Here is a 72,089-nt window from a genome sequence, read left to right as displayed (position 1 = left end):
GAAAGTGTATTAGATGTGGTGATCCATCTCATACAGTGGTAGATTATACATTTGAGGAAAATAAAAAAAGGGTTGACAATATTTTGATTCGAAACAAAAGGGGATAATAAGGGAAAAATCATTAAACTATCTTCGTACAAAGTGTTATAACGTTTCTAATTATGCTACATATTTCGTTGTTAAACCCATTGTTGAATGGGTCCATAAAGTGCTCTAACTTTTTACGAGTGTTGTAGGGTCAAGAGCACATTTGGTATCTTGAGAGTGGATGCTCTCGGCATATGATAGGATTCAAGTCTCTCCTGAAAGTATTATGTTAAGAAAGATGGTCATGTAACCAGTTACAGAGATAATGGGAAAGGAAGGAAAAACATATATGGAATTATCAAGTTCAAGTCAATGCAATTCTCAAATTTGTCATATATAAAGGGTCTCAACCACAATCTCATTGATATTAGTCAACTGTATGATGTTGATTATAAAGTTTATTTCAACAAGAACGAGGGAAGGGTGATTGACTCGAATAATGATATTGTTCTTATAGTGAATCATCACAATGACATTTATATATTGGATATGTTCTCTACTAATAAATCTCTTAGACATTGTTTCTTCTCTTGTTCACAATCTTACTTCAATTAGTTGTGGCACAAGAGACTCTCTCATCTAAACTTCAAAAATATATCTAAAATCTCAAATGATATGCTTGTGAGAGGGTTTTCCAAGATGGGATTTGTAAAGGATAAGTTGTGTCCAGTGTGTGAAAATGGAAAGCAAACTAAGTCCTCTTTCAAGCCTAAGCAATTTTCATCCGTCACTGTTATGTTCCAGGTGCGGAAACAAACATCCTAAACCCAAAAAATCTTAATTATATACTACTCTCGCATATACACTTAGTAGTGATAGACTAGTAGTATAAGTCCTAAATCTTTATTCTTGAACTTGACTTGCTGTACGAGTGGTATTCCTACAGGATCTACTGGGGATGCTTTGAGAAGATTACAGACTTCTAGAACATTCTTCGGTTTTGCTTACTTTATGTTTCTGGTTTATGGGGGTAAGCAAGAAAGGTGTGGTACCCCTCGTGTGGGTACTTCTGAGTCTTGATAAGACAATACTAAGGTTCGTGTTGAGTTTCTCATTATAGATTGAAAGGATTTCGTTAGACGGTCGTTTAAGGCGAAGGATTTTTACGTGGCACAGAAAATTGGTATGGTGGGGACCAAGACAATCCCACGTCGAATGACGATGCCAGAACTCTTTATAGCCACGGAAGTTAAGTCGACTTGGAAAGGAATGGTTTTTAGAATGATGAACTATTCTATGTATATATTTTCAGGGCTTTCTGTTTTATCCTTGTTTTTACTTTTGCAAACATTTTTGAATTGTACTTAACGAGTACTAGCAATACGAGTGTTCTGATAATTGAAATTAATGAACTTTCACAATGTAATCCCTACCAGGTCCCTCCATAATCACTTGGTGTATACAAGTCATGTATAATTAAGATTGGAAAGACAACCGACTGAGTGACTCTGCCCTAAATCCACAACCAGAAAAGGAACAGGAAATAAGGCGGAATCACTCACTCTAAGCCTACAAATCTTAATTATAAATGACCCTAGTGTATACACTAAGTCATCATAACTTACCTGCAAGGGTTCTTATTTTTTATTTCAATGATGTTATACTTTATGATTTTAACATTTCAATTATTTTTCGCGAAAATTCGATGTTTAATTATTGTTGTTTGGGAACGTACCAAAAATCTCCAAAGAGTTCCTCGTTGCTCCTTTATGCTATGTCATCAGGCTCCTCCCTCTACTCCGTCGTTTTTCTCTATTGGACAATCTCTTTTGAAATGTCCTACTTCGCCACATAAATAGCATACTCGACTTGTACTAGCATCGGTGGTTGAAGTAATGTGCTGGATTGGAATTTTACAGAAACGGGTAGTATGCATGTTCTAGTTGCAGTTCATGCATTGCAACACTCGGCAGGCTCCATGATGATGGAAATTTCACTTTTGCATTTTGGTAGATTGCTAGCATATTGTCGCACTGGTGCTGGTGCTGGAGTGACATATGTTAAGGTAGTATGGGCGATAGATGTTGTCGCCGCAGAGGCTGCCACAGGTTGCTGTCTCTCGGAAAACCTTGAGATGATTTTCACTTCTTTTTATCCCAGAACATTCGTTTCTTGCTCTTAGGTTTGTGGGCTGGAGTATTCTCGTAGGTAGGAACTCGTTGGATTCCTTGATTGTTACTACGGTCTGAAGTGTTGATACTGTTTCTATTTTCGTTTGAGTTGTTAGAATTGAATTGTGCCATGAAAGCGGTTACAGCAGCTGTTACGACAACTTGGAATGTAGCGGAGTCTATATGTAGGATCGGGGTTTCCTCGGATGGCTGGTTATTTCCATGTGACGACATGATTCTGTTACATAACGTGAAATGAGTTCGTTAATGACTATGATCGTTGCTAGTTGTACTCTATCTATTTATATATACATATAAATTTCTCGCTTTGTTGCACCATTCTCAATGTTTCGACTTACTCCTCTATGATGTATTTCTGGTGGAGTAAGAATAGATATTTCAGAAGTGCTTATGAAAGGAATGGAATACATTCCTTGCAAACATCGTCGATACGAGCCAAGAAGTGAAAGGCATTCAAAACATTCCAAAAGTACGCGACTTTTCCACCACAGCGCCAAGTCGAGTTTAAGAATCGACTTAGTTCTAGGAACTACCCCAGTAGCCAAATCGCCTTATCGTCTAGCTCCAGCTGTGATACATAAACTTTCCAGTCAACTTAACGAGCTTCTCAGGAAGGGTTATCACCCAAGTGAAGGCAGACAAATGAAACAAAGTCGTACCCCGATAGTGAAAGGTTCGCTAGAATGCCATGCGAGGACCTGAATATACTTGGGAACGCGAAGATCGGATGAAACAAAAATACCCGTATCACTTTCCCAAATCACAAATATTTACTTCACGTTTAATTTCGGGACAAAATTCCCTCTAACGGGGGGATGATGTGACAACCCGATATTTCGAATCAATGTAATGACCTAAAAAGTCAAGAATTGTAACCTCTTTTGATATAATGAAATTATTGTCAAAAATAAAATGTTCAAAAGTCATACTGGATTTCATAAATAATAGATACCGTGTCAAGGTTTCAGAAATATAAAGAACACTGAAAACCGAGTTATAACGAAGAAGTTATGACCAACCTAAGATACACAACAAAAACCGTCAATACGGTTAAACGTAAAACGAGAAATTTCAATAAAATACTTTTTAGCCTTAGGTATCTAAACGAAAGTCGTAGATTATACTAAACCGTGAGCGTGCATAAAAAGAACGTCAAAATCCGACTTCGTATAGGAAGTTATGATTTTTCGAAGTTTCGGTATAGCGGTAGACAGCTAAAAACTCGAAATAGAGATCGAGCGATTTCTAGCTGAAACAACCAAAATTAGAATCGAAGATCTCAACAATAGCAGTGCAACGGTAAAAAGTCTGGCGAAAACGGACATCGGATGAAGAAGTTACGTATTTTTAATGGACTTTTCGTGTCCCGGCCTGTTAAAAATAATATAATTAAAATAAAGTCAAAAATTTGCCGACGGAGTCTAAACGAAAGTTATAGAGTACTTTCTCACCTACGCGTGGATATAAAGAACACGAAAAACGGAGCTCATACGCACAAGTTATGCAATTTAGAAGTTGGAAAAATCCATTTATGCCCCGCGTAAAGGATTACACCCCGCGTACCAGAGGATAGGAACGTCGTCCCATCGGCCAACAGGCTCTCCCATCAGACATAATCCCTCCCATCCGAAGTGCGTAAGCAATGACGCCCACTACACCCCGCGTAACCTCGTACGCCAGCGTACCGAGGCGGTTCATCCCCCCTATAAAAGGGATGCAAGGGTTCCGGGCATAATTGCTCATTTTCTCTCCTTCTCTTGCGTTTTTACTCCGTTTTGCGTGCAAGAAATATCCTGAAGCCCCGGTTTTCATACCCAAGTCCCGAAGGAAGTTTTACGCTCCTGAAATTCCCGAGAATCCCGAGAAATCCGCCTTCTCCTGCCAAAGTTCTGCTCGGTTTTCGTCTCACTTTCTTCAATCTATCAAGTGAGTTCATACCCCTACAACTACGTTTTCAAATATTTTTATACACTTTTAAAGGGGGGGGGGGAATACAAGTAAACACCCGATTATTATCGTGTGAAAATATATATCCTTTGCTATGCATTTTATACTGTTATTTTAACTATCATATGAAAACGTTCGCATGCAACACATATTGCAATAACACCTTGTCTTTTCAGAATAAAAACATATTGTTATATAAATATCAAACCCTTTAATTATATTTCGAGTATAAATGTTAATATAAATGTTATACTGTACATACAAAGTCGACACTACGTTAGGGTTTACCATACAAACGAAACATACTTTTGGAAAAACTATAATAGGTATAGTTTACAAAGAAATCATGAGGTTTTACATACTATAAGTACTATATCAAGGAAAAACTATAGTAGGTATAGTTTACAAATGGACTTTTCATACGTAAATCTATTTGATACTAAGTTTTGTGAGACATTCAACTTCACGTGCTTTCAAGTATGCTGTCAAAGTCCTGTATTAGTTTTTGCTATTTAATCAATCATATGTGATTTATAAATGTGTTTCAAACAATAGGGTTTCATATACTTCAAACTGTGTTTCAAACAAACTACTTTTAAATCGTTTTATAAATTGACATCAAATCATCAATATTTATTATTAAACTCTTCAAAAGGTTTTACGAAACTTTCTTTTTAACTTATATATTGTCAAATGCATGCCTATATATGTATAGTTATGTAAGTAATGTTTAAAGGACTTAGAACTTCTAACCCACTTTATTTCCTTTTTCTTGTTTGAATGTGTACTTAGAGTAATCGGTTAGTTGTCCGAAGGTCGTCTAAACATTAGTTATATATTATGTATACATATGTAGATATAAAAGTACTAGTTAATCATTCAAATACTACAAAGAAGAATACTATAACAGAAATTACTAGTAAGCTAATATAGGTATAGTTTAGGAGAATACTATCATAAACAAATATTACACAGAGAATACTATCATATACAAGTACACATAGAGAATACTATCATATACAAGTACATACTAAGATACTATAACATAAAGAACATACTAAGATGCTATAACATGGAACAACTACAAGATCTAACTATACCAATGATCACTAACGCATTGTTCTAAACAAAAGGTGATAATAAATTGGGTATACATGATCATATAACTTTAATGTAGATACTATGGCCTAGCAATTCGTTGCGGATGTCACTCTGTTTCCCAGAATCTCTTGTAGGGAGAACGTTTAGTATGGGAACTACTTATCACATTATGAACTTAATAAAACAAATATGTTTTCAAGTAATTAGTACTGCAGGTTGTCAATTTTGAAGACCCTGAGTACTTACTTTTCACATTACTTTCATATAGTGATGGTTCTACTTGAAAGTCAAAGAAAACTATTTTCGAGTTAAGATAGTTATAAACTAGGGAAGAACATTCACTTTTATGGAGAAATAAACATTCAAAACAGTCGGGTCTTGGCAGAAGACTACTTTTTATACTAGTAGGAAATATGAGATTTTCTAGGGGTTTTTAAACATATACAGACATTTACATTCAAACTTTTACAAACATTTACATTCGAACTTATACAAACATTTACATTCGAACTTATACAAACATTTACATTCGAACTTATACAAACATTAACATTAAATATTTATGAACTCACCAGCTTAAATGTTGATCTACGCTTTCAAAATAACTTGTATTCTCAGGTCGTCAGTAGACAGGTACCGATGCCAGGTTTTGAGAAGACGGAGCATCTTCAAGACTCGTCTTTTATTTTGATTATTCATTTTGGTGTCTTATTACTATTAAAGAACACACTTGTATGAAATTATACTATTAATGAAATGGATGATGTTGTTGCTTATTTACTACTTTGCATTGTTATCATACTGTACATGACGTCCTCCGCCCCGAACGTTTCTGCCGTTCTGGTTTGGGGGTGTGACATGAGGTGTTGAAGTTTTAATCATACGAAATATTTAAAGCTATTCTTGCGTTCATAATTACATTCTTAATTGTTTGCCTACATAAAATCTATCGATCCTAATAGAACTTTGTTCTAACAATTGGTATCAGAGCAGGAGACTATGTGATCAATACACATTCCTTCTGTGTTAAGAATTCTTTAGGGTTTCCGCTTTTATCGAATATAAAAGAAGTCGTCTTCTTCCTATCGATGGTAACTTTATTTTTGATAAAACCCTAATCTCAAGTTTACAGGTCTGATTCTAGCGGCTCACCATGTCTCACGAAGATTCTCAAACAAATCCCATCAACATCTCTAACAACATTGGATCCACTACCAGGATTCCTCTTCTTTACACTCAAGACTATGAAGTATGGGCGCACCACTTTGAAGATTATGTGGTCGGATCTGAAGATAATGGTTATCTCATCTGGGAAGCCATCACGCTTGGGCCATTCGTTCATTCTGGAACGAACACAACTGTTAAGACCCAAAAAGAATATAACAAGCTAGTGGCAGACGTAGACAAGACGCCACATGATGAGAAGGACAAGTTGCTAAGCAATGTGAAGGCCATGAGAATGATCAGACTCGCCTTGCAATCTGACACTTTTCGGTTAGTTGGTTCATGCACGACGGCCAAAGAAATCTAGGATAGGTTGAAAGAACTTGACTCAACCAATGAAGATCTAGAACACTCCATTCAAACCTTGCTGCTCTCCGAATTTGGAGTTTTCGAATAGAAACCAGAAGAAACTCTGATACAAACTTTCCACCAGTTCAATCATCTCCTAAGTAAGATGATCAAGCAAGGAATATAAAGAAAGTTGATCGAGCAGAAGGTAACCTTCATGAACGGTCTAAGACTAGAATGGATGGCTGTGGTTTCAACAATGAAAGCTCATGAACAGTTTAAATCTTACTCACTAGCGAAACTTGTGGGAATACTTAAGTCCCATGAAAGTGTGGTAACCAAGGAGGCGAAAGTTGTTTCGGGTGTAGGATCGTTGGCCCTTGTCTCAAAAGGAAAGAGTACTGCAGAAGAAGGAGAAGAGTTGGATATATCTGAGTGTGACCTTACAAGCGAAGAATATGCTATGATGGTCACCAATCCAAAGAAGTTTGCACGAAGAAAATTTTGTGTCAGTAAGAACTGAAACTGGCAGGGAAGTTACAGTGCTGTGAAGGTGAAAGATAAACCAAAAATTACTTCTCAAAAGGATGATGTCAAGAAGGAGATCAAGCTTACAGGAGACTTTGGGTTCGACTACAATTACTGTCACGACAAGAACCACTTTGCCAAAGATTGCATGCTAAGGAAAATGGCTGAGAAAAGAGATGGTGAAGACGATGAGGCGTACTACATGCGAAAGTTGGAAGAGTTCAAGAAAAAGAAGGCTTCTAACAGTTCTACGAATGCCTTGATTGTGCAGGAAAATGTAGAAGAATATGAGTTCGGTGGCGTTGAAGTTTGGTCAACGGATTCTGAAGATGAAGAGGTGAGAAAGCCCACTAATGGAAGAGCTTATGTGGAAAAGGATGCAGGTTCGGCAGGAAGATGTTTGATGGTCATATCTGGTGGATCAACTGAAAATGCAAATAAGAAGCCGAACCTAACTGAGGACAAATGCTTTGCAGCCAAGCCCGTGAGCAAGAAGATCAACGACTGTGATCGGTTGATCAAAAAGGTACACTCCATCCTTGAATCACATAAAGTTCCAGTAACATATTATGAAGAAGAATTAAATGAATTAAAATTTAAATTTTCTAACTTAAGTGGTAGTCTCATGCAAACTCGCTTAGCGAACTCTGACCTAACTGACCAACTCAGTAGGGTGTCTTCAAAAAGTGAGGAGAGAAGGATGTGGATTGACCTAAAGGATGCGGAGTTAAATAGGGCTAGGGATGAAAGTATTTATTTGCAACGAGACAATTTAAAATTTTTGAAACAAAGGAATGTTTTTTGTTTAATTGCTAAGCGCTTATATACTAATAGTGCTCAATTGCATTTAAGTTGTGAAATAGGGAAAAAGATTAATAAGATGATCTTACCCTTCCTTGAATTTAAGGAGGATGAGGTCATTGCTGAGTGTGAATCGATAGTGTCCTCAAAAGAGACATCCAACGCTTACAAAATTAGACTGCATAAGATAGAGACCTTCATTGACTCTAAGGAACATAAATGTATGCTTAAAAATCTTTTAGATGAAAATGATAAGTTAAAAATTAAGTCCGAAACCATTGAATCATTTGACTCGTCCAACGCTAAATTAATTTCAGAGAATAAAAAGAACATAGAAAATACGTCTGAATTTGATGAGGAAAGTGAGATGAGCGAAATCTCAGTTGAAGACGTGGTTGATTGCTCTGAGTTTATGAAGAGCGAAACCGAAAATGAGAAACCCCTCATTTCTGAAAATTTGGTTGAATACACTCGCCTGTCAAAGGACAAGCCACAGAAACTAAAGGAGAAAGCAATGGTTTATCATAAGGTTCAAACTGTGCCGAATCAAGTCTATGCTGTTACAGGAGTCACAGCAAAACAAACGGCATAGTTAAAAATCTTGGTTGACAAAGACAATGCTGAAGGGTGCGACGATTACTTTTGGTCAGCCCCTATTGACAACGCAGACGAAACCATTGGCTTATCTGAGAAAACTTCATGGAGAGTTAAAGGAAGATACGTTGTTGAACCTATCAACAAACCCTCGAGTTTCGACAAACCAAACACAAGTGGAACAAAAGAAATCCCTGAAGAACCAATGAGAGAACCAGTTGTTCCAACTAAGACAACCGAAACTCAAAAGAAAAAGCCAAAATCAAGTTTCAACATTCACAAATCTCATAAGGAGTTAGCTGAACAGTTGCGCTAAAGAAATCAAAGATATAATAAAAATCTGAATGAGCGAAAACGTTTTTGGCAATCTCGAAATCCCAACTACGTACCTCCAAAGAAAGAATCAATTTAAAAAGGAAAGGAAAAGCTAAAAGGAAAAGAAAATTTCAGTCCAAATTCCTACTATTCCAAAGCTCAGAACCGAACGTCTAGTTTCGGTCCAAACGTCAAGGCTAACAACCAATCGTCTACTTTCAAATCCAACACCAGCGCTCAGAACCGAAAGTCAAGTTTCGGTCAAAAGTATAGTTTCGGTCCTTCCAACTCCCAAAGAAAATTCAATTCAGTGAAGGACATCAAAGGAAAGTGAAAACTTGATTATGATTTTGATATCAATAATAAGAAAAAGGAAACTAACCCTGGGATTCAAAAGAAAACACTAAAACCATCTAACGACACACCATTGAATACACCAAAATTTAAACAAGATAAAACCAAAATCAAGGTGTATATCATCAAAAGAAAAGATCAATCCACTCTATTAAAAAGAACTTATTTAGTTGATGTTTCTACTGTAATTCCTTTTTTTGTGAAAAACTCACCAGGACCCAAGAAACTTTGGGTTCCTAAATCTGCTTGAATTTGCAGGTGATAAGTGAGGAGCAGTTCGATGATGAATGGTATATAGATTGTGGTTGCTCGCGTCACATGACAGGAAGGAAGGAAGAGCTGAGGGAGTTTCGGTCCCTAAAGGATGGTGGATGTGTAAAGTATGGCAATAAATCATATGGCACAATCAAAGGATATGGTATGATAACCAACAGATACTTCTCGATTCGAAAAGTAGCATATGTGGAGGGATTGCAACATAACCTCATCAGTGTGTCACAATTAGTTGTGGGAACAGGGTTGAAGGTTTCATTTGATGATGAGGGCTCTGAAATAATTGAGAAGCAATCCAAAAAGGTTCTGTTGAATTCTGAACGCAAGGGAGAGATGTATCCTTTGAATCTCAACCCAATTCGAGGAAAACCAACAATATGCCTGCTATCAAAGGCAAACACTGATGAAAGCTGGTTGTGGCATCGATGCCTATCGCACCTTAACTTCAAAGACATTAATAAGTTGGTGCTTGGTGACCACGTACAAGGCCTTCCTCTTCTCAAGTTTGATATGGAACATTTGTGTGCAGCGTGTGAGATGGGCAAACAAAGCAGAAAGAGCCATCCTACACGAATCAATACAAAGATAGTTGAAGCTCTTGAACTTCTGCACATTGACTTATGTGGACCTTTGGCTATCGAAAGCTTCGGTGGTAGTAAGTTCATTCTTGTCATAGTAGATGATTTTTCACGCTTCACCTGGGTTTTCTTTCTTAAACAGAAATTAGATGCGACGCCCAATTTGAAGATGTTCATTAGAAGCGAAAGCTGGTGAGAAACATTAGAAGCGAAAACGGGCTGGAATTCAAGAATAAAGATTTTGAGGATTTTCTGGCTGACAAGGGGATATCTCACAACTTCTCGGCCCCTTATACCCCACAACAAAATGGGATTGTTGAAAGACGAAATTGTTCCCTATGTGAAGCAGCCAGAACCATGCTAAGCTTCGCTTCTCTTCCACTATACTTTTGGGCTGCTGCAGTTGCAACCGTGTGCTACACTCAGAACCGATCCTTGCTCAACAAAAGATTCTCAGTCACTCCATATGATATTTTGAACAATCGAAAGCCAAATGTTAAATTTTTCCATGTGTTCGGTTCAAGGTGTTTCATCTTTAATTCAAAAGAGAACTGTAATAAGTTTGACATCAAAGCTGATGAGGGAATTTTTCTTGGTTATTCACTCACTTCAAAGGCATACAGAGTTTTGATCAAACGCTCCAAACGAATTGAAGAAACATATTATGTAACCTTTGACGATAATTACATGAAGAAAGTTCAAAGGAGCGAAAGTGCCTTAGGGGAAATATTTCCTGAATCAGGACAAGTCTCGGTTCCAATATCCAACTTGTTTGAAGAGTACATTCGGCTATTTGATGAACCAGAGAAAGCAACACACTCAGAAGCAAAAGTAGCAGGCAACAAAATCAACAATCTCAAAAAGATCATAGATGAAGCTGCCAAAGAAATGGAAAGTGAACCTCCTAAACCGATAGGTGGTCAACTTTCCAATGACTCTCCAAACAACGACTCAATTTTCAAAGGGGAGAGTTCATCAACACCAAAGACAACCGAAATGTATTTCGAGGGGGAGAATACAATTCCATCCCCAACTCATAAAGGTCCAAGCGAGGGGGAGCATACAACTCCAAACCCACCCAATAATAGTCCAATCGAGGGGGAGAATCCGACTCCCACAGAGGATGAAAAATCTGATCCTGACACAGGTTATACTTCGCTAGTCGAGGGGGAGAAAGAGAATACAACTGATGAAGGTGATCAATCAGAACTTGAAGAGGAAGTAAATGCAAATTTGGATCCAGCCTATGACCCAAATTATCCTCCTTTAGTGAAATGGACCAAGGATCATCCCAAAGCACAAATCATTGGTGAATCATCTGAGAAAGTTCTCACTCGTTCTCAGATGAAAGCAAAACAAACTACATTATTCTCTAAAGTTGAATTATGTATGTTTAATTCGTTTGTCTCCAAAGTCGAACCGAAAATAAGTAATGTTGCACTTGATCATTCTGATTGGGTACAAGCAATGCAAGACGAGCTCCATGAGTTCGAACGCAATCGAGTTTGGAGGCTGATTCCCACACCAAAGGATGCTTCAGTGGTTGGCTTGAAATGGGTCTTTAGGCATAAATTTGACAAAGAGGGGAACGCTATTATAAACAAGACTCGGTTGGTAGTAAAAGGATATTTCCAAGAGGAAGGGATAGATTATGAGGAAACCTTCGCTCCAGTAGCAAGGTTGGAATCAATTAGAATTTTTCTGGCATATGTTGCTCATAAAAACTTTGAAGTTTTCCAAATGGATGTAAAATGCGATTTCTTAAATGGAGAACTAGAAGAAACAATGTATGTTGAGCAACATCTTGGGTTTGTGAACGAGAAATTCCCTGATCATTGCTATGTGTTGGATAAAGCTGTATATGGTTTAAAGCAAGCACCGAGGGCCTGGTATGAAACTTTAACTCGCTTTCTGAAAATGTCGAAATTTAAGCAAGGTTCGGTTGACCCAACCTTCTTCCGAAAGAAAGAAGGAGAACATCTAATGATAGTTCAGATTTATGCCGATGACATCATCTTCGGCTCCATGAATCCTAGCTTAACGGCTGAATTCAGGAAGTTGATGGAGACTAAATTTGAAATGAGCACATTGGGTCTGATTAATTTTTTCCTTGGTTTGAATATTAGACAGGGACCAGAAGGTATATTTATCAGCCAGGAGGCCTACACAAAGAACTTGTTGGCAAAATTTGGTATGACGGGAGATTCGAAAGGGAAGGTTCCTATGGCATTTGGCACTAAGTTAACACCTTCTCTGGAAAAACCAGCTGTTGACATAACACTATATCGACAAATGATAGGGTCCCTTATGTATCTAATAGCTAGTAGGCCGAACATTATGTTTTCTGTTTGTTATTGTGCCAGGTTTCAAGCTAATCCAAGAGAACCTCACATGGTGGCAGTGAAAAATATTTTCTGTTACTTGAAGCGAACCTCATCTCTCGGTCTCTGGTACCCTGCTAGATCTGGATTCTTTATTCAAGCTTTTTCTGATGCTGATCTTGGAGGATGTCGTCTGGACCGAATGAGCACAACTGGTGGATGCCAATTCCTTGACGATAAACTTGTTAGCTGGCAGTCCAAGAAGCAAACCTGTGTGTCACTTTCAACAGCAGAAGCCGAGTATATAGCTGCAACATCTTGTACTTCTCAAGTAATATGGATTCAAAGTCAACTAAGAGATTATGGGCTGAGTCTGAAGAAGATTCCTCTCTATTGTGACTCAGAAAGTGCAATAAGAATATGTCACAATCCAGTGCAACACTCAAAGACTAAGCATATTGCACTTAGATATCATTTCATCAAGGACCATGTAGAAGATGGGAATGTGGAAGTACATTTCGTTCGATCCTCTGATCAACTGGCTGACATATTCACTAAAGCCATACCTGAAGCAAGCTTCAATAAAATTTTACAAGGCTTGGGAATGATGGAAGCAGAGTCGGTACCAAATCCTCTAATCTCTCACTAAAAATTAGACAAACGAAATAGAGAGAACGCTCGGTCTATTTCGGTTCCGGATTTTTCGGGAACCGAAATGAACCGAACGCTCGGTCTATTTCGGCTCTGGAATTTTCAGGAACCGAAATGAACCGAACGCTCGGCTTATTTCGCTTCATTCTTTTAAGATAAGGTTTCGGTTGTACATTTTGTTTATTCTTTTAACTCTATTTTTTTTAGTGTTTTGTGCTACTTTGTAACACTCGTGTTTCTAGCCTAGGCATTTATATTGAGTTGATAGTCTAGGTTAACCTTTGTAACTCATTTTGAATAAATGAAAAGGAATTATGTGAATATTATGTGAATTGTGTGTTTTATGCTTAACTGTTACGACTTAATTAATTAAGAATAAAAATAAGCGTCAAAATTAAAGTGTGATATAAGCCTGATGTCTTTACATAAAGTTGTAGTGGTCGAAACAAGGATTTCGGGGATATAAAGAATACCAAAATCCGAGTTATAACGAAGAAGTTATGACATGTCGAAGTTTCGCGACAAAACCGGCATGACGCTGAATGTCGTAAAAAGTGAGTTTTTGATAAACTACTTTTTAGCCTTAGTAATCTAAACGAAAGTCTTAGTATTCGTTAAACCAAGAAGTTCGATAAAAAGAACGCCCAAATCTGACTTCGTATGAGGAAGTTATGATTTTTCGAAGTTTCAGCTTACCAGTAGACAGCTAAAAACTCGAATTTTAGATCGAGCGATTATTAGCCGACACAACCTAAACGAGAATTGAAGGTCTCGTCATTAGTAGCACAATGGTAAAAATTCTGACGAAAACGGACGTCAGATGAAGAAGTTATGAATTTTTAACGGATTTCTTGTCCCGGTCTGTTAAAAATAATAATAAAAAAATTAAAGTCAAAATTAGCCGACGAAGTCTAAACGGAAGTTGTAGAGCGTAATTTTAGCTACGCGTGCATATAAAGAACGTCAAAAACGAAGCTCGTATGTGAAAGTTATGGATTTTAGAAGTTTTGGCGCGAAAATCGAGAAAATTCGCATAGTCACACTTTGCCACGTCACCCTCGCTTAGAATGTGACACGTGTCCTGCTGAGTCACCAAGTTGCTGAGTCACCAAGCTCCTGAGTCATGCGAAGCCACGTGTCGGATCCTGATTCGACCGAGGAGGAGGCCCAATCCGAAGCAGCCAGCTCTCCGGCCGAAGCTTCACCCTGCTGCCGCGTGTTCCGAGCCTCACATAGCCTAGTTCCGAACCTCGCATGTGCTCCAGTAGACCGCGGTCCAATCAGAGGCTGCCACCGAGTCCCTCACACCTGCGCACCCTCGCCTTCGGACCCCACCACCGAAGCCGACTTCGGACCCTATAAATAGAAGGGTACCTACGAAGGCTCTCGGTTACTTTTGGAATTTTGCCATATTTAGCCCCTTTCTTCATATTTTCTTCATCTTAGAATCCCCCAAAGCCCCGGTATCGATTGTAAGCCCCGGAATACGCCACGAAGTGCCCGTGAAGCCCGTAAAATTTATCTTTTCGGTTTCGAAGCCCGACTTTTGCAAAGCCCGGTTTCTCAATAAAACTCCCGGTTTTATTAGAAACGATTGTTTTAGGAAACGAATTGATGTCCGATTATCATCAAATCATGTGAGTGTATAGTCACTTTCATTTTACACATAGATATGAAGTATTTACCTTATAATACGTGCTATGTGTAAATATATTAATTGTTTATTTGAGGTGATTGTTGTGTTGATGTTTTATATAAGTTTTAAACTGTGTAAGTATTTTTATCTACAAATATGTTGGGTAGAACATGGGTAGATAGTGATGTGTGATAAAATAAAATTGATGAAAGGCCTCAATGTGTTTTGAGATCCAATCATCTAGCGGAGTTTGGATGACGACCACGGACTTTCTAGACAGTCCAGTGGGAAACATTAGCAGGTCCGCAACTTGTAGGTGTTAATGAACTGAGAGTGTTCATTCGTTGTACTCCATCCCCCTCATGGTTGCCTTTAGGACATGTATGGCTGAGGAAACCCCTTAGCAGTAGTGTCCATCCCGATGATATTCTTTAGGCTAGGTCCCTTGTGAAAAGTGTTTAGGGACGTAAAGTGAGGATAACGGGTCTGGGTTATTATTGATTGGTGAACTTAGTAAGTTTATTATTATTGTGTGTTGAAAACCCTATATGCTCACCAGGCTCCCAAGCCCGACCCACTCAACTTTTTATGTTACAGGTAGTGGACCCCGAGCATAGTCGGAGGACGACAAGAGATTTTTGGATTATAGGCTAGTAGTTGTAAATAACTGTTGAAAGGCTTATAATGTCTTGTTTATGCTTTTGATCTGTATCGGAACATGACATCCCGAGGTTTTGATATATATATATATATATATATATATATATATATATATATATATATATATATATATATATATATATGGAAAATATATACCTTCTTAATGAAGGGTTTTGATAAACTTTTATCATATGTTGTTTGGGGACCAATTCCGCAACATCTTTTGAAAAGATTTCTCTGATTTTATTTTAAAAAGCATAAATTAAATCAGTCTTTTCTGGCCGAGAAATTAGGGGATGTCACATACTTTATTTCTGTCTTTCTGTTTTTATTATTTTTCAGAAAACTTTAAAAATCTCTAAACTTTAAAAAAAAAAATTCTCAACATTATTTTTTTTATTTGGTTTGTTTGTTTGTTTTGTTTGTGTGGTGTGTTTGTTTGCTTGTTCTTTTAATTAGGTCCCAAGTATACCGGTACAACAGAATTTATAGCTAAGGCAGGTACGATTATTTCCATCTGAAATATTTAAGGATCCCTAGAAGCATGCTGCTACATGTTGACTGAAGCCTCTGCGACTAAGAGCAAGGCCTTAATGATTCGATATATACCTATCGTTTCTTCCCAATCAGGCTGTTAAAAAACATCTCAAGTCCAGAGCTACCTTACTCTTCTCAAATGAGTTAAGAGTTTTCTGCTTTGTCATGTTAATTTAGCAGATGTACTTTCGGTTCTTTAACAATCCTCCTTACATTCTCCATCAACTTTCGGTTCACCATTGTAACCCTTGAGACTCTCGGTCTTTACCACTGAGGTTTATGGTTGCACAAAATCTGTGTTTGTGATCTTAGATACGCACACCACGTGCTAAGTGAAACCCAAAAACAAACACCTACAATGAATTAACGGTGAATCATTATATATAAGATCTTACTTGTTACCTAATGAAATCTCATTTTATTTTTGAGTGGTCTTTTATGAAATTGTCTAACACCAAGGCTTTTCTTCCCAAAAAGATCTAGTTTGTTTTTGTTTTGAGATTTCTATCACATCTTAAGTCACTATAAATTATATCCAACCTACTTGTTCAACAGACCACAATGGTCTTACAAGTACTTCTTCCAACGTTCGGTCTTATATTAAGAATCGACGTTCGGTTGAAGATACGCTACCCTTAGCCTATAATTTAAAAGAAGCCTTTCAAGGTTTCTCTACAAACACTTGATCGTATCTTCTCGGGAAACCACACAAGCACTTCAAGTTTCTCTTGACTTTGAAGGAAGTGATTCTTGCCCGGAATCATCTTCTTTATGTCTTCTAATAGACATCACTCACATCCAATACACATTTTGCTTTATTTCTTTATCTTTTGTCACCCTATTGCACGGAATTTTTTTATTTTCTAACATTTTGGTTGTTGTTGGTTCGATTTTTATTTATCTTTTGGAGCAACAGAGGTTATCCTAAATTTTGGAGCGACGTTGAATTTCAAACGACGGATTGAGGATAAGCTTTTGGGCGCGTGAATTTGAACGGTCCCTAAACCCATGCGTGCTGACGTATACCTGGGAGAAACCACACTGTCACATCGAGCTTTTTCAGGCGACGTTTCAATGATCTCATCATTATCATGACGATTCTTTCTCTCTCCTGGCAATGGTATATAAAGGGTTTCTAATTATATTTATCTCTTTTACCTGCAACAAACTCTCTCTATATACACGACGATTTACAACTGTTCATCTTCTTCCTTAACTTAACAATGGCGACTTCTTCATCGGCTCATGATCAAACTGCTTCTTCCACATTGATCTCGATCAAGCCAAACCAGAACATGATCATTGAACTCAACCCTTTTCTGTACGATTAGTATATGCTACAAGTGGTTGAGTGTTTGAAGTATTCACCTCTGGTTCTAGCCCTAACACAGGTGGAATCCGTCCCAATGTCACTCCTATTGCAAGTCTACACTACCGCTTCGTATGATAAGAACAAGGAGAGGATCTACTTCTAAATCTTCTCTCACAAGGATTCGATTTCAAAAGGGAGATTTTGTTCACTATTGCAACTTGCTGTGGATTCGTCTGTGATCTCACTAGACTTCATCACCAATACTCAACTGTTCTCGATGCTCTACGAGATGGGCTACACTGATGTGCTTACCACAGTTACGAAGGTCAAGAAGTCGTGCTTACCGCCCTAATGGAATGGATTGCTTACTCTTCTCATCAAGAGTTTGGCGGAGAAGAGTGGTGGTTCTGATGGTACCAGCAATGGTTTTCTGACCCTTCTATACGGTCTTTACAATGGTATCAATCTTGACTATGGGTCGATTATCTGGTCACAAGTGGTGCAAAGCCTCAACACTTCAACGAGGCACTCTGAAATTTCGTGTGGTTGATTCTAGACTCTCATTACACGAAGGGCGATTGATACTTTGTAGATTCCGGTAATGAAGGATGCCCTAATTGCTTCTGTGGCTACGTTTCTCACCAAGAAAATCATCATTTCTGATCCTACAAAGTTCCCTCACAATGGCTCTATACCTGAGATAATGTACAGGTGTGTCTCAGCTGAGAGTAAGGTCATGGCTGATTATCGCAAGATTCCTCCCAAGGAACCGAGAGTCTTATCTCCTGATTAGCAGGCTGCCTTGGATGCTGTGGAGAAGCTTGGAAACCGAGGATAAAGGGCTACTACCAAGAAAGGGACAACCGAGGATGATAAGTCTAAGTCAAAGAAGCGAAAGTCTGAGAAAGGGGATTCTTCTAAGCCAAAGAAGATTAAGAAGATGGCGAAGAAATTCAAGAGTCCCTCTCCTTCCAGTTCAAAAAATGAGGAGGAGGATGAAGAAGAGGAAATTCATCATGTATCACCGAGAGGTAACACCCATCCCCGATCCCCCACTCCAACCGAACCTCTTCATGACAAACTTCCAACACCACCTCCATCACCGAAACAGACAGTTCCTATTTCGGTTGCTCCTGTTCCCCCACTTACCACATCTCAAACAACAACTTCTATTCCACCACCGCCACCAGTTACTACCATTCCTATTTTTACAACTCCAATCCCTCCTCCTATTATTTCCCAATCAACTTCCACTACTATCCCAGAACCGACAATAAGAGTCAACGTATCTGATACGGGGGCGACTACTGAGACTGAACCTCCAGTTACTTCCAAACCACTTTCACCCTCACCTTCAACCGATTCCGGTGCCACTCTCGGTGGTGCTACTGATGAGTTTGTTTCGATCTATTATAGTCCCTATAGGCTTCCTACAGATGATGATGATGAAGCTCTAGTCACACGCCAATAATTGTAGAGCATTGATGAGAAACTTGATAAAATGCTTCATACCAACAAGTCCTACAATGATGTTGTCCTCAAAGCTTTCATGGATACTGCTCTTGAGCAATATACTGAGTCAATTGACAAATCCACAAAGGCTATTAATGAGTCTACTTGTTCTTGCAAGAAGGCCACTGCTGACGTTGCAGAAATTGTTCACAATACTCAGATCTTTCTTGAGTCACTCAAAGGGCATGCTGATACCAGTGCAGCCAAGGTGAATACCTCTATGGATTCCTTTTCCAAGTCCATTCAAGCAGAGCACACAAAGTTTGAAGCTGTTCGTTCTTCAATACAAGCAAAGAACACTTCACTTATCAGTTCTATGAATTCTCAGTTTGAATCTCTTCACGCTGATTTAGCAAAGGAGAATGCTCTAACGTAAGATCTTGCACGCCAAGCCTCCACAATTGAAGTTCAGAAGGTCCAGCTCGCTCAATCTGAAAAGGAAATTTCTTTGTTGAAGATGGAGAGAGCTGTATTTCGTAGCTGTGCTAGGGATGTCAAGGATATGCTGACCAACCTCCTTGGTGCTCATGATCCTATCCTTAATTTGACTATAAGGAATCATCTAACTTCAAAACTTCTTCCTGCCCTTACATTGTTACATGAGATGAAGGGTGTTTCAGATAGATTCATATCTCCAAAACAAGGGGGAAGGTGCTCAACCGAAGGTTATTGTGAAAACCGAAACCGAATCTGCCCAACCGAAAGTCAAAGTTACAACCGAACCGAAGGTAATGAAGCTTCGGGTTCCGGTTCTCAAGCTAAGGGGATTGATGATGATAGTGATGACGAAGAAGAAGAGACTATTGCTGAGTCCCTTAAACGAAAGAAGAGGGACAGAGAGTTGGATGAAACCTTGATAGTTGCAAAGGAGGCTGAGGAAAGGGAAATGAGGAACAAGGAAGAAGAAGAAGCCTTAAACTGCAAGAAGGCCTTGTTTCCCCTCTGTACAAAAGAAACACTTATCAATGAGGCAATAGAGTTTCCAAGCGTCTACTGGCTGGAAACTATCGCTTTTTTTATTGTGACAATTCTAAGGACTCACAGTTCGACATGCCGATAACACGAAAGGCATTCACGTTTCATTGTTTTGATTCGACTGTTGAAGTTCCTTTCCCTCATCCAAAAGTTGATCGTGAGCTTATCAACTTTTATCTGAAGTATGGTCAACCACAATACTTGACATGGTGCACACAGAAGATAGTTACTGTCAAGGTACTAAAACCTTCGGCTGCTGGGAAGTTCGTAAATTTTAATTTCAAAATCACACGAGGATCAACAAACTCGGTGTCGAATATTTCCCTGGCAGATCTTCCGAATTTAAATCATCATGACTGGATCCTATTGTTTAACATTCTGTTCTCCAATCCGAAAGAATATGAGCCGATACTGGATCATTTGAAGAGGATGTTGGCCTCTTACATACGTGAGGTTGCTGCTACGGATCAGGAGATAGCGAAAGTGATGAACAAGAAACCGACTGTCAAGCCAACACCGAAACCAGGAGATGTGAACAAAATGAAGATGGGCCAAATCGATTCTACACATCTTACTATGATGTTCACAAAAGGCGAAGCCAATCGTTTTATGTTCGCTCTTGCTGATAAACATTTATTCTCAACTGACTGCTTGGAGCACATTATCAATATTATCCATCGGTGCAAGCAGAATTCAGAAGCAGAGAAGAAGAACTTCACGGACATGCTTTGGTGGTACATTACGTTTCGTTATCATCTATTGGCCATCATACCGAAGGTGTTCAAGACAATCAAGAAGTCTTCTGCAGCTCAAACGAAGTGAGCTTTCGGCTCCATTGACGCAAAGGGGGAGATTGTTGAGTTTTGTTATGTTGCGTCATGGGCTTGTGTTTTGTATCCGGATTGGGCCTATCCATCCTTGATTATCTAGTAGGGTTTTACTATAAATAATTCATGCATGTATGCATTAGATAAGGTCGTGATTATCATTAATTATTGTTTTGTAACCCTAAGCACCTCTACAGTCGAAGTTCTTAATCGAGCTCTTCTGAGGTGTTGAAGTTTTAATCATACGACATATTTAAAGCTATTCTTGTGTTCATAATTACGTTCTTAATTGCTTGCCTACATAGAATCTATCGATCTAATAGAACTTTGTTCTAACAATACACCAAATGCAATCTTATCACATCATGTATTTAGAATCTCCAAATAGGAACATAGAGTTAGATAGTGGGTTTTACCTGAATCAGAGTCATACATCTCGACTCTCCCATCTCTTAGATCTCTTAGGTAGTCAGGGCAGCTTCGTAACAAATGTCTCTTCTTTTGGCAATAGAAACAAATGGATTCTTCTGGAATGTTACCCGGGACTATGTCAGACACAACTTTTCTCTTGCGTAGAGAAAACTTTTCTGGACTTCCAATGTTTCCATTGCCCATAGAAGGTTGGGATATTGATTCACCAGACAAATTTGCTCGACCAGTGCGCCAAATCATTTCTGATTAAGCAACAATAAGCAAATAAGTCAAATCAATGAGGGTCATGTCGTGCTCCATCATATAGTACTCTCTAACGAACTTACCATATGAGTCGGGAAGTGAGTGAAGAACCAAGTCAACACCCAACTTTTTCGAGACATCGACTCCCAACATTCCCAATCTATCAATATGCAACTTCATATCCAAGACATGAGCACATACAAAATTTCCATCTTCGAGTCTTTTGCTAATAGGGCTTGAGTGACCTTGAACTTTTCAAGTCTTCGAACACGTGGGTCAAAAAGAATTATTGGAGGAGGTGGAGGAAGTGAAGCACGATTTCTATTTCCACAATCCAATCGTGGAACATCATCTTCAAGTGGAAAAAAATTTCCAACAGATTTTAGGAAGACCATAGTTGTTAGACTTTGACATCTACAAAACGGGAGAAATTCAAGTAAGTTTATTGGAATCCTTGATATAACACCCAAATGAAATATCAAGGTCAGGATCCAACACAATATCCTACAATACGGAAGAGGGATACCGTAATCCAAATTGCAGAAGATTTGAAGGTAGGCAAATGACGATTTACCAATTTCCACCATGAAAAACGAAAACTGAAATTAAGTTTAAATGATTTGAAACTCCTAGATCTTTTGAGATTCATTGAACTTTTCAATGACATGTTTAAATCTCGAGTGTTCCCTTCGTTTGTGACTGGGATGCCGAGGATCACAAACAAGTTGTGGATAACCATGCAAATATATATGGTGCCTCCAATGTTACAGTCACCTAATCGACGTGCCGGTTAACCATACACACTCCATCGATCTATGACAAACATTGAGTCACCCTTTGCCATCTTTGCTTAGAGCCCAATTAGTGTGTCGGTTAACCACACACGCTCCACTAACGTCTTAGCAAACAACTAGGGTTTTAGAATTTAATTAAATACAAACCATATTATTATGGATTTATTAACTCTCTTTTAATTATACATTTAATTAACTTGATAAAACCATATGGTGTAATTTAAACTATTCAAACAACTAGGGTTTTAGAATTTAAAATTTTCAAAATTAAACTTTTAATCAAAAATTTAAATTTCAAAACTTGAGGGCAAGTTTTGAAACTTTTCAAAACAATTAGGGTTTAAAATTTAAACATTTTAAAATTAAACTTTTTAATCAAAAATTTAAATTCCAAAACTTGATGGCAAGTTTTGAAACTTTTCAAAACAATTAGGTTTAATTATTTAAATTTCAAAAACTAAAACTATTAAGTTCAAATTTAAACTATAAAACTAAAGGGTGTAAATTGAAACTTTTCAATGTTACTAGGTTAAATATTTGAATTATAATAATCCTATATTATCTATATTTAACCAAATCCATCAATTTTGATGAAGATAACCATTCCAAACTTAAAAAAACGGATTTAGCTAAGAAAAACGAGTTTTGGCAATTATCCTCAACAAAATCTGGCCAGAAAATCAAAAATCCCGGCAACAGAACAGCAAACTCGTCGAGTTGGGCTCTGAACTCGTCGAGTTCACCCAACTCATCGAGTTCATGTTCCAGACAACAAAAATTTCCGATTTCCTGATCTTTGACAGTTCATTATTGCATCAATTCACTAGAAAACGACCTAGGCTTTGATACCACTGATGGGTTTTGAGCACTACATTAATCCTATGGTGTACATGTAAACCCTAAAGCTTTGGATCTAGTTTGTCTAATGAACATGCAATAATCATCCAAAGCCATGAACCCTAGATCTAGCATATAATAAACGATTTAACATATGAATAAGGGTTTAGATCTTACCTTTGATTGTTATGTATCAATAACAATCTATTCCTTCTTGTAATTGACTTCTGAAAGCTTAGTGTCACAAGTGTCACACCTCTAATGGCTCACAAACACCAAGAGCAAGATAATGACTTAGGAGAGGAGAATGAGGCACCAAAAAATGTCCAAGAAACTCCAATGAATGCTTAGCCACATTTTTTGGTGCCCTAGGGTTCCTTTTATACTTATGTGGGCTGCTAGGGTTTTCAGGGGAAACCCTAATTCTCTGCTTAGGCCTTAAGCAACTCATGGAGTCCCTTTAGATAGCCCTTGGACGAAATCCATATGGGCTTCCCATAGATTTCGTCCAATCCTCTTTCCAATAGGAATCCATAGCCCATAATGCAATATCTTATAACTGCAATAGTAGTCCCCCAAGTTTAATTAATCTCTTTTAGTCACAAAATTAACTCTTGAGTAATATTAATTAAACAATATGATTTCTCTTTTAATATATTATTCACATAATATATTAATAAATCATAATTAAACTCTTTTTCCATAAATCATCCTATCAAGTTGCTTTGGTGAAGGCAACCTAAAAGTTTCATGCTCACAATCAGGTCAAGTACATACCAAAATAGTTATGGACTTAGACACTAATCCAACAAGAAACTCTCACGGAACTTGGCGGTAATCTCCGCCACAGCCTCAGTAGTCTGGCGAAGGTCCTGGAACTCCCTCGCTAGTTGCTACACCTCGATCGCTGGTGCAAACTCCCTTCGGAACCTTGAAACAAACTCATCTAAAGTCGTGATTGCCACTACCACAGACCCTGCATCTCGACCAACCTCATCCCACCAATCACATGCTCGGTCACTCAATAGGCAGGATGTGAATCCCACCTTTGCCCTCTTAAGAACAAAAATCACCCCTTGAGCATTCTCCATGTCAACAATCTAGCGTCGGCTAGCGATGGGTTCCTTAACCCCAAATAACCCAAGAGCTCCACAAGCCTTGAACTCCTGAAACGAGGGAGTTCGCGCTCCAATCTGACCCGCAATAATCTCAACTCGAAAGGACCTGAGCTGCTATTCCATAAGCTCTATAATCCCCTCCTTGATGGTACTAAACATCACATGAGTAGCATTTAAGATACTTCGAGTAACCTTGACCAAAATGAACTCGCACAACCTCTCATCAATCGTTTTAGTGCCCGAGCCAGAACCGGAACCAGAACCAGAGTCAGAACCTCCTCCTTGAGTGATCACCACCATACTCAAACTAAAATACAAACATATAAACAATCAGCATAATCTCGAGGGAACTCACAACATACATGTCTCCTCAGAGTCCCCAGGTCTGTTCTTGTCTCAAGTACATATCATGTGCTTCTAGTAGTACGGGCCCAATAATATCTTTCACACCTATTTGTATCCTCCTCAAGATCCGTCTTGATTCCTCTAAATTACCACACTAGGACTATATACCAATCCTATGCTAGACATCATACATATCCTAGACTTTCCTAGGAATCCTCAACTCCCACCTCTCGCAATACCGAGAACCTCAATCAACAATGCTGGTTTCCTTATGCATGCAAGTTATACATAAAAACATAATCATATAGACTGTCAAATGGTGATTCTACCCTAAGTCCCAAACCAAACAAGAAACATGAAATGAGGCTAAATCGATCATTCTAGGGCTAGAGATGAGATGAGACGGTTCTTCCTAGACGGAGAGAACCATCTTGGTGTAATGGGGGTATATAGACATGATGGAGGCTGATGCCTTGAGGTAAGAGTATGTGTGGCTGAAAAGGTCCTTCTACATGGAGGAGGATATGTTCTATTTATAGAGGACAATTAGATCGACTGAGAATTAGGTTAGACCTTGGGTCAACTCAATTTAATCCTAGCTAGCCAGGAGATAAGCAAAGCCACTCGCAAATGCCTGGTAAGCGTCGGGCAAGGCTGGAAGGCAAGCATCAGGCAGGGCTAGCGGTCGAGTGCCAGACAGGGTTGGCTTGCCGAAGCTATCTAGGTCATGCCAGCAAACCTATCATCATCACTAAATAATTTTTTTCCTCAGTGAACACCTCCCCAGTAACCGCCGATAAAACATTTGTCAAAGTTTTAGCAATTATTTTGGAATGGAAACCAATCAAACTAATTGGTCTAATATATTTGACAAAAAATTGGATCTACCACTTTTGGATTCATTGTAACAAACAAGGAGTTACAAATGTTCCACATTTAACTCATGTCTTGGAAGACTATCATAAAAGACACAATATTTTTTCCAACAAGACTCCAATACCTTTAAAAAAAGTCAAAAGTAAATCAATTTAGCTACTTGGCTTTGTTGTTGCCACAACTTCATTGCTTCTTTTATCTTATTATTCGAAAATAGAGCTTTAAGAACTTTAATGAAATCAACCAAAAGACGCTTAAACATATTACTTTGTTGTGTATTTCGGAAATTCTTCAATTCTTCAATTCCCCAAACTATTATTGAAATAAATAATGAAAGAACTCATTTTAATACAAACATACATTATCTATACCCAATTCCCATCCACAATGATCACTTGAATAATGTGTTGTCTTCTTCTCCGTAGTAATATGTCATGAAAGAACCTTTAGTTCTCAACGGACTTTACAGTTCACCTCCAAGTAATTTTGGCCTTTGGGCTCTCATCGCCCTCGACACCCAACTTAATCTTGGCATGCATTCACACATCACACATGAAGGAATAGGTTAGAGTACTTAAACAATAATATTAAGAAGATATATTATCGCTCCTTAAAATGTATGTATGTATTATGTACATATATAACTATATTATTTTAAGTTATGATGTAAAATTTCCACGTTTAGAATATATGCATTTAAATGTAATAATTGAATATTAGGATTTCTAGCATGTTGTTCTTTAGGTAGTAGTCAAGGAAAAATCTAGCATGTACCTAGGTGAGTCAAGGGACAATCTAGCATGTTACCTCATGTAGAATATATGCATTTATAAAAAAATTTGGACTTACCTTGAAAAAAATTACCACCTACCTTTTATGGACAAAATAAAAAACAAATAAATAAACAACAAACGGATGGAATGATTACACTTCAATTTGTAAAGCAAATTGTTAATATTTATCAAGCGCTATTCCACATTGCGGATAAAGAGAAAGAAATGTAGTTTTTTAACGTTATAAAAAATAATGGTGAAAAGTTGTGACGAAATTTGAAAAACAACACAATTCCTCGTACATTTATGGTTGTAGAAAATGATCGTTGCAAGTGGAATATTTAAATAAGAAAAGAGACAATTTTGTTACAAAGTAATTATTTATTTTGAAAAAAAAGGAAAATCTCAAAGTCTTAAAATTTAGTCAAATTTATTAAAAAATCTCAAACTAAATTTTATTTACAGAAAAGCACAAAATACCGGTTAAAATTTCGAAAAAACCATTTTCAACCGGTTTCGCAGATTTTGTCGGTATTCTGTTCTTTTTCATTAGTTTGCTCAAAATTTTGGGAGTTTTCCAAAAATTACATAGTAACCAAAATATTGAGACTTTTTTGAAAATTACCATTAAATTAATGGATATTATTATTAACAAATCATTTATAAAGATAAAAAAATGTTTTTATTATAAAAAAGTAAATATATTTGTTGCCAATTTATAGGAATAAATTGGTGGTCTAAAATTTTAGGGTCAAATAGACCAGTTTTTATTAATTTTAAGACTTTTTTATAAACCGACCAAAAGGGTCAAGTAGACCAGTTTTTATTAATTTTTAAGGTGTTCGACCTCTACGATTGAACATGTTTTTTTTTGCAAACGGGCTGGTTTTTATTGGTTCAATCCGATCCGACCCGCTACAAATATTATTGACACCTTTGTTTTTATTGGCTTCATTTATTTATAAAACACATTGATTTTTTTATTTTGGATTCGGTTGTAATTGAATATTAGATTTCACATCATAAATTACACCAAACATGATCCTATTTCCTAGAACTAACTTACATACTATACATAGTAGAAAAACAAATCTAACAATCAGATTTATGCATCAAATATCTCAATGTTCCAATATACATCCCTTGTAAATTGTGGTTAAAATTACTCAAGATTTGACTCTTTTCCTTAAATCCTCATACGCTTCACTATGTCTCATTAACCAAAATCTCTCTATTTCTTCCGGATTCCGTCCCGGAATCCTACCAGCTATTAAATCCGACCTGAAATGTGTACCATATAAATTAATCATTACCATTATCCCTATTATAATAAAAGAATAGTTTTATTTTCCGTTTGACATGTGTCATTCTATTAGACCTCCTAATTAATGCATATTTTATTCTCCTTTTGCCATGTGTCACATTATTATGTCTTCTAATTAATGTATGCCTTTTTTCAACTCCATTTCAAATTTCAAATATTAAAATTTTCATTTTAATTACATTAAATTAATAACATTAGAATAAAAATTAAAATAAAAATAATACAAATGATATAATTTCACATATTTATTTAAATCAATGATTAAAATTTATATAATTAAAAAAAACTCTTAATTAATAATTTATTTAAAATAATTAATTAATAATTTTGTGTTTTTACTATAAAAATTTAATTAATTTTGTAACCGTGGTTTCCACGGGTTATAAACTAGTTATAACTAATAAACAATGGCTAATTAAATACGTATCCTTAATTGTTGGTTGTACCTTGTGTGAGTGAGTGGGTGTGTGTACCCTTATGGTTGATTTTTTAATGTGAGTGAGAGGAATATATAATAACAGTTATAAACATTTAAGCATTTTAATTAAACTTTTTTAAAAATTACAAAATAGCCCTTGAACTTTATAAAATTATATTTTAGCCACTGCTTTCAATATTTATGACATTTTAGTCACTGTTTACTTTTAAAAACTACAAAACTATAGTTTGGTCTTACGAATGAATTCTTTATATCGCTAATATGTATTTTGGTCATGTTTCATTATATACATATTTTTAAACGTGGATTAGGGTATTTTTTGTGATTTTTTTACAAATTTTTATCTTATAAAAATAAAATACTATAATCGAAACAGTTAATGTTCTTGTACCTTCTTTTCTTACTCTCTCTTTATACTCCAATTTCTCACTCAATTCGACTATGTGATTTAGAAATCTATTTTGTTTTCATTGTTTAGTCCGTTTTCCAAAATTTTGTGACATATATAATGGGTATTTTCTAGGTCCACTGAATTATCACAATTTTTTTGTAATGGAAATAATATGTACAAGTGATAAACAATTTGTCATACATGTTCGATTCCAAATATGTACCAACAAACCCCACCTTGTCTTTTAGCATTTATGGAATGATTTCGACATTAACTCCATAACACACACTCTCTCTCTCTCTCTCTCTCTCTCTCTCTCTCTCTCTCTCTCTCTCTCTCTCTCTCTCTCTCTCTCTCTCTCTCTCTCTCTCTCTCTCTCTCTCTCTCTCTCTCTCTCTCTCTCTCTCTCTCTCTCTCTCTCTCTCTCAATTAATTAAATATCCTAAGATATATATTGAGTCCAATATTATATTTTTAGAAGAGCTCTTATGAAAAGATGAGATACTCAAACATATATGAAGACATAAGATACCGTTTCACACCAAGATGAAATTCATTTATACTCCTCAAAAATGAAGGCTCAATAAGGTCAAACAATGATGTGTTATAGTGAGGTGCGAACGCCGATTCTGATATCATTAAGATATATGTTGAGTCCAATATTATATTTACAAAAGAGCCCTTATGAAGAAAGAGGAGACTCCAACAAATATAGAGACAGAAGATACAATATCGCACCGATATGAAATGCGTACAAATACAAGCCATTTTTCTTTCATAACTAATTTACAAAAATATTGGTTTTTTAAAACTATGTTGTTAAGTTGTTAGAAATTCATATGATAATAATAATGGTTAAATAATAAGGAAAATGACTTAAAATGGCAACCAATAAAACAAAACTTGTTCTTTATGTAGCTAAACTTTTAATTTTATCCAATAAGAAAACTAACTTTTTATTTTAAAACAAAACTAACTTTTTATTTTGGTTTTAGAATAACAACAGTTATGATTTTTACCGATTAAAATGACAAGAGACATTTACCCTTGCCACATCTAACTAAAAGCCTCTTGTAATTATTTTCTCAAACCACAACCAATAACCATTAGCAATATCATATTGTTTTCTGACCTTGCCATTTTAATCCGTTAATGTAGCACCTGGTTCCTGGTACGTAAATTTCATTTGAGCTCTTTTTCATTTTAAGCCTTGGACTCAGCGAGTTGTAGGTCCGACTCGCCGAGTAGAGACGGGACCCGGGACACGTTTAAGTTGGCGACTCGGCGAATCCATATCCTGGACTCGGCAAGTCACCGCTGTTTGAGGAAACCCTAAGTTTCAGGGGTGTGCACCCTATTTAAGCCCTCATTCCGCCCCAAGCCAGCCCCCATTCACCCTCAGAGCCCTAACCTTCGTTCAAAGCTTTATTCCTTGAGAGTTTGAAGCATTCTTAGTGTGTTTTGAAGTTTTGGAGAAGGGAGAAGAGTGGATCAAGAAGAGGAAGAGGAGGCCAGCCATCTTTGAGCAATCTCAGTGTTTTCCTTGAGGTAAAACTTGATTTTCCCCTCTGATTTCGTGCTTATTGTTCCTTAGAACTCCATTTAAGTCCTTCTTGAGCCATTTCCAAGCTTGTGTATGTTTAAGGATTCGTAATAAGATGAGTAACCTCTAGATCTAGGTGGGATTGAGCTCCAGGAGCTTGGATCTACTGCCTTTATGGACCCATATTGCATGAAAATCCTACATCTACTCTTTTGGTGCATTTTGAGCCCTAAAACCCTCATTGGTGAATATCTACACGTAAAGTTGGAAACTTTACGTGTTATTCATGCTCTAGGAACCCAGATCTGTGGATAGCATAAGCTGGATTCAAGAAGAATCGCGTGTGTAGTAGTTGCATGTGGCCGACTCGACAAGTCGTTCATCTAACTCGGCGAGTCGAGTCGCGAGTCCCCGAGTTTTCCGTTTTCGTGTTTGCTGAGTGGGAGTAGTGAGTCACGGGGTGTGACTCAGTGAGTTGGAAGCCGAACTCATCCATAAAGGAACTTGGCGAGTCAATGCCCTGACTCGGCGAGTTCAAGGCAATCTTCTTAGATCAAGAACATACTCGACGAGTTGTTCATACAACTCGGCGAGTCTCAGCATAAGTGTTCATCGGATGAAGATGAACTCGGCGAGTTGTTCATACAACTCGGCGAGTAGGATGAAGGACTTGAACATCAGTTTAGAAGGAGAACTCGTCGAGTCAACGCCTAACTCGACGAGTAGAGATGGGATTCAGGACAATCGGTTGGATAGGGACTCGACGAGTTGGAGAGCCAACTCGGCGAGTCAGGTCAACTGAAAGTTGACTTTAACCTTGACTTATGACATGATTAGGGGTAAAATGGTCATTTTACCCAAAGGACTGTTATCAGAGCCCTGGTTTGAGGGATTCGGACACACCTTCGGGGGTGTCTGAACTCAAATCGAGGGATTATTAGATTTTCCAAAAAGAAAATGTTTTCCAAAAATTGAGAACAAAGTTTTTAGAAAGAACGAAGGGTGTGATGTGCGCGACCGGCCGAGCTCAAGTAAGTATCCCCTAAAGTACCCATACAAGTTTATGTTATGTTTACCAGCTTTTGTAGAACGGCGTGCTAGAATAGGACTAAGGATCTAGGAGTGATGCCTTATGTGCCTGCTTTATATGTTTCAGCTGTATGAAAAATTGCATGCTAGTGTTGAGTAGACAGCAAGTAGGATAGCCTGATTAGGTTATGCCTGATAGTATGAACTTAGCATTGTATGCTAGTGCAGTTCCTATGAGCAGATAGAGTTGATTGAGATTGTTACCCTTGTTTGAATGTTGCTTGCTTCGTGCTTTGTGGGACTCTGAATAATGGGAGTTAGCCATTAGGTGAATACGTCACGTCACATGTGATCAGGGTTGAATAATCTTAGAGTGTTGGATTTGATCCTATTGTGCAGCTCTTGTTTGAGTCCAACCGTTGTAGGGACGAGTCTGTTACTCGAAGGATTATTTGAGCCTCATCACATGTGATGGTATTCAGGTAATGGCTAATTGGCATTACAAGGAGGCCTGCAGCAGCTGAGGACTGGGTAGAGTAGAGTCAGAGATTTCCCTAGGGCAAGCCTAGGATGAGTATAGCAGTGAACAACAATAGTGAAAGGGGTCTGGTGAAGTCAAGGCAGTCCTTGAAGAAGGTACGAATAGATGTGGAAGGTAGTATGGGCCCGTACTACTGAAAGCAGAGGATCCGTACCCGAACTAAGGAAGGATGAGATAAGACCAGGGAACTTGTAGTAGTTGTGATCCCTCAAGAAGTAGCAGTATCACTAACAATTGTTATGTATGTATTGCAGAATGGTGGTACTTCGATCGAGGCCGATAGATGGCGGTTCAAGAGAGGGGTCAAGTTCGGGATCAGGTTCCGAGCCGGTAGATGAGGGACTACACGAGTTCATCGCGTCAGAGATCACCAGGGGTATCCTTGAGTCGACCCCCATCATCTTCGGGTCGATCAAGGAAGGGATAGTTGAGATGATGGAGGATCGCCTCAGGGCGTTCAGGAGCGACATGGCATCTGGACAGTCGGGATCTCGCACGCTGTCCTTTAAGGACTTCAGGGGCAGTGGTGCGCCGGATTTCCACGGGGTGAAAGACCCCATTGCTGCCAGGCGATGGATTGCAGACATCGAGTCTGCACAGTTGACTAGCTTCTGCCCCGAGGGGTCGAAGGTGAGGTATGCAGCAGGGTGTTTATGAGACCGAGCTCGAGATTGGTGGGAGTCAGTGGGTGACTCGTTGGGAGCCTCAGCGGTCGAGGCTATGACCTAGTCGGACTTTGTGACCAGATTCAGGGCAGAGTTTGCGCCGGCTTTCGAGCTTCAGCAGCTGGCCAGGGAGTTTTTGGATATGAGAGAGACGACGGAGACTGTGTCGGAGATCACTGCCAAGTTCCGGGAGAGGGCACTGTTGGTGCCCCAGTACGCGGGTGATGAGGACACGAGGAGGACCCGCTATCATGACATGCTCCGAGCTGACATTCGGGAGCACGTTAGTTTTTCAGCTTGCCCCACCTTGGACTCTATGATTGCCAGGGCGAGAGAGAGGGAGATAGATTTGGAGCATATTCGGAAACGGAAGTCTGAGGAGGGACAGACGGGAGGGGCTTCGGAGAAGAAGCCCAAGGGATCAGATGGTAGGCCGAAAGGCCAGTCAGGACCGGGCCGCTGCAGGAAATGCGGCAGACATCATGAAAGGGCATGTAGACTGGGATCGTCAGGCTGCTATAAGTGCGGCAAGATGGGGCGTTTTAGCAGGGATTGTACCGCCCCCTGCACCTTACAGACATCAGAGTTGTTGGGTTTCCACTGCAACCAGAGGGGCCACAAGAAGGCCAATTGTCCCCAGTTGACAGCTACAATGCCAGTGAAGGCACCAACACCAACGACCCTGCGGATTACTGATGGCCGGCAGGGCAAGGCAGAGGCTCCAGTGGTGAGGAGTCGGACATTTCAGCTGACTACAGAGGAAGCACGCGCCGCACCCGATGTGGTGACGGGTATGATTCTTTCCCTCTATTTTATTTTTATGAGGTTATGATATTGATATGTGCTCTGTGTGTACATGTATGCATTAGGATCGTTCCATGTGAACGGCATCCCAGTTCAGGTGTTGTTCGACTCGGGTGCCTCCCGATCATTTGTTTCCCTTGCGCTTAGAAAGAAGTTTCCTGAGTCGTCGGGCGTGTTAGATTGCCCTTTAGAGGTAGAAATTGCTGATGACCGATCGGTGCGAGCATCGATGGTGTTTCGGGATTGCGTATTGCGTTTGTTTGAGGAGCGCTACCTGGTAGACTTGGTTCCCATTCCGTTGCGTGGGAACAAGGTGATTATAGGCATGGATTGGTTGAGCCCTAATGGGGCGGTGATAGATTGCGCGCAGCAGCTAGTACGAGTTAGGACCCCAGGTGGGGGAGAGTTAGTGATTCATGGCGAGAGGCCACAGTGTGGACCCTCAGTCTGTTCAGCAGCGAGGGCTAGATGATACCTCCAGCAGGGATGCGCAGGTTATGTCGCGTACGTGATGGATACCTGGGAGGCGGGTAAGGCGACGGTGAGCGAGGTTCCGGTGGTGCGAGATTTCGCAGATGTTTTTCCAGAGGAGCTTCCTGGGATACCTCCGGAGCGACAGGTGGAGTTCAGGATTGACCTCGTTCCTGGTGCGGCTCCGATAGCCAAGACACCGTATCGGTTGGCTCCTCCTGAGATGCAGGAGTTGTCTACACAGCTGCAGGAGCTGTTAGACAAGGGATTCATTCGACCGAGTAGTTCACCCTGGGGAGCCCCGATTCTGTTCGTGAAAAAGAAGGACGAGTCGCATCGGATGTGTATAGATTACCAGGAGCTGAACAAGGTAACGGTGAAGGACCGTTACCCACTCCTGAGGATTGATGATATCTTTGACCAGCTTCAGGGAGCGTCTTGGTTTTCCAAGATCGATTTGCGTTCGGGTTATCATCATATGAGGGTCAGAGAGGAGGATGCGCAGAAGACCGCGTTTCGGACGCGCTATGGCCATTATGAGTTCGTGGTGATGCCGTTTGGGCTCACCAATGCTCCTGCCGCGTTCATGGACCTCGTGAACCGCGTATGCAGACCGATGCTGGATCGGTCTGTGATAGTTTTCATTGACGACATCTTGGTTTATTCCAAGACACAGGAGGAGCATGAGGACCATCTGAGAGAGGTTTTGGAGACCCTGAGGAGGGAGAGCTTGTATGCCAAGTTCTCCACGTGCGAGTTTTGGTTGTGCGAGGTGCAATTTCTCGGACACCTTGTCAACCAGAACGGGATTCTAGTTGACCCGGCCAAGGTCGAGGCCGTGATGAGATGGGAGGTTCCTAAGTCTCCATCCGAGATTCGGATCTTCCTAGGATTAGCAGGCTACTATCGGAGATTCATTCAGGATTTCTCCAAGATAGCCGTACCCCTGACGCGGCTGACGAAGAAAGTTGTAGTCTTTCAGTGGGGACCCGAGTAGTAGGCTGCGTTTGAGACGCTGAGATAGAGATTGTGCAAGGCGCCAATCTTAGCCCTGCCAGAGGGCGTAGAGGATTTTGTGGTTTACTGTGACGCGTCCATTTTAGGGTTGGGCGTGGTACTGATGCGGAGGGGGCATGTCATTGCCTACGCTTCGAGGCAGCTCAAGCCTCATGAGGCGAACTACCCGACGCATGATTTGGAGTTGGGGGCGGTGGTTTTTGCCCTCAAGATTTGGCGACATTACCTCTACGGGGTTCGATGTACCATCTACACGGACCACAAGAGTTTGAGGTACCTCATGGATCAGGCGAATCTGAACATGAGGCAGCGTCGGTGGTTGGACGTGGTGAAGGATTATGATTGCGAGATCCTCTACCACTCGGGGAAGGCCAACGTGGTGGCCGATGCGCTTAGCCGCAAGGCGGCGCCGATTAGGGATATTTGTATGAGGATGTCCGTAATGACTCCCCTGTTGGAGCAAATTCGGGAGGCTCAACAGGAGGTTATCAAGGAGAAGCATCGGAAGAGCGAGCGTGTGGTGGGTCAGGTTTCCTCCTTCGATTATGATAGCCGAGGACTATTGACACTACACCGTAGGGTGTGGGTGCCATATCACGGAGGCGTGCGCCAGATCTTGATGGAGGAGGCGCATAAATCCTGATTCTCTATTCATCTAGGGGCGACGAAGATGTATAGGGATCTTCGTCTAGATTATTGGCGGCCCTGCATGAAGCGGGATGTGGCTTGGTACGTCGAGTGGTGCTTGACCTGCAGGAAGGTCAAGGCCGAACATCAGAGACTGCATGGCAAGATGCATCCGTTGGACATCCCATTGTGGAAATGGGAAGATATCACGATGGATTTTATCACGAAGCTTCCCAGGACCGCACGTGGAGTAGATTCGATTTGGGTCATCGTGGATCGATTGACCAAGAGTGCTCATTTTATTCCGATTCAGGAGAGCATATCGGCCAAGAAATTGGCCAACATCTATATTAGGGAGATTGTGGCGCGACACGGGGTGCCAGTATCGGTTATCTCGGACAGGGATGTGCGTTTTACTTCCAGGCTTTGGAAGAGGTTTCATGACGAGTTGGGCACTCGTTTGCATTTTAGCACCGCCTTTCACCCACAGACAGATGGTCAGAGCGAGCGGACCATCCAGACTCTGGAGGATATGTTGTGGGCGTGCGTGCTAGACTTCGGTGGTAGCTGGGATACTTATCTTCCCTTGGCTGAGTTCTCGTACAACAACAGCTACCACGCGAGTATCGACCGCCCTTCATTCGAGATGTTGTACGTACGGAAGTGCAGGACCCCGATATGCTGGGGAGAGGTTGGTCAGAGGGTCATGGGGAGCACCGAAGTGGTGCTCAAGACTACCGAGAGGATTCAGCAAGTTCGGAGCAGTTCAGACCGCGCAGAGTCGGCAGAAAAGTTACGCCGACAAGCGCCGATCCGACCTGGAGTTCCAGGTTGGGGAAATGGTTCTCCTGAAGGTGTCGCCTTGGAAGGGCGTCATTCGATTCAGGAAGCGGGGCAAGTTGGGCCCGAGGTATATTGGGCCGTTCAGGGTTGTAGCCTGGGTGGGCAAGGTGGCGTATAGGCTGGACCTGCCGGTCGAGCTCAGCCAGATCCACAACACTTTCCATGTTTCTCAGCTGCGGAAGTGCCTAGTGGACGATTCAGCGATAGTGCCGTTAGAGGATATACAGGTTGATGACAGCCTGAATTACATTGAGCGTCCAGTCGCAATCCTCGACAGGAAGTCGAAGGATTTGAGGAACAAGCGAGTGGAACTCGTGAAGGTGTAATGGCAGCACCGGAAGAGATTAGAGTGGACTTGGGAGCCGGTGGAAGAGATGATGGAGCATTACCCCGAGCTATTTTTAGAGCAAGCAGCAAACTTCGAGGACAAAGTCTAAAATAAGTGGGGGAGATTTGTAGCACCTGGTTCCTGGTACATAAATTTCATCTGAGCTCTTTTTCATTTTAAGCCTTGGACTCGGCGAGTTGTAGGTCCGACTCGCCGAGTAGAGACGGGACCCGGGACACGTTTAAGTTGGCGACTCGGCGAGTCACCGCTGTTTGAGAAAACCCTAAGTTTCAGGGGTGTGCACCCTATTTAAGCCCTCATTCCGCCCCAAGCCAGCCCCCATTCACCCTCAGAGCCCTAACCCTCGTTCAAAGCTTTATTCCTTGAGAGTTTGAAGCATTCTTAGTGTGTTTTGAAGTTTTGGAGAAGGGAGAAGAGTGGATCAAGAAGAGGAAGAGGAGGCCAACCATCTTTGAGCAATCTCAGTGTTTTCCTTGAGGTAAAACTTGATTGTCCCCTCCGATTTCGTGCTTATTGTTCCTTATAACTCCATTTAAGTCCTTCTTGAGCCATTTCCAAGCTTGTGTATGTTTAAGGATTCGTAATAAGCTGAGTAACCTCTAGATCTAGGTGGGATTGAGCTCCAGGAGCTTGGATCTACTGCCTTTATGGACCCATATTGCATGAAAACCCTAGATCTACTCTTTTGGTGCATTTTGAGCCCTAAAACCCTCATTGGTGAATATCTACACGTAAAGTTGGAAACTTTACGTGTTATTCATGCTCTAGGAACCCAGATCTGTGGATAGCATAAGCTGGATTCAAGCAGAATCGCGTGTGTAGTAGTTGCATGTGGCCGACTCGGCAAGTCGTTCATCTAACTCGGCGAGTCGAGTCGCGAGTCCCCGAGTTTTCTGTTTTCGTGTTTGCTCAGTGGGAGTAGTGAGTCACGGGGTGTGACTCAGTGAGTTGGAAGCCGAACTCATCCATAAAGGAACTTGGCGAGTCAATGCCCTGACTCGGCGAGTTCAAGGCAATCTTCTTAGATCAAGAACATACTCGACGAGTTGTTCATACAACTCGGCGAGTCTCAGCATAAGTGTTCATCGGATGAAGATGAACTCGGCGAGTAGGATGAAGGACTTGAACATCAGTTTAGAAGGAGAACTCGTCGAGTCAACGCCTAACTCGACGAGTAGAGACGGGATTCAGGACAATCGATTGGATAGGGACTCGACGAGTTGGAGAGCCAACTCGGCGAGTCAGGTCAACTGAAAGTTGACTTTGACCTTGACTTATGACATGATCAGGGGTAAAATGGTCATTTTACCCAAAGGACTGTTATCAGTAATTGATTGAGTATGTTGTGGAAATTGCAGCCGGAGGATTTCCGGAGCAGCAGCAGCAGCAGTAGGCAGTCAGTTCCCGATCAGATCAGCAGCTACTTCGAGGTGAGTTACCTTCCAGTAGCGGTGGGTCTACGGCCACAATGCCAGCCCACCAGTAGGAGTTCTATGTTAGATGATTGTATTTGTGATATCATCTAGGTTTGCTACTACCTGATATATTATATGCTGACACGATATGTATATGTGATAGTAGTAGAGTTCGGTTGTTAGTACCGAAGGGTAGGTCAGACACCCCAGATATGTTTGACAGTATTTGATGATATGATTATATGCTGGCATGATATGTTATGTGTGATAGTGGTAGTAGGCGGGGAATAGTCCTCAAGTTCGGTCGTTAGGACCGAAGGGTAGATCGGACACCCCAGATATGTCTGATAATATGTTATGTTATGATATATGTGATAGTAGCAGTAGGGGGTGAAATAGTCCCCGAGGATCGGTTGTTAGGACCGATGGGTAGTCAGCACCCAAGAATAGCTTGACACGGGTAGACGGCACCCCAGAATGGCCGCACGGGTAGACGGCACCCCAGAATGGCCGCACGGGTAGTCGGCACCCCAGAATGGCCGTACCGGGTAGTCAGGCACCCCAGAATAGCCTGACAGTATGTATGATATGTGTTGTATGGTATGTGGTACGATGGGGGAACTCACTAAGCTTTGTGCTTACATTTTTCAGTTGTTGTTTCAGGTACCTCTTCAGCTAGGGGAAAGGAGCTGGCGCAGTAGCGGCATATCACACACACTCTTGCTTCCGCAGTTATGAGTTTATTCTGGGATTGATACTCTGATATTTTGGTTGTTTAAATGTTGTGGATTTCAAATTTGGTTTTCGATGTGAAATGGTTTAATTAAACAATGTTTTAATTACTAATGTTTTCTAAGTTATGTTTTAAAAACGAAATTTTTGGACGTAAAAATTGGGTCATTACAGTTAAAATCAATATAGTCGAAGTCGTTGTTTGAGAAAAATGACTATAATATACTATTAGTTAGACATGGCAAAGCAATAATGGTATTCATTGTCATTTTAATTGATAAAAATTGTAATATCTAATATTTTAGAACCAAAATAAAAAATTGGTTTGCTTACTATAAACGATTAAAATTTTAGTGGCCTAAAGAGCAAATTTTGGTTATTGATTACAATTTTACGTTATTTTCCCTAAATAATAAATATAAGGTGCTAATTAACTTTACATTATACTTTTTTCTATAAAATACCATACGGTAGGTTTAATCTTTCTATTCTAATAAATAAATAAGTTTATTATTCTATTGACAAGTATCACAATATTAGAAATTATCATTAATATTATATGTTACATGTCAACCTATTAATTCTTGATTTTAATTTTTTCACTCTAATTATATTAAATTAATAATTGATAACTGATTTTTCATTTCAAATTTCAAATTTTAAATTTCACACTTAATTATATCAAATTAATAACATTAGAATAAAAAATAAAATAAAATAAATATATATTATAAGGTGAAACAATTTCATGTATTTATTTAAATCAACAATTATAATTTTATATAACTAAAAAATATCTCTTAATTAATAATTTATTTAAAATAATTGATTAAAAATTTTAAGTTTTTACTATAAAAATTTAATTAGTTTTATAACCGTAGTTCTCACGGGTTATAAACTAGTGGTAAAATAAAACAATACGAAGCTTTTGAATTAAGAGTGACATTTTGACGGTTTCCTAGATTTCATACCATTAAAACGAATTATTAAAAAGTGTTTTTTTTTTTTTTTTTTTTTTTTTTTTTTTTTTTTTAATGTTTTATACTCAACTTTTAGATTTTAGGAAAAACAAAATTTGGAAAATAAAATCTTTCTGCAATATGAGTTTTTAGTTTTTCTTCTAAACATAAAACTTCTAATCCGAAAGCTATTTCAAGTAGCTTTTGAGAGTTTTTAGGTTTTGGTTTAAGTAGTTTTAAAACTTTAAAATTTAGTAACTACTTTTGTCAAAAAATATAACATCCAACTTCTAGCTAGCAAATAGTTTTGCCTAATACGCCCAAAGTCATTGCATTTACTATGAATTATTAGAAAAGTCGGTATGTGATTCATCTTCGATTTACCAGTCACAAATGAACAGTTGGGTACAGTATGATGAGATTTGTCTATAGTGACACCAATATAAATATCCACTAAAAATATGACAACAATAAAAAGAAACACAATCAAGCTATCCTGTTATCAATAGCTTTAAGAAACCCAATCCATGGCACAAATAATTTCATGTAAATGCAATGGGTATAAAATTTTAGCATAATGTGCTCTTCTAAATAATTTAATGTTAATGTTTTCATGTATTTTGTTAATGTATCATTTCGATTCAACATAGTAATTTATGTCTTTATATATTGGAGTCTCCGTGTCTCTATAAGGTCTCTATATAGATATATGTGGAGAATAGACCAATGATTCCATATATATCTTATATATCATCAAGCACAATAATACTATTAAATGAATGGCTAGCATAATATCTAAGAAAAAAATTTATCATTGATAATTCTATATCGAAAAAAAAAAAAAAAAAAAAAACTAACCTGTTACCAACAAGTTTGTGCATTCTATAAATGATATCTTCTTCTTGTTCGCTCATATTAATGAACTCCCATTTTCTACTGCTCACCTCTGCAAAATTCACTTGTATGATGGTAAAATCAATCACCAATATTGTGCTTGATTTGAATCTTTTGAACACCAATTACGTGATCGTAATTTATAATTATTCTTTTGGCTTAAACTTGTAAATAAAAAATATAGTTTGGTAATTTAAAAGAAAATAATATTGTAAAGCTTTTGCACACTTTTTAACAGTTTTATTTGTCATTCTAATTATAAGAATAACGAAAAAAGCACCATACTTAATAACATAATACGTGTGATATTATAGTGTGTAGTTGGCTTTCTAACAAATGATCATTTTGGTTGCAAATTTTACAAATATAATATCTGAAAAATTATAATGTCTAGTATTCTCGTAATCTCAAAAATTATAATGGTTATACTAACCATTACCCAAAACGACATGTACAATAGTTAGAGATGTAACCAGGTGTGTAACTCAATCCCAACCCAATTAAGTTAATTTAACAAAAACAAAGGGAACTCAGATATAACTTAAATATATTATGGCATTTAAAAATAACTTCAATAAAATAAGTTAAATAACCCACCTTAAAGAAATTAGATTTAATCTGTCAATTAAATATATATGAGAATTGAAAAAACAGCAGATTAATTCCTTCTAAAACTCACCTTCAAACTCAGAATTGTGCTTCATGGAGGATTGACCAGTCTTCCTCCTCCTACGTTTATCCATCAAGAGGGAGAAGAAAGAGAATGATGCAATGAATTTATAGGATGTTCAAGACTATGGCATTTTTATGATAATATGTCCTACCACTTTGGTATATATATATATATATATATATATATATATATATATATATATATATATATATATATATATATATATATATATATATATATATATATATATATATATATAAAAGAGTAGTGTTTTTGCCATGTGTCACCATATTAGACCTCTTAATTAATGTGTTGCCACTTGTCAATCTATTAGTTCTCCATTTAAAATTTATTAGACCTCCTCATTAATGTGATGCTATTTGTCAATGTATTTATTCTCTATTTTAAATTTTAAAATTTATATTATTGTTTTCATTAATTCACAAATAAAAAATATCTAATATATATTAAAAATCAATTTTACATATTTATTTGAATCAACGATTATAATTTCATATAACTAATAAAAATATCTTTTAATTTAATAATTTATTTAAAATAACTGATTAATAATTTTGAGTTTTTAGTATAAAAGTTTGATTAATTTTATAACCGTGGTTCCCACGGGTTATAAACTAGTATATATATATATATATATATATATATATATATATATATATATATATATATATATATATATATATATATATATTAGTTTATAACCCGTCGGAACCACGGTTATAAAATTAATTAAACTTTTATAATAAAAATTTATAATTATTAATCAGTTATTTTAAATAAGCCATTTTAAATAAATTATTAATTAATAGATATATCAAAATTTTAAAATTATTATAACTTCAAATTTAACATATAATTAAAAAGACAAAACTACAAAAATGGTCTATATGGTATGCATTTTTTCTGAGGCTTAGTCAAAACCTCGACTTTTTTGGGTTGATGGTCTTTTTGAGCTAATTTCCTTGCAATTTTGGTTTCTGTCCAAACTAAAAATACTATTATACCCTTAATGAATTTATTTTTCATTTTCTTTCACTTTTTAAAATTATTATTATTATTAAATATAAAATTGGGCCCACATCTCTCTCTTCTTCACACATCTTTCTCTCTTCGACTTCTGATTTTCTAGATCAAAATTGGGTCCAATTTGCTAGTCCTTTTTCTCTATTTACTGATTTTTTGGGGCTCTGATATTGGGTTTCATTTTTCAATTTGCTGAATCGTAGACCCCCACCCTTTTCTCTTTGATTCAAGTTGCATATATCAAAAAAATTAAAGTATATGGTTCGTCTCTCACCCCTTTGTGTGTGTGCCTATATGGTTTGTGTGTACCTCTATGTATTATGGTGATGGATTGAAGTTGGATATGTTTACCATTGCAACTAAATAGTTGTCGTCGCTGCGTATCGAGGGGTTTGTCATCTATGCCGCCGTTTATCGATGGGCGTGGTTGGTGTGGTGTGTAGCAATTATCCTTTACATGTTTCATCTTTTTACAACTACCCCTCACCATTAATGTTAGTCTTCGTCAGCAACATCAACATCAACATCAGGTGTAATGTAAGTAGAGGCTGATTAGAGGGGATTTTGGGTTTCAAATTATTCTATTAGAGTTTATTACAGGCGAGGTGATTTTGAAATATGGGAAATCAGCAAACCAAAAATAAGTAAATCACCATCGTCAAAGCATAAGCAAGAAAATGACTTTCAAGCTGTGGCACCACATGCGTTCTTGCTTTGGATTGTAAATTGGTAGGGAGAGAAATTCATAGATTATGTGTAAACTATAAAAGGAGGTAAATTGGCATTGACAGTTGTTCAGTGATGTTCTTGTTTTGGATTGTGATTTTTTTCAAGTGAAAGCTTACCGGTAGAGCTCTTATTTTAGAATGTGATTTTATAACATTTATCTTGTTAATCGATTTCAAACATAGCTCTCAATCAAATCCAAAATTATGGTGGTCAATGAGGTTGAAATCGACATTAACTCTAGCTCCTAATCTGGTGATGATCTCTCGGCATATTGAAGGTGTTGGGGGTGGAAAACGATGGTATTGATGAACAAGATAGCATCCCCTGTAGGTGAAGAACGATGAGGGATATGGGGTTGATTCTGGTAATATAATGCGTTAGAGAGAGAGAGAGATGTGGGCCCAATTTTATGTTTAATTATAATAATAATTTTAAAAAGCAAAAGAAAAAAAATGAAAAATAATTTAATTAAGGGTATAATAGTCTTTTTAATTTGGACATGGACCAAAATTGCAAGGAAATAAGCTCAAAATGACCATCAAACCAAAAAAGTCAAGGTTTGGACTAAACCTTAAAAAAATGCATACCACTAGGACCATTTTTGCAATTTTGTCAATTAAAAAAATATATATATTTAAATTTTGAAATGAGTTGCCTAATATATCTATATGACACATAAGATAATATTAATGAGTAGTTATATTAAAGTGACACTTGACAAAAGAATATTAAAACTATTTATTTATTAGAATAGGAATTCGATACTTTAATTTGATTATTTGGTAGCTAGTTGCATGAACATTGTATTAGTTGATTAATAACTAGTTTATAACCCGTGAGAACTACGGTTATAAAACTAATTAAAATTTTATAGTAAAAAAATCAAAATTATTAATCATTTATTTTAATTAAATTGTTAATTAAGATATATTTTTTTAGTTATATAAAATTATACTCGTTGATTTAAATAAATACGTGACCTTATAATTGGTATTAATGTTATGTTAATGTTTATTCTAATGTTATTAATTTAATGTAATTAAAATAAAATTTTTGAAATTTATAACTTGAAATTGAGAATTAATAGGTTGACAAGTGGCATGACATTAGTTAGGCTACGTAATAGGATGACACATGACAAAAGGAGAATAAACCTATTCTTTTATTAGAATAGAAAGATATATTCAAACAAGAATAAATACGTGACCTTATAATTGGTATTAATGTTATTTTAATGTTTATTCTAATGTTATTATTTTAATGTAATTAAAATGAAAATTTTGAAATTTAAAATTTAAAATTGAGAATCAATAGGTTGACAAGTGGCATGACATTAGTTAGGGTACGTAATAGGATGAAACATGACAAAAGAAGAATAAACATATTATTTTATTAGAATAGGAAGATATATTCAAAGAAGAACAATTATGAATAAAAAGCGTAAGAACAAATGTTGATCATCCATATTAGATTGTTATTTCTATCGAATTTTTTTTGTATAAATTGATTTTTTTTCATTTTTAATTCTCCATAAATTAACATTAATATCAACATAATATATTTTTTTAATGATAATATTTTAATTCTCCATAAATTAACATTAATATCAACATAATATATTTTTTAATGATAATATGAATTCTTTTTTTTTTTAACCGACAAATCTAATCTACTCCTAAGCTAACAACACATATTCAACCTATGTTCACGACGAGACTTGAACCCTCAACCTCAAAGAAGGAGGACACCACCTGATACCGCTGAGCTACAAGCCCTTTGGTGTATGAATTCTTTTATTTTTTCTTATTTTTTTTTAGATGTATTAACTACATGTAATTAAACCTTCTTATCCTTGAAGGTAACCCAAAGGAAAAGTACTGTCAAGTAATATTATTTAAGGTAATTTAGCCACTCCCGCGTCCATATATATTAAAAGGATATGATTAAACCATAATTTTGTTGTAAAAACCTCTCACGTACTGGCGTGACGAACAAATGAGATATTCATATGTGAATATAAACCACCACCATTGGGCCACATATTTTTTTTGCTACAAAACCATCCAGCGTACTAGTATGACAAATGGATGTATTATTCATATGTAAATATAAAGATAAGTATTTTGTCATGTTTACCACCTCTGTCACCGCAAACACCACTACCATTGCCATCACTACCCTTGCTACTGCCACTACCACCACCTCCACCGCCAATCCTCTTATTCATATATGAATAAACACTAGAGAATAGATACATAATTATTCATATATAAATGTAGTTATATATTCATATGAGAATATAAAAGGTAAGTATATTCTCGCGCTTACCACCCCACCACTACAATCACCGCTGCCACATCCACTGCCACCACCTCCGCCACCAATAGTCATATTTATATATGAATAATCACTTGAGAATTGACTCATACTTATTCATATATGAATATACTTATATATTCATATATGAATATACTTTTTCATATATGAAATATTTATTCATATATGAAGAAGTATATACTTATTAATATATGAGTATTCGTCACCGTCACTAACACGTCCCCCACCGCTAATGTCGCGACCCTCATCACCGCCACCATTACCTTCGCCATCAACCACCATATTCATATATGAATATAATCACGTGTGAATATATACAAACCTATTCTTATATATATATATATATATATATATATATATATATATATATATATATATATATATATATATATATGTGCGTGTGTGTGTCTGTAACACCTAGTTTTAGTGATATTCTAATTTCGGGACATCTGGCTAGATTTTGATCAAGTGAAGGTCTTGGGCTTCAAATGAATCGATTTTAGACCCTTTCGGATGATTGATAATGATGGATCCAGTGATTAGAGCCCTCGATTCGTGCCTTAAAGCAAAATGGTAAAATTAAAAAGGTGATATCTCTGGCTTCTTGCATGAATTAAGGATTTTAGTTCGATATATTTTTAGTCAAAAGCGACTAGATAGAATTGTGGGACTTGTTAATACCTTTTTGTGCATATAGAGAACGTCGAAAACATATTTGAAATGAAAAAGTTATAATTGTTTGAAGTTGAATTGGAAATTAGAAAATTTGTCGTACGTTGGGCGTAGGTGCTGAATTATAGACAAAAGTTTAATGACATACGTGGGGCGTAGGTTATGCTATGCAGGGCGTAGCTGCTGCTGTCTAAACCCTAATTATGAGGTTGTGAGCCCTATTTAAAGGCTCTAAGTCCTTGGAATCCTTCACATGACCAGCCTCCATCACCATATATCATTCCTTGAGAAATCCTAGCCTCCTCGTGCTTGTTTTAAGCCTTGGCATCCTTTGTAAGCTTATCTTCTTCCTTTAGTGGGTGAATCTTGAAGATCAAGGTGTTTGCAAGGTGCTTGGTAGAAGGGTTCAAGTATAGATCCAACAAGGTTGCCTCATTTATGGACCATTGTGAGTAAAAACCTTCTATCTTGCTCATTGGTTTCATAGATCTATTTATTTGGCATATTTGTCACTTTTTGGTCCCTTGAGCTTGGGTTTGGGAGTTGAGGAAACTCTATCTCCTTTTGAGCCATATGGAACACTCTTGAGAGTTGTTGGACTTGGAAAGTTGTGCTTTAGTGCTTGTTCTTTCAGCTATGCAATTTATCTTAGCATTTGTGGTCATTTTAGTGCATAAAGTTTAGATCTTGCTTGATGGGAGTGTCTTAATGGGTAAAGTTGGAAACTTTATCCATTAAGACATTACAAAGGTCTATATTTGAAAGTTTGAGGGATTGGCTTGCTGTATTATGAGCTTTATAGAAGTTTGGGAAATAGGGGCTCTACGTTGGGCGTAGCTCTATGATGGGTGTAGGTTATGCTATGCTAAGCCTACGTCAACTGAGGGTTAATCATTGACTTTTTGACCAATTTGACTTTTATTTAACCATATTAGGACTTAGTATTGGAAGGGTGAAATGGTCTTTTACCCAAAGGAGGCTTAACTATAAGACTAGACCTTTCGTGAGTTAGTTATTACCTTAGTTATTAATTAAGGTTTTATTATGTGTTTAACATGAGGAGACTGGATATCGTTATCTTGGGTGTATGGTCTATATTGTCTTCAGACTGAGTTGAATTTCTCATTATACTTATGGGTCGAAGGAACCAATGTCAGCCTATTATATTATGTTGTGTATCCTTGTATATAAGATGATGGTATGTTATAGTGGCATGTTAGATTGGTAGATCTGTAAGATTACCTACCCGTATTCTTGGTTATTGTTTATCTGTTTGCATATGTCAACATAGTGCAGTTAGGTTGAGGCGGTACTGCTTTGTGTTGTAAGCCAACAAACCTGTCATACCCCCAAACCAGAACGGCAGAAACGTTCGAGGGTGGAGGACGTCATGTTTAGTATCACAAAACATGTATTATAGCAATCATAGTAACAAACAACCATTGTATTAATATTTAAGTGTTTACAAAGTAGTGATTCACGAAAGATTGAATCCAAAAGTAAATATCAAAACAAGACATGAAGCTACTATACTTCATCTTCTGAATCCCAGTGAATGTGTACATGTCTATTAGTTTCCTGAGAATACAAGTTATTTTGAAAGAGTAGATCAACATTTAAGCTGGTGAGTTCATAAGTATTTTAGTGATGTAAAGTAAGTTGAAAGTTCTTTTTAGAAAAGTTTGCATGTTCATTCAAAAAAATCCTATATCTTCTGATGTACTGAATGAAAGTAAAAATGACTCTACAATTCCTTCTATGAGCACTAAATTGATACAAGTTATATACAATTTAGAGTAAACAGACAATCGATTGTGTGAATCTTCCCTAAGCCCACAACAAACAAGGAACAGGGAATAAGGCGGAAGTCACACATCCCATTGTTTGTTATATCTGCACTATATATAACCCTGGCGTATTCATTTGGTACTTATGGAGTTAACTGTAATAGTTCTTTATATTTGATGAAAACATTCTTTAAGAAAAACCCTTATTTCCTTTAGTAAAAATGGTAACCACAATAGTTCCTTCTATAATCACTTAGATTATACAAGCTATATATAATCTAATATCGAACGGATAGTTAGTGGTGTGAATCTACCCTAATCCCACAACCAAACAAGGAACATGAAGTAAGGCGGAAAACACACATCCAACTGCCTATCAGATATTAACTATATATAACTCTGATGTATAAACTAAGGTATTATAGAATTAACCACTAAAGGTCCTTTAAGTTATACTAGTTTAATAAAATGGATTAAACCTTTTTTCCGATAAGTTTCTAGTTTAGCCTACTAAATGTTCTATCTGAAAACTATGTTTTTGTACTAGAAGACGGTGTATTGAATTTGTATACTATGACCTGACCCATAATTGGTAATCCTTATGATTCCTTAGTGTCTATGGAATATATATATATATATATATATATATATATATATATATATATATATATATATATATATATATATATATATAACTAAGATCGAATAGATAGTAGACTGGATGCATCTTCTCTAAGCCCACAACCAAATAGGGAACATGAAATGAAGCAGAAATCACACACTCTACTATCTAACGGACTCGATTAATATATATTCCTGATGTATGCACTAAGGAATCATAAAGTTAGCATTATAGGCCTCTTTTTAAGTGAATGTACTAAGATTCGACTATACTCTTTGTCTTTTGTAATTTGTCCCAAGTTTAAGACTATCTTTACTAGAAAATAATTTGCATTACTTTTTATTGGAGAAGATCACCATATGAATGTAATGTGAAAAATGAAAGTATTCACTAATATTGTATAAGTAATTACTGAAGCACTTACTACCTTAAACTAGTTTGTTAATTAAGGTTAAAATGTGAGAAGGTTGTAACCATACTAATATGACACGTGATTAACACGACGACCTAATGATGCTGAAGTTGTTGTGACATTTGTCACCCTTAGACATGCAAGTCCCACTGTAGCTAGCAACAAGGTGTGGGGTGTCAATCCCGTATAGATCTATACACAAATTCGTGCTCTCCTTCCAGGAGACTCTGATTACAAAACGCAACCTAGCAAGTATATTGCTCAGTCGTGAAGTAGTTGTTTCACATTATTGTTATCTTGTTCTTGTTATAGTATGTTCCTTTTGTTCTAGTGTATAGTATGTCTTCCCTGTTTCTCTTTATAGTATGTTCTTTCTGTTCTTGTTATTGTATGTTCCTCCTTGTTTCTCGTTATAGTATGTTCCTCCATGTCCTAGTTATAGTATGTACTGAACCCCTAAACTATACCTATTATAGTTTACTAGTATGTTTACTTGAACTGTTACTGACTTGAATAAAAGACTCATTTATCTACTGAGTTATGATTGTACTTTAAAAACGGTGTTTCATAAACAATAAAGTAACATAGCTTCAAAAAGAGTTTTTGAAATGGTTTTGATCACTTATAAAAGCATAAGAAATCCTTTAAAGTGACGGTTATCACAAATAACATTTACACAATTATCATCGTGTTCAACTTGTATTCCCCCCTTAAAAGCATTTAAACCATTTACAAGATTGATTATAGGGGCATGAACTCACCTTATGTAGGTGATTCAATTGCAGATTCGTGTAAGGATGAGAAGTTCTACGAATGAATTCCCAAGACACAAACGGGACCTAAATGACATATAATGGCATATATAGGCATGTAATTAGTGTTTTAAACAACTAACATGCAAGGAAATACCCTTAAGGACTAGGAAACACTTGAACTAAGAGTTACTATCACAAGTGATTGACTAAAAGGGGGTTTACGGCCATACAAGAGAGTGTACGGCCAAGGGGTGTACGGTCAAGGAGTGTACGGCCGTACACTTTTGCTAAAACATGCAAAAGAGGGTATTTGATTCATTGGGAAACTAGTGGGACTATTGTACAACAAGAAGATGAACAAAGTTCTCATTTTGGAGGGTCTTGAGGTGTGTACGACCATGCAAGGGTGTATGGCCATACACTCTTGTTGTTCATGAAAAATGGTTGTTTCTAGGGTGTTAATCAAGAGTTTCTAATGTATAATAAGTATATGGAAAGGATACTTATGATTTGGAAGCTTGAAGGGGGTTCACGGCTATCAAGAACAAGTGCGTGATCTTGGTGTTCTTGGTGAAATGGATGAAGGTTTGAAGATCTACCCAAAAAGATGAATTTCATGGATGAAATCAAAGGGTGATACTAGATCAAGAAGGATAACAACTAATAGATGGAAGAATCATTTACGTTTTTTAAGATCAAGATGATGATACTTGAGAGAGAATTTGGGTGTTCTTGAGTTGAAAGTGTAAGAAATGAAGAATAATGAAGGAATACCCTACATAAGGGCATAGGTTCATGGCCACCTTGAGTGTATGGTCGTACACCCATGTGTGCGGCAGTACACTCTTCTTAAAGGAGTGTTTGGCTCAAATACAACACGATGATCCTAAGCTAACATAACCCTACACTCAATCCTTAAGCGTACTAGGCTTAGAACCCATTAAATGATCCTTAACAATGCTAAAAGATAGCAAAATGAGTCTGACTCTCGATTGATTGGCTGGACTTTACAAGACAAATTTTTTTTGGTTGTCACATCAAAACCGGGAGCAATCCAGTCATAAGCTGAGGGTCGGGGCAAGCAATCCAGTCTCAGATCGGGATCAATCTAGTCATGAGCTGTGGGCCATGAGGGGCAATCCAATCTTATGTTGTAGTCTCGGGAGCAAGCTAGTCATGAGCAGTGGGTCGGGAAGGGCAATCCAGTCTCATGTTGTAGGCTTAGGGGAAATCCAGTCTGATGCTATGGGCCTAGTATGCATACATTGTATATGTATAGTGTATGGGGTATTTTGGGGGAACTCACTAAGCTTTGGCTTATAATTGTTGATTTCAATGTTTTTAGCTATTTCAGATGATTAGGCAAGGCGAAGGAGTGATCGTACGCATCCTCCTGCTGAATTATACATGAGAGATTATTTGACACACTTATTCCATGGATTTGATTTGAACACAATGGTTAATCATCGTATGGTATTATGAAAATGTTTTTAATAAAATGAAAAAAAATCATGGTTTTTGGGATGTTACAAGTTGCTATCAGAGCCCTGGTTTAAGAGAATTTGATGAACACTTGTGTGCTTCCAGACTCGAACTATGGATCTACAAAATATTTTTCATAATTAATTTTAAAAATGGTCAACGGAGAGGATGCGATGTGTACAATCAGTCAGAGATCAAGGAAAGTTATTCCCAAGATTCACACACTTTTTCTATGTGCATTTGAAATGCATGCTAGATTATAGGCTAGGGATATTTAGGAATCGCATGATAGAAATGCCTGATTTATGATGTATGCCTCATGGTTGTACATACACTACAAGAAAAACGTGATTTTGCTACGGAAAGAATCCGTTGCGAAAAGTTGAAACTCCGTTGCAAAAGACGAATAGCGACGGAATTTGCAACGACCTATTTCCGTCCCTAAAAACGCCGTAGCAAGGGGTTTGCAACGGAAATGATAATTCCGTCGTAATTGTGACAACAGAATGAAATCCGTGGTAGATGGTATTCTGTCGTATATTCCTTAGTAGGTTTCCATCACAAATTCTGTGGTAGTTCTTTCGTCAGAAATTTTGTTGTAGGTAATCCCTAGCAAAATCCGTGGTGATGAATCCCTAGCAAAATCCGTGGTGATGAATCCCTAGCTAAATCTTTGTTTATGAATCCCTAGCTAAATCCGTGGTGATGAATCCCTGCTAAATCTGTTTGATGATCTCGTAGCAAATTTCGTGGTCATGAATCCCTAGCAATTTTAGTGGTGTATATATTATATACCAGATTCAATATGGACCGATTGATAATTGATTTATAAGTTATATCCAAATAATTTTGTAGTAATATATGAAAAACAAAAAAAAAACAAAAAAACTCATAACCATTATATCATAAAATAACAAAATAATTATTTAGTACATGGAAAAAAAGAAGGTTGCTACTCCAAAATACATAATCTGCAATAAACATATATCAACCTACTACTGTTGTTTTGTAAAGACATTAATAAGATCCAATGCCGTTCGAAGTTGTCTTTCAAGATGCTCGACCCTTGCTTTGTGCTCATCTTGTTGGTCGTTCATCATTTCTTTAAGCTCTTTGTTTTGTTGTTTTTGTTTAGCAACAAGATCCCTCATTTCTTCTAATTCATCATTTTTTTTCAGGAATGTAAGATACATCCGTTTTACCATTCCTATTGGGAACCGCCTTTGCAAAAGAGCCTAATCCATAAAGTCTTTTTTTTTCATGACCACTAACAACAACATAAAATAGCTTGTCCTCCTCAAATTCAACACCTTCAGCTTCCAATTCTTCCTGTTTTTCTGTATAGGCCGCCTACAAAATAAAAATATTATAAGTTCAAAGATATCAAATTTAGGAATGATATTATGGAGTAGCTAAAAAATAAAAGTTAACTTAAACTGAAATGAATATTACATGAATTTGTCTAGCTTTTTTGTTGAGAATTATGGTGTTGCGTCTTAGGCCCTTTTGTATTGTAATCGGATTGGGCTTGTCAATCCGTGTTTATCTAGATTAGTTTCCTTTTATTTAGATAAACTGTTAGGGTTTCATTATAAATATATGCATGCATGTATGCGTATAAAAGAGAGAATAGTCGATTACATTGTTTCTTGTAACCCTAATATACCTCTACAGTTGAAGTTCTTTATCGAGCTCTTCTGGGGTATTTTGCATTAATCATTCGACATATTCAGTGCAATACTTGTGTTCTTTATTACGTTCTTACTTATATTTTGCTTAGAATCATACGATCCTAATAGAACATTGTTCTAACAATTGGTATCAGAGCAGGATATTGTGTGATCAATACACTCTTCTTCTGTATTCTCAAATATTTAGGGTTTCTGCTTTTATCGAAGTTGTTGCCTTCTTAATGACGACTACTAGGTTTTTGATAAAACCCTAATCTCAAGTTTACAGGTAAGATTCTAGCAGCTCACCATGTCTCACGACGATACGCATACAAACCCAATTAACATCTCAAACAGCATCGGATCAACAACTAGAGTTCCCATACTCTATACTCAAGACTACGAAGTATGGGCTCATCACTTTGAAGATTACGTGGTCGGATCTGAGGATAATGGCTATCTCATCTGGGAAGCTATCATTCTTGGACCGTTTGTGCATTCAGAGACAAACACAATCGTCAAGACACAGAAGGATTACAACAAGTTGGTGACAGATGTTCAGAAGATGCCACAGGATGAGAAGGATAAGCTCTTGTGTAATGTCAAAGCCATGCGAATGATAAGATTCGCCCTACAATCTGACACTTTTAGGCTTGTAGGCTCATGCACAACTGCTAAGGAGATATGGGATAGGTTGAAGGAACACTACTCCACTGATGAAGATCTGGAACACCCCATTCAAACTCTGTTGTTGTCAGAATTTGGAGTTTTTGAACAGAAACCTGAAGAGAAACTCATTCAGACCTTTGATCGGTTCAACCATCTTCTAAGTAAGATGATCAAGCACGGAATTGAGAGGAAGCTGATCGAACAGAAAGTTACATTCATGAACGGTCTAAGACCAGAATGGATGGCTGTAGTTTCCACTGTGAAGGCGCATGAACAATTCAAATCCTACTCACTGGCGAAACTAGTTGGTATACTAAAGTCACATGAAAGTGTTGTAACCAAGGAGGCGAAAGGGGTCTCTGGCGTGGGATCTCTGGCTCTTATCTCTAAAGGAAAAAGCACCGTTGAGGAAGAAGAAGAGTCAGACATGTCAGAATGTGATCTTACGAGTGAGGAGTACGCTCTAATGATAACAAATCCAAAGAAATTTGCAAGAAAAAAATTTCCCACCAATAAGAACCGAAACTGGCAGGGAAGTTATAGCTCTGAGAAAGCAAAAGAGGAACCGAAAGTCTCTTCTCAAAAGGTGGAAGAGAAAAAGGAAAACAAGCTTGCAGTAGACTCTGGATTCGACTGCAACTATTGTCACGACAAGAACCACTTTGCCAAAGATTGCATGTTGAGAAAGATGGCTGAGAAGAGAGAGGGTGAAGATGATGAAGCGTATTACATGCGTAAGCTTGAAGAAGTCAAGAAGAAAAAGGCTTCCAACAGCTCAATGAATGCACTAATTGTACAAGAAAATGCAGGTGAAGATGAGTTCGGTGGTGTGGAAGTCTGGTCAACAGACTCTGAAGATGAAGAGGTTAGAAGACCCACTCATGGAAAGACGTTTCTGGAAAATAATGCAGATTCTGGTGGAAAATGCTTTGTCGTCACAACTGGTCCATCAACCGAAAGTGCAGACACATAACCGAACATGACTGAGAACAAGTGCTTTGCAGCCAAACCGGTGAGTGAGAAGATCAACGACTGCGATCGACTGATCAAAAAGGTACATTCTATCCTTGAATCTCTTAAAATTTCCAAAACTGAATATCTAGAAGAATTAAATGAACTAAACTTTAAATTTTCCAACCTAAGTAGTAGCCTCATGCAAACCCGCTTGGCAAACTCTAATCTAACTGACCAACTTGGCAGGGTGTCATCAAAAAGTGAGGAAAGAAGGATCTGGATTGAGCAGAAGGAAGCAGAATTAGTTAGGGCTAAGGACGAAATTATTTATTTGCAAAAAGACTCTGTTTCCAGAATGGGACAGAGACATACTCATCAATCAAGCGATTGAGTTTCCTTCCATGTACTGGCTGGAACCGATTGCATCATTCGACTGTGAAAATTCCAAGGACTCACAGTTTGACATGCCAATCACGAGAAAGGCTTTTACGTTTCATTGTTTTGATGTCACTGCTGAGGTTCCTCATCCTAACTTGAAGGTTGACAGAGAGTTAATTGATTTTTATTTGAAGTATGGTCAACCGCAGTACTTGACATGGAGCGCACAAAAAATTGTGAAAATCAAAGTACTGAAACCGACGCCAGCTGGGAAGTTTGCCAATGTAAACTTCAAGATCAACAGAGGAACGGCGAACACAGAATACTTCATTTCTCTGACAGATCTTCCCAATCTGAATCCTCATGATTGGATTCTGCTATACAACATTCTTCTCTCAAATCAAAGGGAGTATGAACCAATTTTGAAGCATCTCAAAAGATTGTTGGCCTCCTATATCCATGAGCTTGCTACTATGGATCAGGAGATAGCAAAAGTAATGAACAAGAAACCGACCGTCAAGCCTACTTCCAAGCCTGGTGATGTGCATAAAATGGAGTTAGGGCAGATCGATTCTACAAATTTGACGGTTATGTTCACTAAAGGTGAAAGGAACAAGTTTCTGTTTTCTTTAGTAGACAAGCATTTGTTTTCAACAGATTGTCTAGAGCATATTATAAACATCATTCACCGATGCAAGCAGAACTCAGCAGCAGACAAGAAGAACTTCACAGATATGCTTCGGTGGTACATTACATTCAGACATCACATTCTGGCCATCATACCGAGGATATTTGAAACAGTGAAGAGATCCTATGTTGTGAAATGGAATTGAAGTCTCTGCTCCAAAGACGCAAAGGAGGAGATTGTTGAGAATTATGGTGTTGCGTCTTAGGCCCTTTTGTATTGTAATCGGATTGGGCTTGTCAATCCGTGTTTATCTAGATTAGTTTCCTTTTATTAAGATAAACTGTTAGGGTTTCATTATAAATATATGCATGCATGTATGCGTATAAAAGAGAGAATAGTCGATTACATTGTTTCTTGTAACCCTAATATACCTCTACAGTTGAAGTTCTTTATCGAGCTCTTCTGGGGTATTTTGCATTAATCATTCGACATATTCAGTGCAATACTTGTGTTCTTTATTACGTTCTTACTTATATTTTGCTTAGAATCATACGATCCTGATAGAACATTGTTCTAACATTTTTCATTTGTGAAAGTGACTCCATCATGATTCTTAGTGTGTGTGTATATAGGAACAATTCACTATAGGGTGGCTCATGTCCTAATTTCCTCTTCTGCATAAATACCATATAAAAAGTCAAATATACAGATAAACGTATGCAAACATTGATACGATGTACCATTTAAAAATTACCAAATCAGAAGCTATCTTCAAATGACATGTGGATTCAACGTTATGTGTGGGTTTTGCTACTCTATCAACCACACCGTTACGCCTATTTTTCTTGTTCTGCTCAGATTTTAGCTTGTATTCTTCTGTATTCCATTTTAATTGCCAGGAGTTCTATACTTCATGTGGAATATGAGCTGGTTTAAAGCCATGTTTGTTTCTTTTTGGGCTCCACATGTTGAAGAGATATTGACCATAACTTTGTGCCGCTTTCCTTGCCCAAGCTTGCCTCACCAGCGAGTCAATTGTCTCATCCCAACAACATTTTTTCTAAACATTAACAATATAAACATAAGTTGAAGTGTAAATGTTTACCAAACAACCAATTTATGACTTATAGTTACCTGAAACTCCTCCCAATATAAATCGCGCATTTCTTTGCCTACTTGTGCCCAAGCGTACCCTTCTGGATCTACTCTTTGTTTAAAGGACTGACTAATAAAGTGTGCACAAGAACCTGATGGCATTAGCCTGCAAGTAATCAAGTGATGTGTTAAGTTTACAATTGATCTACGTAGGTGTAAACCAAAATTTAATACATAAAAAAAGTTGTAGTTAATATTTGAATTGGTAACTCACGTATTTTTCCAAACATGAACATTTAAACGTCCATTTGGTCCACAATCTTCAAAGGAATTGTTTTCACCTTCTACACTTTCCACTACAAATCCATTCATGGTTGGTTATGTTGGTGATGGGGTAGATTCTGGGATAGGTGTTGTTGATGGGGTAGATTTTGGGATAGGTGTTGTTGATGGGGTATATTCTGGGGTAGGTGTTGGGATAGATGTATATGTTGAAGATGTGGTAGTTCCTTTACTTAAGGAGGGTGTGGTAGTTATTGTAGTTGTGGCAGATGGTAGTGTAGATGCAGGTTTTGAGGTTGTGGTAGTAGATATAGGTGTTGATGATGTGGTAGTGGGTGTTGGTGTTGAGAATGTTTTAGATGGTGTAGGTGCTGAAGGTTTGGTTATTGATGTTCGTTTTGACGATTGTATTGTTCTAGTTTCTGAACTTTTAAATGATTATTCTAATAAGGGTGTGGATGTTGTAAGTGATGCCGAGGAAGTGGTAGTCATGGGTGATGTTAATGATATAGGTTTAGGGGTTTTGGTTGTAGATGTTATAAGTGCTTTGGATGGTTTAGATGGTGTAGGTGCTGAAGTATTGTTGGTTGTTTGCTGTACATCAAAGAACAACATACTTCGGGTCCAATCAACCTTCCGATTGGAATACCCCCGTCCCTCAACCATCGGGTTGGAATGCCTACCTAACATGAGTCCAATCATCTTACCGGGATGGAATACTTGATATGTGTATTTTTATATATATTTTTATGCACTTTATCTTAATATTTTGGCCTTATTTATTCTATTTTAGAACTAAAGAGTACTCATAATACTTTGAATTATGTTTTGCAGCTATTTGTTGTCAATAAAGCACAAAAGAAAAGATTGAAGCGGAAACCGGGCTTAGAAGCTAAAAGAAAGAAAAGAATGCTAAGGTAGCGAGTACGCCCCGCGTAAGGTAATGGTACGCGCCGCATACACCTTTGCACCGGATAGACTTGATCGCGTGATTATCTTAAGTACGCGCTGCGTAATTCTAATTACGCCCAGCGTACTTAGGTCGGCCACAAAGACTATAAATGTCGATTTTTAGCTAACCAGGAGAGAGGATTCGACTTCTAACCTAATTTAGTCGACAATTAACTTCTGTTAAGCCGTTTTGAGGGTCTAGAAGGCGGCCGGAAGGCCGTTAAGCTAACGGGAGCGGAGATCGGAAGGATTGGAGAGCGGATACATGTCGGTTATCATATAGATTGCTGACGTGACCATGTTTAGCATTCCATTGTGGTACTTTTCTGTATTTAGTTTCTGATTTAGGTGTAAAAACCTTTTACTTTGTGTTTATGATTGAATGAAGCTTTTATTATTAGACTAATTGCTATATTAAATAGTTTATTTGTGTTTAATTTATCTTGCCAAGCTTGTTAAAAGATCCTCATGTGTTAATGATGATTATTTTCTGTTAATTGTTAAGTGAATTGAGTTGCTTGAACATCTGCTTGATTTGCTTGTCTCTTATGATTTTTGATGACCATCGAGATTATAAGACTAGAAATAACGAATGTGAAACTAGAATTAATTTGAGAATAAGTAAGTTAATGTGTGAGCCTTGTTTGATGACCATCAACAAGAGGTTGATTAAATGTCTACATTGATTAACTGTATTTACAAGTCTTGCTTGATACGAACTGAACACTAGGAAACATGTTAGTTTAATCAACTGATCACTGTTTGAATTGACTTGTTTGCTAAAGGATTAGTTATAGTGAACATGAATCTAATCATTTTAGGAATCGGTGAACATTGAATAAATGAATTTGTGTATGCAATTGTCTATGTTTTTTAAAGTGTAATTTATCTAAACCAAAGTACCTGAAGAGATGTGCTTTCCTGTTAGTTTATCGAGAGTTGTTATTTGCTAGTTTGAGATTTATTAAACCATTTTATTTATTATTTTCGTGTAACCTGTAACCTATAATCAAATATATTAAATTAATCCACCGTTCCCTGTGATCGACACCCGACTTACCTAAGCTATACTGTAATCTGACTAGGTACACTGCCTATAAGTGCATAGATAGTCTAAGTTTGTTAGGTTATAAATATTAAAATTAGTGGGTACTTTTGTGCACATCAAGGATCTTCTGGAAATCAACAATGAGTTCCAGAATCTGAAAAAGGGAAAATTGAGTGTCATTGAATACGCTACAAGCTTTACGGAGAAGATGAAGATTATTCCATACCTAATTCCAACGAAACTTTTCGAGGTCAACAAGTTTGCCAATGGATTACCAGCGGACTTTAGTCCGATAGTCAAACAAGCAACCACTCTGAAAGCCGCCATCTGGGCAGCCAAAAATGTTGAGACCCAAATAAAAGAAAAGGGTCTGGAGAGAGCTAAAGTTGGAGAGAAAAGGAAACATGAATGATCTTCAATGATCAACAAAGAAACAAAATTCTTAAAATCTGGAGGAAGAGATGAAGCTAAGTGGTGTGAGAAGTGTAAAAAGAAACACTTCGGGAAGTGTAACGAGGAGACGACTTGCTACAAATGTGGGAAGACAGGGCATTTCGCCAACAAATGTGCAGCTAACAAAAAGGTGTGCTACGGATGTAACGAAGAAGGGCATATTTCTAGAGACTGTCCAAAGAAAAATGCACCGCCACAGCCAAGGGCATTCCACATGCTCCTCGACGAAGCAGAAAACAATGGGAGGATTCAAAGATGAAGACTTCATATTAATATATAAAGTCTGTATCATGAAGCATAGCCTGTTAGAGGCATAGTATAAGGTGAACTTGAACTTTTGTGTAATAGTTTCAAGAATTAATATAAACCCTGGTTTTGTTATCTAATGTGTTGAATGATTATATGATTTATGTATGGTGACTTGGTTAACTGCGATACAATACTTGGGACGAGTATGAGTAGGTGTGAATGGTAGTAGAGATCTATACTACCGGAAGCACAGGACTCACACTTGGATCAAGGAAAGTCACAAGGTTACCAAGAAGCTAGTGATTGGTCTCGTTTTATTCAAGTATGTCATTACCATTGTTTTGGTAATGACTAGTAAGATGGTTGTTATTCCGACCCTAATGGTCATATCAAATTGAGTCCGACTACGATGAGTTTGTTACATGGTTCGGAGAACCAAATTCGATGTAACATCTGACTTAAGTCAGAAGATTGGAATCATTTTACAAGCCCTATTTCATTAATGATTTTGGGACGTAATCATCCTAAGGGGGTGATAATTGTAACGCCCGTAGATTAGGGCTAGTCAATTTAGAGACGATAAGCATCAAAAATGACTTTTTGATGAAAGATTATTTAGAATGAGTAATCTTAACTAAGTTATAGTATATGTTACAAGGATTTTCGTACATATAAAGAACACTAAAATCCGAGTTATAACGAAGAAGTTATGACTTGTCGAAGTTTCACGACAAAACCGGCACGACACAGCGCGATGTAAAAATTGAATTTATGTTAGAGCGATATTTAGCATTAGCGATCTAAACGAAAGTCGTAGAATACATTAAACCGTGAGCGTGCATAAAAAGACCGTCCAAATCTGACTTCGTATGAGGAAGTTATGATTTTTCTAAGTTTCGACTTAGCGGTATGCATCCCGAATACTCGATTTAAGATCGAACGGTTTTTAGCCGAAACAATCTAAATGAGAATCGAAGATCTCGTTAATAGTAGTGAAACGATAAAAATATAGGCGAAAACGGACGTCGGATGAAGAAGTTATGAATTTATAACGGAGTTTTCTTGTCCCGGCCTACTAAAAATAAATAATAAAAATAAATTCAAAATTAGGCGATGGAGACTAAACGAAAGTTGTAGAGCGTAGTCTCACCTATGCAGGGATATAAAGAACATCGAAAACGGAGTTCGTATGAAAAAGATATGAATTTTTGAAGTTTATTAAATAATTTCGATATTAAATATAATAAAAAATATCCGATATTCTCCAAGTGGGGGAGTCAGCGGTCTTATCCCCATTACGCCCAGCGTAAATCGTGAATCCAGCCCCTATATAAAGGGTGCAAGGCTGCCTTATTCCTTTGCTCATTTCTCTTCTTTCTCTCGCGTTTTTGCATTGTTTTTCGTGCAAGAAATATCCCGAAGCCCCAATATCATTCCCGAGCCCCAAAGCAAGTCCCGAGGCCCTGAAGATCCCGAGAAGTGAAATTCTTGAGTCGAAGCTCTGCCCGCGAGGAGCCCGGTTTTTGTGAAGATCTTCCAGATCTACAGAAGAATATTACTTTTACAAGCCATAGTGTTGTCCGATCATCTTCTGATCAAGTGAGTGTATAGTTACTTTCTTCTAACACATAAATATAAAGTAGTAGCTACGAAATACGTGCTATGTGTTATATATATTATTTGTCTATTTGAGATGGGCTTGGAATTGATGTTTTATACGGGTGTTAAATGATTTAAACTGTATATGTATTTTATCTCTACAAAATATGTTGGGTAGAACATGAGTAGATGAAATAGTGGCGACTATGAGACGTAGTGCCTATTGAGTAAAGCCTTGGTGATGATGCGACTTCGTGCCTATTGAGTAAGCTTTGGTGACGATGCGACTATGTGCCTATTGATAAACCTTGGTGACGATGTGACATCGTGCCTATTGAGTAAACCCTGGCGACTATGTGACTTAGTGCCTATTGATAAACCTTTGTGACAATGTGACTTCGTGCCTATTCTATAAACCTTGGCAACTATGGAGTTAGCGCTTGTTGAGTAAACCTTGGTGACTATCGAGTTAGCGCCTGATAGTTATGGATTTAGTATCTGATAGATAAACTTTGACAGCAATGGACTTCGTGCCAATTCCTTAGGAATGAATGAATGAAGGATAGTGGATTCTTAGGGTAAACCCTTGAGAAAATAAAGGAGATATGGGGATGGGTATTTGGGTTGATTTTTTGATAATTTAATATAATAAATGTATTATTGTGGGTTGAAAACCCTATATGCTTGTGACATCCCCAATTTCACGGCCAGAAAAGACCGGTTTAATTTATGCTTTTAAAATGATTTCAGAGTAATCCTTTGATTTATAGAGTTGCGGAATTTGTTCCCAAACAAAATATGATAAAATTTATCAAAACGTTTCTCAAAGAGAACGTATTTTCATTAAATAATAAAACCTCGGGATGTCATGTTTCGATACAGACCAAAAGCATAAACAGTATAAAATAGACCTTACAACAGTTATTTATAACTACTGATCTATATTCCAAAATCTCTCGTCAAGTCCACCAACTTGTACTTTTGTGTCATTAGCTGTAATGCAAAGAAAACTGAGTGGGTCAGGCTTGGGAGCATGGTGAGCATATAGGGTTTTCAACCCAAAATAAATAATTAATTTAATTTTATCAACCAATAATAACCCAATTACCCATTCCCGTTATTCTCACTTTACATCCCTAAGACAACTAACACAAGGGACCTAGTCTAAGAATATTTCATCGGGACGACAACACATGCTTCGGGGGTTCCTCAGCAATATAAGTCAAATAAGGAAACCATGAGGGGGATGGAATACAGCAAATCAACACCCAAGTTCATTAACACCCACAGCTTATGAGCCTGCTAGCGTTCCACTGGACTGTCTAGAAAAGTTCGTGGTCGTCATCTAAATTCCGCTAGATGACTGGATTATAATGACATCGATGCCTCTCGTCCTTTTATCACAAGACAACTATCTACCCATGTTCTACCCAATATTTTATTAGATAAAATATACATTTTTAGACACAGTTTAAAACCTGTATAGTATGTTCATTCAAAACACATTCCAGATAAAAGATGAGGCACATAAACATAACACATATTTCATAGAGAATAAATCATATCTATGAGATTAGAAGATAACATTAATACACTCACATAACACATATACTTAGTACGTTAAATCGATACTTGTATAAAATCGTGCATTTGAAAGAGATTAGGTACCCCCTTCAAATCAAGACCAATATATAAACACATAACACGTATTTCATAGTAAATACTTAATATTTATGTGTTAGAAGAAAGTAACTACACACTCCCACCAAACATATACCTAATACATTCAAACAATACTTGTATTAAAATCGTGTTTATGAAAGGGACTATACACTCACTTGATCAGAAGATGATCAGACAGCACTATGGCTTGTAGATGTAGTATTCTTCGGTGAAATCGGGATCACTTCACACACTGGGTTTCTCGCGGACAGAGCTTCGGCTCGGAAACTCTTTTTCTTCTCGGGATATTCGGGCTTCGGGACTTGCTTCGGGTCTCGGGATGATACCGGGGCTTCGGGGGGTTAAAATAGGGCTTAGAGAAGGTATCGGGAGTGAGAGCAAGGGAGGAGCAACCAAAATCGGCTGACCCTTGATTTCTATTTATAGGGTGAGATTTTAGGGTTCACGTCGTGAGTTTTAAGGCTCACGTCGTGGGGATTGATCGTCACTGCATGCGTCACTCGTCCACTTGGGTCTGACAGCTCCGGAAGGTCAAATCTCAAAATTCACGTCGTGAACTCTGACACAGTACCGGGTTTCGTGCCCCGAACTTCAGAAATTCATAACTTTCGCATACGAACTCCGTTTTCGACGTTCTTTATATCGACGCGAAGGTTAGATTATGCTCTACAACTCTCGTTCAGACTCCATTGGCTAATTTTGAATTTATTTTTAATATATTATAAATATATTACTTTTAGTAGGCCGGGACAGGAAAAGTCCGTTCGAAATTCATAACTCCTTCATCTGAACTCCGTTTTCGTCTGTCTTTTTATCGTTGGACTAATATTGATGAGATCTTCAATTCTCATTGAGAAAGTTTTGGCTAAATATCACTCGACCTCAATCTCGAGTTTCGGGCTGCATACTGCTAATGTTGAAACTTCGAAAAATCATAACTTCCTCATATGAAGTCAGATTTAGACATTCTTTTTATGCACGCTCTCGGTTTAACATATTCTATGAATTTCATTTAGATCACTAAGGACAAATATCGCTCTAAAGTAAATTCACTATACACGTCGGGCTGTGTTGTGCCGGTTCTGTCGCGAAAGTTCGACAGGTCATAACTTCTTCGTTATAACTCAGATTTCGGCGTTCTTTATATGCACGGAAACCTTGTGAAATATACTACAACTTGGTTAATATTAATCCTTCTAAATAATCTTCCCTCAAAAAGTCATTTTTGATGCTTATCGTCTCTAAATTGACTAGCCCGGATCTACGGGCGTTACAATTATCTCCCCCTTAGGATGATTACGTCTCGGAATCATCAACGAAACAGGATTCGTATACTGACTCCATACGTTATCTCTCCATCCTAAGTAATAACTATAAGTTCTATATTTCCTCGAAAGAGTATCTAACTCTTGGACTTCTTGATAGCAGGTAGTGCTCAATCCTGCATCTGCTCTTCGTACTATGTTGTACTTTCAATTGTAACCTTCGAGTTTACAAAATAAATCCTTATTGTAACTCCTTCTTCTTCTTAGGATAAGTACTTTCCTTTATCTATTGTAACAGACCGATGGGTCATGTTCTAATGACCTTTCATCGTATGATGCAACGCTTAGACTCAAGTCTCTTAGAGTCAAATTCCAGAATGGATTATACCTTCCTTCATATTCTAATGTGATACAATCACATTTTAGCATGTAGCATTTCTATCTACTAACTTCTTTAACAACGAGCACGATGCTATCTATCGCATTTATTTCAATCTTCTGACTTAAGTCAGATGCTACATCAAACTCGGTTCTCGGAACCACGTAACAAACTCATTGCAGTCGGACTCAATTTGTCATGACCGCTAGGGTCAGAATAACAACCCTCTTACTAGTCATTACCGAAACAATGGTAATGACATACATGAATGAAACGGAATCAATTACTAGTTTCTTGGTAACCTTGCGACTTTCCCTGATCCAAGCGTGAGTCATGTGCTTCCAGTAGTATAGATCTCTACTACTATTCACATCTACTCATACTCGTCCCAAGTATTGTCTCGCATTCCCCAAGTCCTAAAATCACAAAATTTTTAACACATACTAATGTGTCCAATTAATCATAAAAATTCTCCTCGACTCTACTGGGACTTCTTCCATGTGTATCTTAAATCATTAATTCTACTTCAACCCGGTTGGTGATGGAAATTCCAGACGATGGGACAACTTCAAGAATTACACCAACCGTTTCATCATCCTGCCAATCGTAGGTGTACTTCAAACGTATCGTACTCCTCTTAACGTTCTGTTATTTTATCAGACATATTCTAAAGGCAGGATACCACTCTTACGATATCCTTCGATAGGTGTCATTCAACACATCAAATAACAAAACCAGGGTTTATATTAATTCTTGAAACTATTACACAAAATTCAAGTTCACCTTATACTATGCCCCTAATAGGCTACACTTCCTGATACTAGCTATACCTTGATACGAAGTCTTCATCCTTGATTCCTCGCTTTATCATCTGCTTCGTCAAGGATCATTTAAAATGCTTCTGCCTTTGGCTGTGGCGGTGCATTTGGTTTTGCTCCCTCATTCTTCTTCGGTCAGTCCCTAGATATATGCCCTTCTCCTCGGCATTCATAACATACCCTCTTTTTGGATACACACTTGTTGGCATAATGCCCTGTCTTTCCACACTTGTAGCAAGTCACCTTTTCATCGCATCTCTCAAAATGTTTTAGTGGAATATTTGGCTTTGTAGCTTCTTCCCTCTTTGGGCAGTCCTGTTTGAAGTGCCCTTCCTCATTACATCCGTAACATACCTTTTCATTGAATGTACATTCATTGGCATAATGTCCATGCTTTCCACACTTAAAACATGTCACCTCCTCACCATTTTTCTCGAGTTTTTTTCTTTTTGCATTTCCCGCACCATTTTTCTTCATCTCCTCTTTTTCTAGACTTCGAGAACATGTTGCTCTTGTCAGACTTTCAAGACCCCTCAAATTTCCTCTTCTTGCCAACTTCAACCTTGTTGGCGATACAACCATTGATCACTTCTTCGAATGACTTAGCAACCCTGATAGTTGTCTCAAGAGTAGGTTCCTGGCGTACTGGCACAGTATGTTCATCCTTACTTTGTTGAAGTAAACGCCTTGTTTCCTCCATCTGATGATCCAACATCATTCGGACCATTGCATATACTCCCGCCATCGTGATTGGCTCAGGTGCAACTGATAGCTCTGGTGCACTCCCAATCATGTGTGGCTCAGGCTGCGGGTTATCGTTTCCCAATCCATTTTGTGTGTTTTCCATTTCGATATATACACCAAATTAGGTGAATTTAGATCTCTATTTCAATAGACGTTCAAATCATCCTTTTTACTCCGAAACGTTTACATGCTAGTTCTAATACCGTATTCGTACGCTTAGAATCCTAAACACATAAGGTTTTCAGATCCAGTCGGCAACAGACCATAGATCCGAACAAACAATATCATATATGGCAAACATATAGCATTTAGCACATAAAAGCATTTTAGGCATCTTTCCTAAAGCATACTATTGCTCGTGTCAATTTAGGTGTACTGCCTAAAATATAAAAGACACACTCAACTCACAATCATCGCTTAGCATCCTAAGTTTAAGTCTAGAAATTTCCTACAAATTCCTAGTTCGCTTAACCTAATGCTCTGATACCAACTGTGACATCCCCAATTTCACAGCCAGAAAAGACCGGTTTAATTTATGCTTTTAAAATGATTTCAGAGTAATCCTTTGATTTATAGAGTTGCGGAATTTGTTCCCAAACAAAATATGATAAAATTTATCAAAACGTTTCTCAAAGAGTACGTATTTTCATTAAATAATAAAACCTCGAGATGTCTTGTTCCGATACAGACCAAAAGCATAAACAGTATAAAATAGACCTTACAACAGTTATTTATAACTACTGATCTATATTCCAAAATCTCTCGTCAAGTCCACCAACTTGTACTTTTGTGTCATTACCTGTAATGCAAAGAAAACTGAGTAGGTCAGGCTTGGGAGCCTGGTGAGCATATAGGGTTTTCAACCCACAATAAATAATTAATTTAATTTCATCAACCAATAATAACCCAATTACCCATTCCCGTTATTCTCACTTTACATCCCTAAGACAACTAACACAAGGGACCTAGTCTAAGAATATTTCATCGGGACGACAACACATGCTTCGGGGGTTCCTCAGCAATATAAGTCAAATAAGGCAACCATGAGGGGGATGGAATACAGCAAATCAACACCCAAGTTCATTAACACCCACAACTTATGAGCCTGCTAGCGTTCCACTGGACTGTCTAGAAAAGTCCGTGGTCGTCATCTAAATTCCGCTAGATGACTGGATTATAATGACATCGATGCCTCTCGTCCTTTTATCACAAGACAACTATCTACCCATGTTCTACCCAACATTTTATTAGATAAAATATACATTTTTAGACACAGTTTAAAACCTGTATAGTATGTTCATTCAAAACACATTCCAGATAAAAGATGAGGCACATAAACATAACACATATTTCATAGAGAATAAATCATATCTATGAGATTAGAAGATAACATTAATACACTCACATAACACATATACTTAGTACGTTAAATCGATACTTGTATAAAATTGTGCATTTGAAAGAGATTAGGTACCCCCTTCAAATCAAGACCAATATATAAACACATAACACGTATCTCATAGTAAATACTAAATATTTATGCGTTAGAAGAAAGTAACTACACACTCACACCAAACATATACTTAATACATTCAAACAATACTTGTATTAAAATCGTGTTTATGAAAGGGACTATACACTCACTTGATCAGAAGATGATCAGACAACACTATGGCTTGTAGAAGTAGTATTCTTCGGTGAAACCGGTATCACTTCACACACCAGGTTTCTCGCAGACAGAGCTTCGGCTCGGAAACTCTTTTTCTTCTCGGGATCTTCGGGCTTCGGGACTTGCTTCGGGTCTCGGGATGATACCAGGGCTTCGGGGGGTAAAATAGGGCTTAGAGAAGGTATCAGGAGTGAGAGAGCAAGGGAGGAGCAACCAAAATCGGCTGACCCTTGATTTCTATTTATAGGGTGAGATTTTAGGGTTCACGTCGTGAGTCTTAAGGCTCACTTCGTGGGGATTGATCGTCACTGCATGCGTCACTCGTCCACTTGGGTCTGACAGCTCCGGAAGGTCAAATCTCAAAATTCATGTTGTGAACGCAGTGTTCACGTTGTGAACTCTGACACAGTACCGGGTTTCGTGCCCCGAACTTCAGAAATTCATAACTTTCGCATACGAAATCCGTTTTTGACGTTATTTATATCGACACGAAGGTGAGATTATGCTCTACAACTCTCGTTTAGACTCCATTGGCTAATTTTGAATTTATTTTTAATATATTATAAATATATTACTTTTAGTAGGCCAGGACAGGAAAAGTCCGTTCGAAATTCATAACTCCTTCATCTGAACTCCGTTTTCGTCTGTCTTTTTATCGTTGGACTAATATTGATGAGATATTCAATTCTCATTGAGAAAGTTTTGGCTAAATATCACTCGACCTCAATCTCGAGTTTCGGGCTGTATACTGCTAATGCTGAAACTTCGAAAAATCATAACTTCCTCATATGAAGTCAGATTTAGACGTTCTTTTTATGCACGCTCTCGGTTTAACGTATTCTACGAATTTCATTTAGATCGCTAAGGACAAATATCGCTCTAACGTAAATTCACTATATACGTTGGGCTGTGTCGTGCCGGTTCTGTCGCGAAAGTTCGACAGGTCATAACTTCTTCGTTATAACTCAGATTTCGGCGTTCTTTATATGCACGGAAACTTGTGAAATATACTACAACTTGGTTAATATTAATCCTTCTAAATAATTTTCCCTCAAAAAGTCATTTTTGATGATTATCGTCTCTAAATTGACTAGCCCGGATCTACGGGCGTTACAATGCTCACCAGGCTCCCAAGCCTGACCCACTCAGTTTTCTTTGCATTACAGGTAATGGCACAAAGGTATAAGTTGGTGGACTTGATGAAAGATTTTGTATTATAGATCAATAGTTATAAATAACTGTTGTAAGGTTTATTTTATATTGTTTATGCTTTTGGTATGTATCGAACATGACATCCCGAGGTTTTATTATTTAATGAAAATACATTCTCTTTGAGAAATGTTTTGATAAATGGTTATCATATTTTTGTTTTTGGTAACAAATTCCGCAACAGTTTTCTTTAAACGATTACTCTGATTTTAAAAATAAAGCATAAACAAATCGGTCTTTTTTGGCCGTGAAATTGGGCATGTCACATTTTCCCTCAACAACCTCTAATGCTCAGCCCCTATTTCTAGCAGTCACACATATCCAGCCCCCATACACCACCGTCGCAAAATTCTAACCCTCACTTGCCATCGGCACAGCAGCTCAACACCTTTGCTCAACAGCCTCAGGGGTCAACTCCGAACATGCTCCAGCAGTCAGAACCAAGCTCGCAACTGCAACAAAGCACACAATCGAGCTCCCAATAGCAACCATACATCTCGTAAGCAACAATGTGTAACCAAGCGTACGGGAACCCGTATTATGCTCAATAGTTTACAGTGTATAGTGGTTTTCCATGTTTTCCATACTCTCGCATGGTAAACCCGGTGAGAAGCACCAGTTCTGCCTTTTGCCAGGAGCTCTTGTAGTATGAGATCCGACACTCAGAAATGATACTAAACATCCCCAAGTAGGACGGAACAACCGAACCAGACAAGCACATCGACACCTATGAGTGAACGATGACATCATTGAGGATGCACAAGTGGTCATTTGTATGTATTTCTCTGTTATGTTATCAGTAAACACCGGTAAATGGTTCAAGGTGCTGCAATCAACATCTCAAGTTTTGAAGAATTATGATACCTTTTCCTCAATAATTTCATGCAATTGAGGAAGGGGAAGGGAGATTCAAACTCCATAATGGCATATAAGCAAAAAGAAGGAGAGTCAATGCATACATATTATGATAGATTTATGCTAATGACACTCAACGTCCCGGGCCATGAAGAGTTCCTTGTAACTGGCGCCTTCGCCTAAGGTCTACTCCCCAACCTTTTTTCAAAAAAGATGCATGGGACTGTACCTTATACGAGAAATGAGCTCAAATATAGAGTCGAGAAATACCTCAGACAGATCGAGAATGAGGAATGTAAGGAAGCTAACCTAAAGGCTATCGCAAACTTATACATTAAGCAAGAAGAAGCAAACTCCCACACAAGCCACAACTACTAAGATCCCCATGACAGAAGCCATGACAAGAAAAAACCGGCACTCAAGACACCCATCCCGCATATTTCATCCATTTGGTAAAGATGAGCTCCAGAGCCACCGAGCTTAGGTGTTTGCAATTGAGAAAACACCTCCAAAGTCGGACAAAGAGAAAGGGAAATAATGTCAGTGCCACAAGAGAAAAACCCACGATACTGGTGAGTGCATGGTTCTGAGGATGGAGGTCCAAGTTTGATGTTGACTAGAGGAATACCCGAGATCGGAAAGATGCCGGAAAATGCCAAGTTAAGGAGGAGATACTTACCATCACAAGACCCCATAAGAGGAGTGGGTACTGCGAAATGGATGATGACATCGAGGTACTCCCTAAAAACATCGTTAATATTAGCTTTTCGTCAGAGGACCCGAGGATCACAGGCTGGAACCCCAGGGATCCACTCTTGTTAACCGCCCACATACATCATATACAAATCAAACGTGTGTACATAAACAACGGTAGTGGCACCAACAACTTTTATGAGCAAGAAAGGAAAGCAAGACAACAAAACCGAAAGTCGTAAGGCCAGTAGGTGCAAGCACCCCTAGGAACCGAGCTCCCCTAGGGGGGTCACAAACCAAATGGCAACAAGAAAACATGGGAATCCACAACGAAAGTGTATCGATTACCTTGACCTAAGTGAAGATGACGCCAAGTCCAGGCGAGTTCATTATAAAGGAGAGGAAAGGCCAATCTTCAGATGACCAAGTAGAAATCACTCTGAATCAGAAGAAGATTCAAAATCCCCTCATAGAAAATGAAACAAAAGACAAAGAAGGACTTGGAACAAGCCTCTTCCAGGCATGGGAAGCTTGAGTAGAACTCTTTCCAACCCTCGGTGGGTCTTTATCTACCACCAAAAGGGATGACACCACCTATAGGGCTAGAGATCAAAAGGGCCAAAGACACCAAAATGCAGAGCAAGAGTTGACACGATCCTGCGGAAATCCCAAAGTCGAGAAAAATCCCCAAGAGAACGTTATAGATACTAACACTCCAAAATAGTTTCCCTTAGCACCTTTCGATCACCAAATCAAGAAGGTGCCGACTAAATCTCTCTAAGGAATAGACATCGACGGAGAATAAATCACCAATACCACGAAAATCCTCAGATGACTCAAACGTTCACCAGATTGCTTCTCGTGCGGTCCCCCAGACAACAAGAGGGCCAACACTAAAATTGGATGACTCTTAACAGAGAAGGTGCAACCAGGAAACGAAAGATACTTGCCAATAGAAAAGAATCAAGAAAGTGACTCACAACGAGGAGGCATGAGAGCCACTGCCAAAGGAATTTCTCTCCTGGGAGCACGTTGGCCCTTCACATGCAACGAGAAGATCGAACCCCAAAAAACCGTTGCTAAGGAATACTTAGAATATAAGGTGCCTAATCCTTCTCAAAGCCAAAACGCCATGACTTTGACCAACAACCATCGATCACCCGACCAAAAGAGTATCGCACAATGATACCACCCCCTCGTCACCCCAGGAGGATCCAGTTTCCCTCTAGTCACCCACGACCATTTCACTAGGTGGGAAAAAGGTAAGCATCTAGAAGGATCGAAAAAAGAATGGGTCGGAGAACCACCAACAATGTCTTAGCCCCATCACAAGACACCAAGGTCAGACGTCGAAGAAATATCATTCGATCCAATACAAGGAGTAAAAGTGATATCACCACTTAGGATTGCAAGCAGGCTATTGTGAGCGCCAAACTTTGGTGCAACCACCAAAAAAGCGAAGCAACGTCTAAACATGAACATACTCAACAGGAAACACGAGACCATTAGGTTCATCCAGTCCGTCCACATGCTAAACAACAAAAATCACCATAGTTGGTGTATGCGAGTGGAAAGCTCCAAGGCAGAAGATTAGGCATTGGAAAGGAATGGTTCTGGCCATGCACGACTCCGGATCTAGCTAAACGCCACCAAGGAACATGCGAGCAGTACCACCAAAGCACACAAAGATAGAGTCGATGTCCTAAGGGCTTAAGATGGAAGAGTTATCCCCTAGAGCTGGAGTGCGTGCAGTTCACACCACCACCCCTAAAGCACAGAAAAGGTCCAAATAAGGCACATCCAAGGCAAGGGTAGTGTGATCAAACTCTGAATAGACAATCACACCCCAACAAGTCAACTTAAGATCTAGACCTTGGCTTATGCCGTGATGTAGTCATCTCTCTTTCTTTACTCACCAAACAATGTAGTTATTTCTAAAAAAATATTATCCATGAAGTGAAGGAGGTTGACTATCAAAAAGAAACCATTCGAACGTTTTTTACTATTCAAGCTTGATAACATTTACATAAGAGGTTGTGCACATTTACCAAATGATAACAAGGACTGATAATCCACGTCATTTGAGCGAAACCGTTATGAGAATACAACCATAGGCGTCAAATTTTCATAACATTTCCCTAAACATGTCAATTTAGCCCTAAAGGCCACAA

General features: G+C 37.9%; 2 protein-coding genes across 2 annotated transcripts; one reads left to right on the top strand and one right to left on the bottom strand.

The window, feature by feature from the left end:
- Positions 1 to 18,279: 18,279 nt before the first annotated feature.
- On the top strand, positions 18,280 to 18,810 carry LOC111876810 (proline-rich receptor-like protein kinase PERK2). Its single transcript, XM_023873386.1, has one exon. It carries the CDS (start codon positions 18,280 to 18,282, stop codon positions 18,808 to 18,810), a length of 531 nt encoding a protein of 176 aa, XP_023729154.1.
- Positions 18,811 to 27,066: 8,256 nt separating this feature from the next.
- LOC111876781 (transcription factor TRY) lies at positions 27,067 to 40,946 on the bottom strand. Its single transcript, XM_023873356.3, has 3 exons — positions 40,794 to 40,946; positions 40,079 to 40,166; positions 27,067 to 27,352 (listed from the first exon to the last, which is right to left on the bottom strand). The coding sequence occupies exons 1-3, from the start codon at positions 40,855 to 40,857 to the stop codon at positions 27,238 to 27,240; spliced, it is 267 nt and encodes an 88-aa protein (XP_023729124.1). The 5' UTR covers positions 40,858 to 40,946; the 3' UTR covers positions 27,067 to 27,237.
- Positions 40,947 to 72,089: the final 31,143 nt, after the last annotated feature.

This window comes from Lactuca sativa, chromosome 4 (assembly GCF_002870075.4).
Source record: "Lactuca sativa cultivar Salinas chromosome 4, Lsat_Salinas_v11, whole genome shotgun sequence".
Taxonomy (NCBI): domain Eukaryota; kingdom Viridiplantae; phylum Streptophyta; class Magnoliopsida; order Asterales; family Asteraceae; genus Lactuca; species Lactuca sativa.
The sequence above is the reverse complement of the archived record's forward strand: the minus strand, read 5'-3'. Positions and strand labels throughout refer to the sequence as shown.

What these genes read in the sequence shown, in the direction of transcription:
- LOC111876810 (XM_023873386.1), top strand. Translation starts at nt 18,280, where the DNA reads ATGGCGAAGAAATTCAAGAGTCCCTCTCCTTCCAGTTCAAAAAATGAG.
- LOC111876781 (XM_023873356.3), bottom strand. Translation starts at nt 40,857, where the DNA reads ATGGATAAACGTAGGAGGAGGAAGACTGGTCAATCCTCCATGAAGCAC. An exon ending in GCACAATTCTGAGTTTGAAG is followed by an intron (nt 40,167 to 40,793) that starts GTGAGTTTTAGA and finishes TGAATTTTGCAG; the next exon opens with AGGTGAGCAGTAGAAAATGG. An exon ending in CACAAACTTGTTGGTAACAG is followed by an intron (nt 27,353 to 40,078) that starts GTTAGTTTTTTT and finishes TACACATTTCAG; the next exon opens with GTCGGATTTAATAGCTGGTA.